Source organism: Hemicordylus capensis, chromosome 1 (genome assembly GCF_027244095.1).
Source record: "Hemicordylus capensis ecotype Gifberg chromosome 1, rHemCap1.1.pri, whole genome shotgun sequence".
Lineage (NCBI taxonomy): Eukaryota > Metazoa > Chordata > Lepidosauria > Squamata > Cordylidae > Hemicordylus > Hemicordylus capensis.
This window is the reverse complement of record NC_069657.1, coordinates 457453688-457524892: the sequence shown is the minus strand read 5'-3', so window position 1 is coordinate 457524892 and position 71205 is coordinate 457453688. Positions and strand designations below refer to the sequence as shown.

Below are 71205 nucleotides of genomic sequence, written 5' to 3'. Positions count from 1 at the left end.
GGCCAGGAAGGGCTGGCTGGCTGGCTGGCTGGCTGGCTGGCTCTCTGCAGTGGCCACTTGCACTTTACTGGGACCATGACCAGTGTTCACCAGCAGGTGGCACTGCAGCACAGGGAATGAAGCGGGCCCGTCCCATGAGTTTTTGGGGGGGCCCTTTGGGCTCTGGACTTGCCTCCAGGGGTGTAGCTAGGGGAGAGGGGGCCGTGCTCACCCCTCCCCCCACAGCCCCTTGGAGTGAGGGAGAGAATGAAGAAAACAGGGAGGGGTGGAGCTGGGGGGGGCCCCTCAGAAGCTCAGGGGCCCGGATTCTTAGAACCCATCTGCTCCATTATAGCCACACCCTTGCTTGCCTCCAATGCTAAGCTAAGAAGAAGCGGCCCCTGAGTTGCCATAGCTGCCTTGATGCTCTAAGAGTGGCCTGGGAACAGGGCGGGGGGGGTGTAGCTATAACTGAGCGGATGGGTCCAAAGGACCCGGGGCCCCCAGCCCCTGGGTGGCCCCCCCCAGCTCTACCCTCCCTATGTTCTTCATTATCTCCCTCACTCCGAGGGGCCGCCGGGGAGAAGGACACACCCAGGCCCCCTCTCCCCCTGCCTGGGAAGAAGCCCCTGCCTGGCTCATAGCATTTCCCACAAAGCAGCGTTGGGCCGCGAACTGCTTCTTCCGTCTCCTCCCTTCTTGCCTGGGGCTATTATTATTTTTACAGGGCTGTTGTAATGAAGACTGAGATAATAATATAGAGCAGGGTTTCGTAACCTTGGGCCCCCAGATGTTTTTAGACTACAACTCCCATCCTCCTCAGCCACAAAGGCCATATCTGGGGATGATGGGAGTTGTAGTCCAACAACATCTGGGAGGCCCAAGATTAAGACACCCTGATAGAGATGGAGTGAAAATTACAACACTGTAGCTGGATCCTCTACAAAACCAGAGGATAGGGTCTTGTGGTAGCAAGCATGAATGGCCCCCTTTGCTAAGCAGGCTCTCATAAGAACATAAGAAGAGCCCTGCTGCTGGATCAGGCCCAAGGAGGCCCATCTAGTCCAGCCTCCTGTTTCCCACAGTGGCCCACCAGATGCCTCCAAGGAGCCCAAGAAGGCAGGGGGTGAGGGCATGCCCCTTCTCCTGTTGTTGCTCTCCTGCAACTGGTATTTAGGGGGTCTACCTTTGTCTGCATATGAATGGAAGACTACAGGTGTGAGCACCATAAGATATTCCCCTGAGGGGATGATGGGGCCGCTCTGGGAATTGCATCTAGGCCCCAAGTCCCCTCCCTGGCAGCATCTCCAAGATGATAGAGCTGAGAGAGACTCCTGCCTGCAACCTCAGAGAAGCCGCTGCCCGTCTGTGAAATGAGCTAGATGGACCAAGGCTCTGACTCGGTATATGGCAGCTTCCTATGGATTCTCCGCCAAGCACCGAATCCCTCCTCAGCGGCCGGCCTGCCTGGCTGACCACGTCCTCTTTCAGAAGGTGCTGGGAGGCATGCAGAGGAGACCGGCCCTCCGCGATGGGATCCTGGCCAGTAGGGAAGACCTGCTCAGTGAGGCTGAAGACCTGGGGATTTGGGGGATGGGAGGGCGAGAGCCAAGCCATGCTGGCCTTCTGGGGCCCATGGAAAGCCAAAGGGGAGACCTCGCTGGGTGGGTGGGAGCTGTTGAAGGCCTAACGAAAGACGCAGCGGCAAACAAGCCCAATGAGAAAGCAGATGGGGAGGCATCTAGGAGAGCCAAGATGGTGACTCAAGAAGCTGAGTGGCACGGAAGGCGGGGAAGGAAAGACAGATCACCCAGGAGCAGGAGGACAAGTCCCAACCAGCAGCCCAGGCTTGTTGAGACCAGGACGGGGAAGCTGAAGCTCTGAGAGGAGGGCCAGAGAGCGAGGGGGCTGCCCCCAAGTCTGCTCGGAAGAAGAGGAAGGAAACGGAGGCCTCCTCCTCCTCCTCCTCCTCCTCCTCCTCCTCAGTAAGGAGGCCAGCATGTTAATGGCTGGCCAGGCAGATCTGCCCCACTCCTGCCTTGCCTCCGTTTTGGCACACAACCCACAAAAGCAACGGCTATGGTGACTATGACAAGGATTTATATTCATAGGAGGGGAGGGGTCAGGCTTGCTCCCGAATGGCTGAGAAGTCGGTGGGGGCTCCCCCTGGATCCGAGGCTGCTCCTAGAAAACCAGGTGGGGCACATGGGGGCCAGGAGTGCCTTTGCTCCACTTCGGCTGGAGAGCCAGTGAGTGCGACCCGCCCTCAAGAAGGCCGTTGTGTGGCCTCTTCTGTCACCAATGCCTTCGCCACGGCACGTGTGGATTACTGCCATGTGCTCCACAGGGGCCCACCCTTGAAAGGCATTCGGAAGCTACAGATGGTGCAGGATGCAGCTGCCAGATGGATCTCTGGGACTGCTCGCAAGGCACGTTTCACCAGAGGTGCAGTCAGGTAATTTTGGAGCCAGGACGCTGGACCTAAAGGCCTTTGGAGCCCCCAGCCCACTTGGTGGAGCCCCCCCCCACTGGAAGCTAAGCACAAACACACTATCACGCACACAGTATTTTTAACATGTGGGTTCCTGAGAGCACAAACAGCAACTGAACCCACAAGAATGTAAGGAAATAAAACAGGTATATTTATTTTATTTATTATTTATTTATCACATTTGTACACCGCCCCAAACATTCATCTCTGGGCAGTTAACAATAGCATAAAACAAGTTAAAATATATACAAAACCTTAAAACAATTTAACAATTTAAAAATCATCCACAAATTAAAACCTTGATTTTTTTTTTTTACTGCAAATATGCATCAGCAGAAACGTTTCAACACACAACTTGACATTTCCCCATCCCACATGTTTCTTCCCCCCACCCTCCGTCTCTAAAGTACCCGGTGCAGGTCACAATCACACTTGGCCGCCTGGCGCAGTGCAGGCCTGCAGCGACCACAGCACCCAGGACAGACTGAAGAGGGCTTGGGGGCCCCTGGGGGTATGGAGGCCCTGGACTTTGGCCCCAAAGTCCAGGAGTAAGAGCGCCACCCTGCATGTTACTCCAATCCTGAAGGCCCTGCACTGGCTGACAGTCTGTTTCCAGGAACCACTCAAGGGGCTGCTTGTTACCTTGAAAGCCCTAAGTGGCGAGGGGCCACCTGGTCCCAACTGTATCTACTCACCTGACTAGGAGGGCTCTGCTGCTGGTCTTGTGGCAGCAAGTATGACTTGTCCCCTTAGCTAAGCAGGGTCTGCCCTGGTTGCATATGAATGGGAGACTACATGTGTGAGCACTGTAAGATCTCCCCCTGAGGGGATGGAGCCACTCTGGGTAGAGCATCTAGGTTCCAAGTTCCCTCCCTGGTGGCATCTCCAAGATAGGGCTGAGAGAGATTCTTGGGCAACCTTGGAGAAGCCACTGCCAGTCTGTGAAGACAATACTGAGCTAGATAGACCAATGGTCGGACTCAGTATGTGGCAGCTTCCTATGTTCCCATTTGTCGAGAATGTGGGGCAGGGCCTTCTCAGTGATGGCCCCCAGAATGTGCCCGTGGAACTTGTCCATGATTGAGATCCACATGGCTCCCTCTCTCAGCATTTTTATCATGGCTTAGACTTCTGACTCAGAAGAGTCAGAGCAGGAACGGGAGGATTCGCCTGCTAGTGAGGGCTCAGAGGCACAGCAACAGGATTTGGCAGGGAGACCAGACTCTGGAGCTGAGGATTCGGAACAGCTGCCAGACATGAATCCTGAGGAGGAGGAGGCTGGGATTTCACTTGTCTTGAGAAGATGTCTCAAGAGGAAAGCTCAGTGGGAGACACGCAGGCGCAGGAGATCACAAGAGAGGAAGCAGAAGTGCTGACTCAGGGAAGCCTGATTGGCTGCTGGTTCTCTTGAGCCATATATATTTAGCAGTCTGTGAATTGCTCAGATGCTGTTAGCAACTTTCGCTGACCGCGGACCGTGTGTCTCAATTCTCAACTTTTCAGTTTGCCCTTGTTCTGTTATTTTCTGCTCTGTGTTCTTGTTCCGTTAATTCCTTGCTCTGGTCTCCTTTGTTCTTTTTCATTCCTTGCTCTATAGTTTTCTTTTCAGTTATTACTCAGTTATCATAGAGGGGGGTACCTAGTTCAGTTCAGGGGACTTGATTCATTTACTATTTACTTTGTGAGCCTTTTGTTTGAGAACAGGCACACTGTGGTCTCTCTGGGATACCCCAGGGACCAATCTGGCTGCCGCATTTTGAACTAACTGAAGTTTTGGAATTACGTATAAAGGCAGCCCTACACAGAGCACATTGCAGTAGTCCAGCCTGGAGGGTATCCGCTGGTGTACCACTGTCTTCAGGTTATTCTCCTCAAGAAACGGGCAGAGTTGTCAAATCAGTCGTAGCTGTAAAAAGCGCTCCTGGCTACAGCATGGAGGCACCAGAGTGAGACCCCGGTCCAAGAACACTCCCAAGCTACACACCTGTCCTTTCTGGGGGAGTGCAGGAAGGTTTAGAACATGATGTCATGTCACGCGCAAAGGGGGCATGGCCTGGGCTGCCAAGAGCCCAAGTGAGCTCTCTGCTGGTTATTTCAGGCAGCAGCGGCTGAAATAAGAGAGAAATCCAGAGGGGGGGGGGGAACGTCCTATCAGGCAGCTGGTGCTGCCTGAAATTACAAGCGGGCGTGAGAGGGGGGAGTTTGCTGTGGGCTCCTCCAGAGCCTGAGCCACGGGCCTTCGGCAGCCCTTTCCATTGGCGGCCTGGGTTCTTTGAACCCTTTGGCACAACGGTGGCTAGGCCCCTGGAGAGACAAGTGCAACCGCCTTCAGTGCTCTTGCTGCTGGCTGTTTGTTAGCCCCGCCTCTCCTCCAGGACTAGAATAAAAGTCGGCACTGGCAGGAGACATCGGGAGTCGAGGGGTGGGTGTCTGTGTGCATTCCATCTCTCTTCCTCCCCCTTCTTCTCTGTTTGGGGTGGTCAGGCTAGCTCCAGGCTTTGTCGAAGGCTCCCTCTTCACACACACACACCCCACTGGCTGCCTCCCCTTCTAATTTGCTCTGGCACCGAGCACTTGGGCCAAGCCTGCCCATTTGCTGAGTGAGAGACAGATGCTTGGGCTTTTCAACTCTTTGGCCCTTAAAAGGAGGAAGCCTCTGCTGGGGGCATAGCCAAAGGGGGTGGGGGAGCCACGGGACCCATGCATTGTTTTAGACTCCTGGAAGGGACCCTCCTGGTATATTCTTGTTGCTGCCCTGTGATTAGCTGAGCCTGGAGTGGGTATGTGTCTTGGGTCATCCAGAGCTGGGGAGGCAGTGGGCGTCTCTGGGCCAGCTATTCCAGTAGTGGCAGGGAATCGACCAAGATTTGGTGCTGACAGATCAGCAGGCCATAACAGGGGAAGGGAATTTAATAATTTAATCATGGTTCCCCCCTCAACCAGGCCTACCACCTCTTTGACCTTGGAGAGCAGTGCCTACAACCCACAGAACCTCACCTTATTGCTTTGCAACGCCAGGTCGGTCCAAAATAAGTCTGAGATCATCCATGACTTGATCTTGGAGGAAGACGCCAACCAGCTGTGCATTATGGAGACCTGGTTGGGAGAGGCTAGTGGCCTGGTGTGGTCCCAGCTCCTCCCAATGGGTTACTCCGTGGTGGAGCAGGTGAGAGGATGTGGGTGGGGAGGTGGGGTGCCTGTGGTCTATAAGAATACTATCTCCCTTACCAGGATCCCTGTCGGGGAGTTGGCCTATATTGAATGTGTGCCCCGAAGTCTAGGGACCAAGGATAGATTGGGACTTCTGTTGCTATGTCAACCACCCCGCTGTCCAACAGAGTCCCAAACTTAGCTGACAGACATAGGAACATAGGAAGCTGCCATATACTGAGTCAGACCCTTGGTCCATCTAGCTCAGTATTGTCTTCACAGACTGGCAGCGGCTTCTCCAAGGTTGCAGGCAGGAATCTCTCTCAGCCTTCTCTTGGAGATGCTGCCAGGGACAGAACTTGGAACTTAGATGCTCTTCCTAGAGTGGCCCCATCCCCTGAGGGGAATCTCTTACAGTGCTCACACTTCTAGACTCTCTTCATATGCAACCAAGGTGGACACTGCTTAGCTAAGGGGACAAGTCATGCTTGCTACCACCAGACCAGCTCTCCTCTCCTAAACTGGTTGTGGAATTGGATTGAAGTGACCCAGGTAGTTGGTGGTGGAGGACTTCAATGTCCATTTCAGGACTGGAGTGGCTTAAGAGTCATATTGCATTTATAGTAAAAATTTGATTGTGTCTGTCTCTCCTTCAATTCAACTCGTTTGGTGGCAACTGGGGACGGGGCCTTCTCTGTGGCTGCCCCAGGGCTTTGGAACATGCTCCCTGCTGAAATAAGAGCATCTTCTTCTCTCTTTGCTTTTAGGAGGACCATGAAGATGTACCTGTGTTCCCAGGTTTTTAACTGAAATTTTGAAGTATTTTTATCTATTGTGATTTTTATCTGTTTTTAATTACTTTTAATTGTTTTATATTTTATATTATGTTTTAAATCTGTACACTGCCTAGAGATTTCTATATTAGGTGGTATAGAAATCCAATAAATAAATATAGAACCATTCAAAAGCTGGCCTGGATCAATGAATGGGCTAACCAAAAACACCACACCTCCCAGCCTTTTTTACTTGCACAACAGAGCAGATGCACAAACACCCCTTCTGCCCTTTCTGCCTGGAGCCGCTGCCCAGAATGCCCGTCTTTTCCATGAAGCGGTTGGCGCAACCCCTTCATCTCCTTTCCCTAATGCTACTAAGTCCATGTATAACAGAAATAAGCTCCCCTCCTCCCCCTGTTCAGCTTGCCTCCGTTTCCTCCCCCTCCTTCTGCTTTCTCCTTTGTGTCTGTTTTCTCAGTTGTAAGCCCCTCGGGGCAGGGGCTTGTCTCCCTATGCTAACCCCTGCTAACTGGGCAAAGAGGCACCTTTTAACATGGGGATTCTCTTTATTTAGCAGGGGGAGAGTAACTGGTCCTCTCCACCCCCAGCACAGGACCTCCAGTGACTGTTAAAAGCTGGTGTCTATCTTATGTTTCTTTTAGATTGTGAGCCCTTTGGGGACAGGGACCCATCTTATTTATTTATTATTTCACTGTGTAACCCGCCCTGAGCCATTTTTGGAAGGGCGGTATAGAAATCAAATCAAATCAAATCAAATCAAATCAAATTAAATTCATCATGCTTCGGCTTAGCAATCCCCATCACACTCCTGGTGTCCGGGATCTGCCTTCCTGTCCCAAGCCCTGAGCAGGGAGTGGCGCCCCTCGGAAGCGGCTCTTCTGCGGGGCTCCATGCTGGCAGCCCATTCCTCCTCCTCAGCCCACAGGCCCAAGAAGAGTCTGTGAGCTCCACCACCACCAGCCCCTTCCTGACCCGCCTGTCCTGTGTGAAGGGCGGCTTTATCAGCACTGGCAGGGGACAGACATGCCGGGCTTGAAGAGTTAAGCCACTTCCTGGAGGATGAGTTCCTGCAGCGCCCCACTGATGAAAACGGGAGGCTCCTGGGGATGAATGGGCAGCTGTGCAGGACAATGGGTGCTTGTGTTGGGAGGGAAGCAGGCAGAGGCTGGCTGGAGGGGGGGGGTTGCACAGGCTGTACCCACCCCCACCCTGCACCCGCCCCCCAGGCCAGCAGAACTGGGCCAGAGGTGCCTTGGAGGCTAGAGGGACGCAATAAGCAGAATCGGGTGGAGTGGGGGGCAAAGTGATGGGAGTGGTAGTCCAACGTCTGGGGGCCATGGCTGAAAACTCCTGCCCTAGCCCATGGAATAAACCCTGACCCACCCGAGGCAGAGCACAGATGCCCGTGCTGCGCTTCAAGGAACAGCAGACGGGCGGCCCAGGAGTGCACCCACCTCCCAGGGCCAGGGCCACAGCCCGGCCACCTGTCCTGGCTGCTCAGCAGGGCTGCCAGTGGGGGCCACTTTCTTTCCTCTTGGAGGCACTGCACAAAAAAGCCAGCACCTGCTGCCTGCATCTGGAGGGGCTGCCATGCCCCATAGTCCTAGCCTGAGAATTCTGTGCCCCCTCTACCCACTAGGGAACGCTTTATTTTTCCAGTCAGGTCAGAAAGCAGCAGACGGAGGAACATTAGAACAGAAGAACAGCCTTGCAGCTGGATCAGGCCCAAAGCCCATCTAGTCCAGCATCCTGTTCCACACAGTGGCCCAACTCTCTCCTGCTGTGGCCCACCTCTCTCCTCCTGTTGCTCCCCTGCAACTGGGACTCAGAGGCACCCCGCCCCCGAGGCTGGAGGTGGCCCACAGCCCTCCGACTAGTAGCCGTCAATAGACCTCTCCTCCATGAAGTGATCCAAACCCCTCTTCAAGCCATCCAGGTTGTTGGCCATCACCACATTTTGTGGCAGAGAATTCCATAGGTTGATTATACGTTGTGTGAAAAAGTACTTACTTCCGTTTGCTGGTCCTAAATTTCCTTCCTGGCAATCAATTACATAGGATGACCCCTGGTTCTAGTGTTATGGAGCGTTATCCATAACTCTCTATCGTGTTATCTAGTGAGAGGGAGAAGAATTTCTCTCTATCCACTTTCTCCACACCGTGCATGATTTTATAGACCTCTATCATGTCTCCCTGCAATCAGTTTTTCCTGGCAATCAGTTTCATGGGGTGACCCCTGGTTTAGTGTTGTGAAAGAGGGAGGAAAATTCCTCTCTGTCCACTCTCCCCACTCCATGCATAATTTTATACACCTCGATCATGTCTCCCCTTGGTTGCCCCTTTTCCAAAGTAAAGAGCCCCAGATGCTGTAGCCTGGCCTCATAAGGAAGGTGCTCCAGGCCCCTGATCATCTTGGTTGCCCTCTTCTGCCCCTTCTCTAGTTCTACAATGTCCTTCTTTAGGTATGGTGACCAGAATTGTACGCATTTACTCCAAATGTGGCCTCACCATAGTTTTGTATAAAGGCATTCTAATATCAGCATTTTTATTTTCAATCCCCTTCTTAATGAAACTGGCCCTTTTCACAGCGGCCACACATTGAGTCGACACTTTCAACGAGCTGTCCACCATGACCCCAAGGTCCATTGTGTGCTGTGTAGTCCTACACCCCATCACCACACAGTCCTCCTCCTTAAGACTGCCATACTTAGAATGTCAAACTTCTGTATACTTTAGCAAGACTGTTTGGCCTGATGCCAAAGTAAACACTCCAGCAGCTGCTATTTGTTCAGACAAGTGGTACAACCATCTGAGGCCAGCCTCCCCAAATCAGTAAGAATCCAGCACACCTGAGCAACTGCTGAGAATACTGCTGGCAGAAGAGCACAACTGAAGGATGCTTGCCTTCTTGGCCAACAGATACAAACAAGATGAAGCGACATTTTATAGGTCCAGCTCCAGCAGCAAGCTTTTGAGTTTCTCAGAACTTGTCATCAGGCATTAATTTTGCCTTGCTGAAGAATTCTTTGAAACTTGAAAGCCTGCGCACCCACTATGCCTCTACGGTGGTTCACTAAAAGATAGTTTCCTCTAACTCTGCATTATTTCCCCATGCCAGTTAGTCAAGCTCGATGATAAAGTCAACAATGCTGGCCAGCATCCTTTCAGCCATGTGACTTCGGGATGCCGGGTGCCTGGACTTCTTCCTTCCACAGAATGTTCCGGCTAGGCTGGGTCTTCTCTTGAAGAGTTGCTAAAACCAGCTCCTGGGTGAGGCTGTGATTCTGAGTATGCTGACTCAGCGCTTAAGGAAGGAATCACAGGCAGAGGGAGTGAGTCACGCAGAGGCTGCTGGGCACACCCAACACTGCCTTGCACAATCAGGGATTCAACCTTTGTGGCTGCTGCTGCTGCTGCTGCTGCTGCCTGGTAAACCAGAAACAGACCTGGGTGGCTAGGCTTGATTGGAAGTGGGCCTTCGCCTTTATGCTGAAAGGCATCATCTCATACTGCGCGGGAGGAGGCAATGGTAACCAAAAGAAAACCACAGGGCTCCGTGGGTGCCAGGAGTTGAAACCAACTTGACGGCACACTCTAGCCTTGGAAGCAGCACTCAGGGTGTCCTCTCCTCAGGAGCAGCACATCCTAATGAGCGGAGAGGGGGGCATCCAAGGAGGCACAGCTGCTGGGAAGAGTGGAGTCCTCCTACCCAGCTGCCACTTAGCAGACAATTTCCTTCTTAAGAGAAATAAAAGAAGGCAATTATTAAATAATCGCACCACAAAATGCTTCTGTAGAGCAAACAATCACACTCTTCCAAGTTACTGTAGCTTTTTAGCCAATGGTCTAATACATTAGTGTTTGTTTATTATTTTTATTTTTAATTAAAAATACAAACAGAAATTGAAAACAAAAAAAAACATACCAAAAATATAATACATCAGAGAAATTCCATTGTTGACACTCTGTTGCTGATATTTCGCCTTCCCCACAATAAGAACTGGGAGACATTCCATGACATCACAGCAACTCAGCCACTGGCTGGTTGGGCGGGGGGGAGCCACCAATAGCCAGGCTCTCTAGCAAGAAGTATGCAAATCATTAAATCTACATCTGAGGTTACTGCAGAATGTCTTTCTCTGCCCCAACAGAATCCATGGAGGAGAAGCTCCTTCACACAACCCCCATCTGGGTAGGAAGAGCACTCGTGCAGGGAGGGAGAACCGTGCACACTCCCATCAGTGGTTGTGTGCACACTAGAACCAGGGGTCATCCCATGAAATTGATTGCCAGGAAATCTAGGACCAGCAAACGGAAGTACTTTTTCACACAACGCATCATCCACTTGTGGAATTCACTGCCACAAGATGTGGTGACAGCCAACAACCTGGATGGCTTTAAGAAGGGTTTGGATCACTTCATGGAGGAGAGAGGTCTATTGATGGCTACTAGTCGGAGGGCTATAGGCCACCTCCAGTCTCAGAGGCAGGATGCCTCTGAGTACCAGTTGCAGGGGAGTAATGGCAGGAGAGAGGGCATGCCCTCAACTCCTGCCTGTGGCTTCCAGCGGCATCTGGTGGGCCACTGTGCGAAACAGGATGCTGGACTAGATGGGCCTCCTTGGGCCTGATCCAGCAGGGCTGTTCTTATGTTCTTAAACCAGAGGGTAGGAGGCCAGGAGAGTGACCATGTGGAAGGTGGGAGCTGGGGAGGACAGGCACACCCTCCCCAGATTCTCTCCTCCACCCTTTACCTCCTAGGTGCTCCTGCCCAGCTCCTGCATCTCCCACACGATCCCTCCTCCTGCCTGGAGGTTTGGGTTTACACCACCGCCAGCTAGAGGCATGCACGGCTCTGCTACCTTGGCTGGGTGCAACCAGCCTAGGGTCTCTGTGCTGGAGGGAAATGCCTCTCTTTCACCACTTTATCACTGTTGCCAGCAGCGCTGTATTTCTGAAATTAGGGAAAGGGTTTTCTGTGCTCCGAAGCAAACTGCCCATCATCCGACAACAGCATTAATCTGGGAAGGACTTTGATTCCCCCAGCTGCTGCCACAACATCCGCCCAGACCTCACCCATTAACCTGGGCTCACACTAGGCCTCCCTAAAGGCCTTTGGGCCCCGGGCCCTGGCAATGGCGTCATCATGGCAAGCCTCATGCCCTGCTTAATCCGACTGCAAACCAGGCCCTCCCTTCTTACTGCTGCAGAAGGGCTCCACAGAGGCTTCCAATACTCCCATGAGCATCTGAGCGCTGTTGGACTGCATGGGCTGCCCCGTTATTGTTCTCAGGCTAGGCCAGGTGGTCCCAAATCTGGGTTCCCAGACGCAGGCGTGTTAGGAGGTTAGGAGGATGCTGGCCTTGGGCCGAAATAAACCAATACATACATGGAGGTTAGGAGGAGGCCGGCATGTCCTAGCAAGCTGTGGGGGGAGCACCAAGGGGGGCACCGCTGCCTCTGCTTCCTGGAGGAATCCATTTGCTCCTCTCGCTCCCATTCCACCACCCTGCCCCAGCATTCGTGAGAGCCGTGTGGCTCTACCTGATGAATGGCCAGCCTGCAGGCAGCGCTGCTGCTGTAAGCAGGGCAGGGTGATGGGAAAGGAGTACTCCTACTACTCCTACTCAGATGTTGTTGGACTACAACTCCCATCATCCTCAGCCACAATGGCTGAGGACTAGTCCAATCTGCTAAGAGCATTTAGCAGACTGGACTGCGAAAGACGGCAAGAGAGAATATTTCAGCTGCTCTGTGCTAATCACCTGTCTTGTGTCATAGGTTCAGCAGGGCTGCCTGCAAACTGGCCATTCATCAGGCATGCGCGCGCACACACACACACACACACACACACACACACACGGGGGGGGGCTCCCTGTCCCCAAAAGGGCTCACAGTCTAAAAAAAGAAACCCAAGACAGACCCCAGCCACAGGCACTGGAGGGATGCTTTTTCTGGGGCTGGAGAGGGCCGGTTGCTCCCCCCCCCCGCCGCTCAATCAAGAGAAGCACCACTTTAAGAAGGAGCCCCTCGGCTCAGTTAGCAGGGGAACTCAGAAGTCCAGACCAAAATCCGAGGCCAGTTGAGTCTGTGAGAACGGGGCCGCGGCCGGTTCTCCCTCCTCCTGCCCCGTCTCCTCGCCTGGCACCTCCAAGCGGGTGCCTTGACCTCCTGTCCCTCCAGTTGCCCAGGAGTGACCCTGTGAGTCGGGAGCGACCAATCAGAGGCGCGGAGGCCTCATCCAGGCGGCAGCTGACCTGCTCTCCTCTCCGCTGGGTGGGTGCTGGTGGCAGCAGCGGTGGAGGGACGGAGGACAGAACCGACTCTGCTTCCCTGCAGACAAAGGCCCCTTTCAAACTGCCATTCTGCACCCTGGGAGAAAATAATGCGGGTGTCTGTGTGTGTGTGTGGGGGGGGGGAGGGATGGAAGCAAAACCACTGAGGCGCCTCGTGGGAAGGAAGGAGGCAGCATGGGGGGGGGAGGAGAAGCAGCCCAGCCCCATCGGCAGACCGGAAGGGAAGAAAGCCGCTGGCAGAGGCCGCCAGGCTTCACGCCTCCAGGTGGGGCAGGCAGGGCTCTCCCTCCACACCTCTAGGGGGCAGGTCCGATTCCAGGGGCTGCCAACCTTAGGCTTGCCAGCTGTCGCGGGAGGAGAGTCCCTGCAGCCCCACAGCAGCCAGCCAGCCAGAGAGCCTCTGCGTGGCCACTCCAGCCTCCTCTGATGTTGGCCATTTGAGCCGAGACCTTGCCCAGCTTCACGCTCCAACCCACAGCAGGGCACCACCGCGGGCTCCCTTGTGCCCAAGGCCCCAGCGCCCTGAACCCGTCTCCATCTCCCCTGACAGGGGACCAAGAGGATGGAGATGACCGGAGCAAGTCTCTGCCAGGTGCCCCCGCCTTTCTGAGCAGAGGCGGGTGGAACTGGGGAGAGGGCCTTGGTGGTGGTGGCGCCCCTTGGGTGGTGGCTTCTACTGAGTCAGGCCTTTGGTCCAGCTAGCTTAGTACTGCCTACCCTTGGGTGGCTGCTCTCCTCCCACCCCCACCCGCCCAAGAGCTGCGCTCCTTGCAGGCTGGCCATCCATCAGGGAGAACTGTGCACTTAGCCATGCAGCTCTACCTGATGAGCAGCCAGCCTGCAGGCAGCGCAGCTCTTATGAATGACGGGGTGGGACGGAAGGGGAGAGAGAGGAGCCAGTGGAGCTCTGAGCCGCATTTGCCTCCTGCCGGCTCTTGAGGAGGACCTGCTCCCCCCCCGACTGGCTGGAAGAGTCTCCCCCGGCCCGGCCTGGAGATGCTGCTGCCAGGGAGGGAGCCTGGGGCCTTCTGCATGCCCAGCGGGGGCTCTGCCATGGAGCTGTGGCCCCAGGGAAGCTGGCCTGGGCCCCCTATTGACGCCACTCTGCCCCCAGGCAAAGAGGTGCTACTTGGCCTCCCTGGAGCAGCGGTGTCCCGGGCTACCGACTGCCTCCCGCCATCCAAGACCTGAACCTGGGCTTGATTTCGCCGCCGCCTCCTCCATGGCGGGGGCCCACTGGGGAATCAGGCCAGCGCTCCTCCACTGGCTCTGGATCTCAGCCCTCGTCTGGCACTGTTGCCGCTCTTGGGGCGATGAAGGGGAGGCCAGGGTGGGTCCAGACGGGGTGCCTGAGAGGTCCCCGAGATCTCAAGCTCCTCCAGAAGGACATCTGCAGGAGCAGGAGGGCAAGTTCCGGCTGTCCCTCAAGGGATCATGGCCGGAGCTAGAGGCTTCTACAGGGTCCAGTTTCTTCTCCACGCTGCAGGAGGTCTCCTCAGGATCCAGGCATGGCTGGGCACTGACAGGCAGCTCCTTTGGAGGTGGATTTGGGGTGCCACTAAAGGCAATACAAGTGGGAGACAGAGAGATCTGGCCTTGGGACCCACCGTCATTGGGAAGTCTGTGTCTTGTGTACTTGCCTCATCGGGAGACAATTCGTTGCACCCCTAATCATTCTGCGGCCAATTCGTATCCCTTATCCCAAGCCCCTTCTCGTGGGCTAGCTTCCTTCTTCGGCCTCACGGCTGGGAGCCCTGCAGCCCTCGGAACAAGGCCTGCCTGCAAAGGCACTTCTTGAAAGAAGTCCTGTGTGAACAGGAAGCTTGGAGGGGAGGGGGCGTTGCAGGGGGGAGGGGTGGACTGCAATCCAGCAAAGGGCCTTGGGTCAACTGGTGTGAAGATCAAGGGCAAGGCGGGGAAGGGGGGATTTCAGAGGCAGGCCCCTGGGTCACTGCTGCGTATTTTCTGCTTCCCAGGCGGAGAGGATGGAGGTGGTGGGCTGAATGTTCTCGCTGGGCAATGCATTCGGGGAAGAGAGAGCGCCCCCCCCGCCCTGGTTCTGCCTGGGTGTTGAGAACAGCCATGGAGGGAAGGTGACCTCAAGGTCGGCCACAGGACACAGCAGCTGGTCCCTCGGGCCGAGTGCCGGAGGAGGAGCCTGGTGCATATGGCGGGTCTCGCCGTTTGCAGGAATTAGCAGCAGGGAAACAAAAAGCCTGTTGAATAATTGAGCAGCCGCGACATCGGAGCCAACCTAGTCTTGCCTTCTGAATGGGCGCTGCGACTCAGTGCAGGCCTTGGAAGATGGGGCTGACTCAGCGGCTCCCCCTTCTTTGGCCAGCGAGGGGGGCACACAAGCCCTTCCAGTCCTGGGCGGCTCCCCTTCGCTCGGTGGCTTCCAGAATCTCCCGTTGCTCTTGGGTGCTGCAGCCTGCTGGGAAGGGCTCCAGCCGGACAGCCAAGCAGCACACTTTCTCCCCCTGCCTCCTGCTCCCTCCCCTTCTCCCCTCATGAGGCGTTAGGACTGTAAGCTCCTCGGGACAAGGACCTGCCCACTTGCACGGAGTCAAGCACCATGGGCTAAATAGTCAAGGCCCCACCTAGGATGGAGTCTTGGCTGGGCTCCCGCATTTGTCTGTGGGATGGGACCAGAGAAGCCAGGGCAGGGACGAAGAAGTGTCTTGCCTACCTTGGCTTGGGCTTAGCCTGGCAGGCGAGCAGGGACTGCATTGTGTAGCCCTCAGAGCCCACTGCAGGCCCAGGAGGAGGGCAATGCTGCAGCCTGTGATTGGCAGGCGGCCCCAGGACTCTGGCCGGCCAACCCGAGGAGTCCCCATGCAAGGAGAAGCCCCGGGCTCGTCAAGGGAACAGGCCGTGCTCTCACTCTCCGGGCCTCAGGGGCCTGGCTGGGGGGGAACTTCCGAGGTGGATCTGGGCCAGACCATTGACGGTCCCAGCCTGGCCCTGACAGAGTTGTCGTCGGCGCTCAAGGAACAGCCATCCCACGTAGCAGGAGGCGAATGAATTGGGGCCTGGACACGCACCGGCCTGGTCTGGCATGACAGGGGTGCTCAGAAATGGTGGGTTGCAGTGCAAGCAGCCGGGGGGGGGGGGAGAAATAGTTGCATGCCTACAAAGAAGGACCCACAAGCCGCATGGCGGGGGCTGAGTGTGGACTGGAGCTTGGCCTTTCATATCCGAGTCCAACGTTGGACCTGCCACCCCAGAAACCTGATCTGACATCCCAAGCCGTCGGCCTGCCGTGCTGCACAGGCCCCCTCCATCACCCCTGCCCTACAGCACAGCAAGGCCCACCTGAAGGCATTCGCCAGGGTTATTTGGAAGTCTGCAGCATGACGGCACACGGGAAAGACAGGCAACGGAAGATGAGGCGCCCGGGCGGGGGGGGGGGGCGTTCACAGCCAGCACGAGGACTGCTTGCGTCTCCAAAAGGCTAAACTGGAGGCAGCCACTGGGCAGAGCAGTGTTGGGGCAGAGAAGAGCTTCTGGCTGCCCCCTGCCCTGAAGGAGTCTGTGGCTTGCAACTGCAAAGCTGTGGCCGGGCGACTGAAGAAGAGCGGGACGCTGCTGGAGCCAGGAGAGCCAGTCCAATCTCTTCTGCGCGGAGATCATCTCTCAGCCTGTTACCAGCACTGAGATAACATCACCCTTTCCAGCATGTGCAATGAATTTGCTTGCTCCTTTGTATTGCATTCTTTCCATTCACAGATGGCTGATGTCACTCTTGAAAGAGACCGAGGCATCCTTGTGCAAAGGGAAAGCTTGCTTGAAAGGGCCTGGCAAGGAGGAGGCTGGGGCTGCCCACTCCCCACACAGCAGAGGTGCTAGAAACAGCCCTTCCCCGAGCTGGAAAAGGGGCTGCGGATGTATTTTTAAAAGATAATCCAAAGCAGCTAGCAACAAATGATAAAACAACAACAATAGAATTAAAAGCAACGCAGCGGGGGCAAAAAACCCCAAACTCTCTATCGATCTAAACTAAAAGCCACAACTTCACAATGAGGCCATTGCAGGAGGGAGTGTGCCAGCCGGATCTCTTATGGCAGGGAGTTCCATGGGGAGGGGGCCACCACAGAAAAGGCTTTCTCCTGCGTGGGCATCAGCCAGGCCTCAGAAGGAAGCGGCACACACAGGAGTACATGTGTGGATTGCTAACTGGTTGAAAGACAGGAAACAGAGGGCAGGTATAAATGGAGAGTTTTCACAATGGAGGGAAGTAAGAAGTGGGGTCCCCCAGGGATCTGTACTGGGACCGGTGCTTTTTAATTGATTCATCAATGATCTAGAAGCAGGGGTAAGCAGCGAGGTGGCCAGATTTGCAGATGACACCAAACTCTTCCGGTTAGTGAAATCCAAAACGGATTGTGAGGAGCTCCAAAAGGATCTCTCCAAACTGGGGGAGTGGGCGACAAAATGGCAAATGCGGTTCAATGTAAGCAAGTGTAAAGTGATGCACATTGGGACAAAAAACCCCAACTTCAAGTATATGCTGATGGGATCCAAGCTGTCGGTGACAGACCAGGAGAGGGATCTTGGGGCTGGGGTGGACAGCTCGTTGAAAGTGTCGACTCAATGTGCGGCAGCTGTGAAAAAGGCCAATTCCATGCTAGGGATCATTAGGAAGGGGACTGAAAATAAAACGGCTAACATTATAATGCCCTTATACAAAACTATGGTGCGGCCACACCTGGAGTACTGCGTACAATTCTGGTCACCACATCTTAAAAAGGATATGGTTGAACTGGAAAAGGTGCAGAAGAGGGCAACCAAGATGATCAGGGGCCTAGAGCACCTTTCTTATGAGGCAAGACTACAACACCTGGGGCTTTTTTGTTTAGAAAAAAGACGACTGCGGGGAGACATGATAGAGGTCTATAAAATCATGCATGGTTTGGAGAAAGTGGAGAGAGAGAAATTCTTTTCCCTCTCACACAACACTAGAACCAGGGGTCACTCAATGAAATTGATTGCCAGGAGGTCTAGGACCAACAAACGGAAGTACTTTTTCACTTAACACGTGATCCACTTGTGGAACTCTCTGCCACAGGATGTGGTGACAGCCAACAACCTGGATGGCTTTAAGAGCGGTTTGGATAACTTCATGGAGGAGAGGTCTATCAACGGCTACTAGTTGGAGGGTTGTGGGCCACCTCAGGTCTCAAAGGCATGATGGCTCTGAGAACCAGTTGCAGGGGAGTTATGGCAGGAGAGAAGGCATGCCCTCAACTCCTGCCTGTGGCTTCCAGCAGCATCTGGTGGGCCACTGTGCATAACAGGATGCTGGACTAGATGGGCCTTGGACCTGATCCAGCAGGGCTGTTCTTATGTTCATGCTGGTTCTCCTGCAGCAGGGCCTGTTCTTCTATGTGCTTTATATTTGTATCCTTGAGAATGCTTTCCATCAAATTGCTGGGAACAGACGTTAAGCTAACTGGTCTATAAGTTCCCGGATCACCCTAGATCCCTTTTTGAAAATCAGTGCTACATTTGCTACTTTCAAGTCCTCCAGTACAGAGCCTGATTGTAGGGATAAGTTTGCAAGGAGGTCGGCAACTTCACATTTGAGTTCTTTGAGGACTCTTGGACAGATGCCATCCGGCCCTGGCGATTTGCTAGTTTTCAGTTTTTCCAGACAGTTTAGAACATCATCTCTTAACACTGCTATCTCACTCAGTTCTTTAGCCTCCATCCCCAAAGAGCCTGGTTCAGGAGCAGGTATATGCTCAGTTTCCTCTGCCGTGAAGACAGATGCAAAGAACTCATTTAGCTTCTCTGCAACCTCCATATCTTCCTTAATAGTCCACTTAACTCCCTCATTGTCTAACAGTCCAGCTGCGTCCCTGGCAGGTTTCCTGCATCTGATGTATTTAAAGAAGTTTTTGTTATTCCCCTTGATGCTTTTAGCTAAATGTTCCTCAAACTCTCTTTTCACCTCCCTTATTGTCACCTTCCATTTCTTTTGCCTGAGTTTGTGTTCCTTTCTGTTCTCTTCGTTTGGACAGGCCTTCCAATTTCAGAAGGAAGTCTTCTTCCCTTTTATGACTTTCTTGATGTTACCCGTTATCCATACTAGCATCCTCCTGGACTTAGTGGTACCTTTCCTCCTTTTGGGAATACAATCTAACTGGGCAGAAATTCTAGTATTGTGGTCTTAAGTAAACGCCACGTGCGATCGAAATACGCGAGGAGCAGCACCCACGCGGCAGCACGTCTCCGTCGTCTGCGCAAGGGCGCATGCCCCGTCTTCTCTTCGTCTTGCGGGAAGCTGGCCAATCAATGTCGAGGCTTCCCGGCCAATCCGGAGCGCGGAGGAAGGCGGGAGCGAGCCTCCTGAGGCGTGCCGCCGCTGGAGCCCCGCCTTCCTTCCGGCGCGTGCTCGCGTGTGGGCGTGCGCGGGCGGGGGGAGAAAAGAAAAGAGGCCCAGCCTTTGCCCACGCCCGGCTCGTTGTCTCTGTCAGAAGCGCAAGCCCGCCCCGGTCGCTTACGTCACCTCCCCACGCCGCGATTGGCTACGTCGCGCGCTCCGTAGCCCGAACCTGAGGTCTCTCTCGCGCGCACATACACACGCCTGCGGCCCGCGCGCCAGAGCCGACGAGTCCGGAGATTTCGCTGTGCGCCTGCGTACGACGAACTCCGCGAGCGCGCGCCCCCAGCGACGTCAGCACGCAGCCCCGCCCTTTGGCTCCGTGCCTTGGCTTGCCCGGCAAGAGGCAGCCAGGGAGCGGTCGCGGCGGCGTGCGCGCGCTCGCGCTGCCTGGCGCGTACGTAAGCCCTGCCCCCACCCTTCAAGCCAGCCAGCCAGTCAGTCCGGCCTAGTCAGGAGGCGGCGGAGGCGGACTGCGAGCCCGGCCGTCTGCGAGCGAAAGCGGGCGCGCTGCGCTGGCCGAGGGGGCATGAAGTGGGCCTGAGCCGCCAGCCTGCCGGGAGCGAAGCCAAGCCCAGCCCAGCCCTGTGGCCGCCCGCCTGCCTGCCCGCCCGGCCCTCCGCCCGCTCCCCACCGGCTCGGCCGCCGCCAGGGCCGCCATTTTGTGCCTCCCCTCCCCCGCCCGCCCGCCCGACCCTCCCTGCCTCCCTGTGCGGGCCCGGCCGGTGATCGAGCGGGGGCGCCTCCGCAGCGGCGGGGGGCTCGGCGGGAGGGCCCGAGGAGGAGGAGGAGGAGGCGGGGCCTGGCGCGGGCGGGCGGGGCGCGCGGCGGCGCGGGGGGGCCCCCATGGCGAAGAAAACCTACGACCTGCTCTTCAAGCTGCTGCTGATCGGCGACTCGGGCGTGGGCAAGACCTGCGTGCTCTTCCGCTTCTCCGACGATGCCTTCAACACCACCTTCATCTCCACCATCGGTGAGGGCGGCGGCGGCGGCAGCAGCGCCCGGGGAGGCGGGGGGCTAATCGCGCCGGGCGGACGGGCCGCCCCCGCCTGGCTCGCCTCTCCGGCCGCAGCCCCTGGCCGCGGGGCCCCTGCCCCCCTCCCAGTCCCCTTCCTGGGTGGGTGCGGGGAGGAACGGCTACCCTGCTGTGGCTTCCCCCCCCCCCGTGCTTCGGCGGCCGTTGTGGCCGGGGATGATGCGGGGGGGAGGGAGGGGTCGCCCGGCCGCATCGGCGCCCCCCCGCACCCCCCCGGCCTGGGCACTGCTGATCCCGGAAGCAGGAGCTCTTCCCAGCCGCACTGCTGGCTTTTCCCGAGGGGTGCTTTCCCTTTCCGGATAGAGAAACTTGCCCCTGCCCGAGTTCTTCCTGTGCGGTGTGTCTGTCTCGGCCCTGTGGCCAGAATAGAGTGGCCTGGCCTGGCCTGGCCTGGCAGACACGGGGCAACAGGCGCTGCTCCTGCCTTAATCTCTGTCCTGGCCCCAGGGAGGGAGGGAGGAAGGAGTCCGGCTCGGGCGCTGAACTGCCCTGTTGGTGCTGCCACAGCACGCCGTCTTGCCAACCCTTTCCCGGCAGGCAGCACCACACCGCCCCACGGCTTTTGCACTGACAGCTGGAGTGTCCCTGATTCTCTTAAGCCTTCTCAGTACTACACTCGCGCTTTCCAGTGACCGCACCATCATCTAAGGCTCTGTACGCCTACCACATCCTTTAAATTTTCTGTTGGGTGTCGATGATGATTTCCACTCATGGATCCTTTCCCTCTAATATGGTCCATGCTGTGTTCTGTGCTTGTGTTGTGTGTTTATCAGGTATACTCCAGCTGCTGTGCTTCAGACCATGGTACAGTGTTATTGGCTGTAGGTTGGCAATTTCTGATCACTAGAGGGGTGGCATTCTAGAACCGCCTTCAAGGAAACCTTGTTGATTTACCGACAGTAGTAAAAATGGGAGGCATTGCAGCTTGTCGTGGCCGCAGACAGAATGATGGGTGTGGTGGATTTGTCAATTGTCAGACTGAGGAAACACTGTCTCAAGAACTGGTGGTTGGATTTTGCTTGGTTTAATGGCTTAACATTGCTGTGTTTGATGCCGGGTGTGGCTTGGCTGTCGTCTTTGGGCTGCTTGCAGGCTGTATGTAGTCTATAGTATTAAAAAAAAAAAATCATAGGTGCTGTACAAGAAATGTTGAATTCTATGACCTGTGTGAATTTCCCCCGTCCCTCTTGGTTTTTCACTGGGCATGAACGTGTCTGGGCAGGGGGAAAGCCCACCTTGGAGCCTTGAGAGTTAAAACTTGCTTGTTGAATGAATGAGCATAAGCGCTTCTGATTTGGAGCACCAAGTCTCAGAGTGGTTTTCATTATTTTCAAGCAGAGATCACTTTGGCAAAAAACAGTGCCTGTGAGAACCGCTTTTCTCAGTACTGGAAGAGCCCTTTAGGAGAGACAAAGTCCTCTTAAGCTATAGGAGGAAAGCATGGGGAGGGCAAGACGCTCCCCAGCACTCTGTTCATGCCCAAGATGGCACAAGGGCTCAATAGGACTCTGTTTCCTTCTCGGTTTCTCAATAGGACACCCCCACTCCCCACCTCGCAACCCTAGGCAAGGCTCAGCACTGTAAGGTTGGAAGGGTCTCCTCCCCATGTGTCAGGGAGACTATTCAGTTTTGGGCGAAAATCCACATGGGCCTAAAACAATTAGTTGGGAGCTGCACTTAGGGTTGATGTGGGTCACCACTGGCCCGGTTTTCTCTTTCTCTATCACTAGTATAGATGCTTGTAGTGTCCTATGGATGGGACATACTCTTAATAGGTGCTATAAGTAAAAGCAGTATCTCTGACATAAGGTAAAAGGTAAAGGTGTGCTGTCGAGTTGGTGTCCACTCCTGACGACCACAGAGCCCTGTGGTTGTCTTTGGTAGAATACTGGAGGGGTTGACCACTGCCACTTCCCGCGCAGTATGAGATAATGCCTTTCGGCATCTTCCTAGATTGCTGCTGGCCGATAGAGGTGTGTTCCACGGGGGAGTCAAACCAGCAGCTTCTGGCTTGCTAGGCAAGTCATTTCCCCTGCTGTGCCGGTTAACCTCCTGTCTCTAACATACTTGAACCTAACTTCAGCTGGCAGCAGAGGAACTGAACTGATCACTTCACAACAAACATTGGCTATATTTCTGTGGGTGTAACTTCCTGTGAATTTTTGTGTGCTCTACTTTCCTTATTTATACAAGAAAAATTTCCCCAAGATCAAGTTACAAGCAAAGGTTTAGTTTTATTATCAGTGTAGCAACTCAGTGATACTGATGTGCTAGGAACTCATAGCTAGATTGACTAGCTGTGTGATGAAAGTTGATATGCTCTCATAGTTGTGGTGTTGGATACTTGGCTGCTGTTTGGGTTAGATTAAGCTCTGATATGATGTTTTGTGCTAAAAGTACTTTCTGAACAGTACAGTTATACACCTCAGAGGTGCTGCTGGCCTACCTTGTAGGAGGAAGAGATGTGTGCTGTTTTCACTCCAGGATTAAAAGATAGTGAGAGCACTATAAGCCAGAGCATGGGAAGGCAGAATGTCTTCAAGTGTTTCTGAATCCAAGTCATTCTGTTTTGAGGTGGGAAATGCAAAGGAAGAAAATGGTTTAAGATTATACTTGTTTGTCAGCAGTAATAGTTAATGTCTGACTATCTGTTGTCTTCATGTATTTTGTATGTGAATTTGATTTATTATATAAAGATTTATTTAGGTTCTAAACAGCAGCCATTTTAAAGCTACTTTAGATACTACATAGAAGTTCACTTAAGTCTTCCACTGAGCATATGTTCAAAGAGCTGCACCCCGTAACCTCATGTGGATATACAGTATTCACCCTTTTACACTTTTACATTAAGCTATTTAGTCTATTGCAGTGAAAATATGTCTTATGGCACCTTAAAGATTGACATTTATTGTGGCATAAGCTTTCATAACTCACTTTGGGAGATGTGTGAAGGTTGGCATCTTTCTTCTGAATGCGTTTAGATATTGTGTATTACTGGTAGTTGATCTATAGACAACTGATAGCTCTAGAACTAAACTGTAGCTTCTGCTGCTTGGTCCTCCAAGTTGCATTCTAGTCTTGTTTGGGGAGTGCTCAGGCTTATAGAAAACCACTTTCTAGTCTCCTGTGGCAAGCAAGCCCTTCTGGATGGCTAGCAGAAACTTTTCAAACTCTATTTAGATCACAAGCAGCTAATAAGTGTGCACAGGTTTGCAGGCAATCTGGAATGACTGTGTAGGGACCACCAATCTTTGTCAAATATTTGAGGCATGCTGTTCAGATACTGGATACCTTTGTTCTCATGTTAGCACTAGAAAAACCGCAGAATCTCCATAGCATCTCTAGAAGAACTTCTCTGAAAGAGGCCTGGATGTTGAGCAGTACTTGCTAAAAGTCCCAGCATGGCCTGCTGCTACTGTTAAGAACAGCAGCTCTGCTGGATCAGGCCAGAGGCCCATCTAGTCCAGCATTCTGCTTGCCAGATGCATCTGGGATGCCCACAAGTGGGGACATTGCCCGTTCCCCCTCCTCCTGTTGATGTTCTTTAGCACCTGACTTTTAAGGGCATGCTCCTTCTGATCTTGATGGAAATATACAGCTAAATAGGCTTGTAGCCATTGATAACCCTATCCTCCATGGATATGTCAAATCCTTTTTTCCTGGTGGCAGTGAATTTCATAGTTTAACTACACACTACATAAAGAAGTACTTCCTTTTGCCTGTCCTGAATCTTGTAGCATTCAGCTACAGCGGATGACCCTGGGTCCTGATATTATGAGAGAACAAGAAAAACATGTTTCTCTCCACTTGACCTATAGCATGCATAATTTTATACACCTCCTACCATGCCTCCCATCACCTTTCTAAATTAAAAAGGCCCAAATGTTGTAGTCTTCCTTCCTTCCTAGGGTAGTTGCTCCAGGCCCACAATCATTCTGGCTGCCTATTTCCACACCTTTCCCAGCTCTACAATATCCTTTTTAAGGTGCAGTTCTTCTGCTGATAGGTGAATTCAGGATGCTACCCCTTTTTGTCTTGATGGCTTTGCACTTTCCTGTGTATAGTAGCCCTTAAACAAGTCTTAGCAGATCTGTTCATTTCAAAGTTGGGCAAGACTTCAGAAGGATCTACCTCGCTTTGCAAGGTCTGAATTTGTAGACTTTGGCTATATTGATCTGGTACTTCAGGGGGATATTGGATTGTTGAAATGAAGGGCATAGTGCTTTGGGCAATGTTCTGGCACACCTTCCAGCTGGCCACTCTATTTTTAGATGTGGACCAGCCCGTGCTTGAAAAGTGAATTACGGAGGGGAGGGCAGATTACTTCAGGGCCCTGGCTAGGGATGCCGTAAATAACCTTCCGTGCTAAAATCCCCCAGTCATAAGGCTCCCTGCTGTATTCAGGGAACTGTCTTCAAAGTGTGGATGTGACATTTAGAGTGGTCAGGAAAGCTCTGTGGTCTGCTACACGTAGAATGACACTATTAACCGTTCTTGGTGGTGTGCATGTAAACTTCAGCTTTTGGTTTGCCTGTATTAGGGTGAACTCCTAAGACCCTTCTCTTTCCTTTCTAGACTGCCAGTCATGGGCTTTGTTTCATCTGTAGCTGCCCTGCTCAAAAGTGCCGGTGGTGGCTACATGAAAAGTTTGTGTGCAGTAGAGTGCACCTAAGTTGTTTGAATGTTTGGATGTTAATTTCTTATCTGCTAGAGAACTGCGCCCTTGTTGACAGTTGCTAAAACAAACTAGATTGATCACTTGACTAGCTTGCCATTCAAAAATTACTTGAGCTGGTCTGATACCAACTTAGTGGGATGTCTGAACCACACGGGGCTCAACCTTTTTACTACTGTGCTTCCAGGGGGTTCTATCAATACATGTGACATGGAGCTTAGGTTTTATATGTAGACCACTCTTCAGAAGTGTATTAGAAGTCTATCTCATGCTTTGCAGCAACTCTGCGAGAGCCTGCCTATGCCATGTGTAAAGGAAAACTGGGCTAGGACAAGAGTTCCCAACCTTGGGGGCCCAGAGGTGCTTGCCCTTTCGGCCTTGTAGCTGCATTTGACAGGAGTTGTAATCCAGCAACATTTGGGACAATTGGGAGCCTCTGAAATGGGATAGTGGGGCCGCCTTGAAGGAGCTACATCTATAGCTTTGATCTCCTGGATGCATGACTGCACAGAGCTGCTCCAGTGATCGCAGCTGCACGCCAGCTGATCTCAAGGCAGGCTGGTGGCACTGGTTTGAAAACACTGTGGAGCCATGTATGATGCATTCAGCAAACAGAAATGGTGGCTCTAGCCGTAATTTGAAGGATGGGCATTGAGCTTTATAGCAGGAGTGATGCCTCCAGAATTGCCAAATATTACCCCAATGGCCAGCTGAGAGGCTACGAAGAAGAGTGTGGGGAGAAGAATGAAACACTGCAGCACTGGGAAGGAAGGGCACCCCCCCCACACACACACACCCCAGTTGTGCTCTCCTCCTCACTCCCCTGCTGGGTGTAAAGTGGCGCAAGCTTCCAGTTCTGCTGAGCAACTCTGCTGGGGGCTGAGGAAAATGGCTCTGGATGCAAAAGTGACTCGCATCCCTTGCAGGGAGCAAGTTGCTTCAATCCCTGCCACTGTCCTGAATTTTGCTGTTCATAACCAACTTTGACATTGTTTCTCTCTAGCCTCATAAAATGGTGCTACAAAATGGGAATAATGACTCAGACGTAACTCTCAAGTGACGGTTTCCAAAAAGATAATAGAGTAAAAAATCACACTTCAAATTGGTATCTCATACAGTGACTTTAACAAGGAATTCATCTGGGCAGATGCCGTCTAAACTGCCTCTTTCCATCTTTTGAATTTGGTAAACAAGAACAATTGGATTAATTGGTTTTTGAGAGACAATCTCTAAACGGGCTATATAAACTTGGTGAAATGGTAAAGGAAGCCATGAGTTAGGAAGTTGCTTTATTGAGGTGGAAGGATAGGGAATCACAAAAAGCCAGATTGGTCTCTGGGTCATCTCGGAGAGACCATATTACTCCTTTACTGATGGAACTACACTGGCTGCCAATAGGTTTCCAGACAAAATACAAAGTGCTAGTTATAACTTATAAAGCCCTAAACAGCTTAGGCTCTGGGTATCTAAGAGAGCGTCTTCTTCACTACGAACCCCACCTCCCATTGAGGTCATCTGAGGTCCATCTCCAGTTACTGCCAGCTCGTTTGGTGGTTACACAGAGACGGGCCTTCTCGGTCGCTGCCCCAAGATTGTGGAATGTGCTCCCTGCTGAGATACGATCCTCCCCATCTCTGGCAGTTTAAAAAAAACAAACAACACTTTGAAAACCCATCTTTTCGCCCAAGCTTTCTCAGCTTCCTAAATTTTGGGGGTTTTAATCTCTGGTTTATTTTTAAATTTTTAAATTGTGTTAAATTTTTGTATATGTTTTAAACTGGTTTTATGCTATTGTTATCCGCCCAGAGACAAAAGTTTGGGGTGGTGAACAAATTTGATAGATAGATAATTAAATAAATAACAATTGATGAAACTGCATAAAGCTCTCCTAGTGGATATGGTGAAACTGCATTTCAGTGCCAGCAGTTGCTACTCTTATGAGACCTGAGCAAATCTCACATTAATGTACAACTGGCTATGTGCTAAGGTAAAGGTATATTGTTAAATTTATTTCTGGACTGTAGATTCCTGCTGCTTTGTTTTGGAAGCTAGAATAGAAAGCAAAACCAGAATGCTAGGGGTGCCATGTAAAGTCATGGTTTATTAGGCTATTAGTAATCAGTTGAAGGTAGCTGCTTGGCTTGATGCAAGAGGCAATCCTAGTTGGCCCTTGGCTGAAATCTACATGAGTTGGCTTGCTGGATCAGATGTTCATTTAGTTGAGCACTTTGTCTCAATTAGTGGCCAGCCAGGTGCCTCTGAGGAGCTTACATGCAAGGCATGCTAGGAAATGAGCTTTTAAAAAGCTATGTGGCAGTTCATATGGTTTTATTTTAATTTTAATTTTTGTTTTTTAACTGTGTTAAAGTTACTTGGTTGGTTGTAAACTGCCTAGAGGCTTGGGTAGTAGATGGTATACAAATGTTAGATAGATAGATTTTTTAAAATGTATGTTCTCAGTATGTGGCTTCTGAAGCTGCAAACTCCGTCCTATCCTTTTAGATACGAGTTTAATGAATTTCTCTAATCCCTTTTAAAAGATCCCTGTGAAATAGAGATCATTGCCACATTTCATGGGAATGAATGCAAACTATGCACTGGGCGGAAAAAAACTTGTTTGTTCTTGACATGTTCCAAGTGGGATTTGTTGTATGAATCAGAGTTGTACTGCATAGGGAGTACACTCAGACTCCCTATATTCATAAAATTTTAAACCTGTGTGTCTTGTCCCACCCAAAGTAATCTTCTAAACAAAAAAGCCTTTGCATCTTCAGTCTTTTTTCATAGTAATGATGCCCAGTCACTCTGACTATACACTTTCCAGTTCTGATATGAAGCAACTAGAATTATTCATGGTATTCTAACTATAGTTGTACCATGTTTATGCCATGTAATGACCATACTTGTGGTTCTGTTTTTATTTAGCATATTTATATACTGCCCCAAACTCTGTCTCTGGGCAGTTTGCAATAATAGATCCCTTTGCTAACGTCCTTGCTGCCACAGCATACTGAGCTGACACTTATTAGTGTGCTCTTCACTAAAACTCCCAGCATATTTCCAAAACATGGCCCCTGTTGGCAAATGTAAAGCTAAGATTACTATCTCAATACACATCCTTTTACAACTTACCTCAAATTTCATATGCTATTGTATTGCCTGTTCATCCAGTTTGAAGAGAATCCTCCTGGAGTTCTGTCTGCTTGAAGTTTTACTCTAAGGTGTTGGGGGAAACCAAGCTGACATCTCAATTCTTTGGCTTCACATGATTTTTGAACAAGTTAAAAACACTTGATCCCTAAAGGATTCTGTTTCCATTGTGGAAAACTGTCCACTTACATTTTCTGCTTAATTGTAACCTATTAATTTACTAATCTGTAAAAGGACCTGCCCAATTGTCCTATGAGTACTAAATCTGGTTGAGGGACTCAGTCAGGAGGTTTTCAAATGTCTACGTTTACCTTGATAAAAACAGCCCAGCAGGATCAGGCCCAAGGCCTATCTAGTCCAGCATCCTGTTTCTCACAGTGGCCCACCAGATGCCTCTGGGAAGCCCACAGGCAACTGAGGAACTTTACCTTGTAACCCCAAACTCAGCAGCTAAATTACCAAAACACTCTAGATTCCCATTCTTTAAAATACAAAGGTAAACTATTAGTGTGAGCTATATGCTTAAGAAACCAAGGCAGCAAAGCTATCAGTTCAGCATACTATATTTTAAGTGTTTTTAGCTACTCTTTATGGGTTTGAATTGTGAGGCACCCGCAAATGAGAAAATGAAAAATTGGAGGACTCAAGTTTATCGGATAAGATACTGCACAAAGCCAATTTGAAGGCTTATTCTGTGGCAATACATGAAGCAAAGAAGCTATTCTATTCTGCATGTATTACGGCCACAAGTTTGTGTCCAGCAGAGTTTTGAGGGGACTGAATCAGGTTCCTGCTTCTCTGAATATAGACCTGGATTTTTCATTATCCCACTGTGAGGCTTTTTAACAACATTTTTGTGGATAAAATCTCTTGCATTCGAGACAACTTGGACTCCATGGTTCTGGAGTCCAGTCTCTTATTATGGAGGGGGAAGGTAAATGGGCTTTTCTTTATCCCCATTACAAGTAACATACTTGGAACAGAAACACAGCTGCCTGGGGCAAATATTTTATTCAATAACTCTGCCTCTGAATATACTCCTCTAGGAACCACAGTTAAATTTCTAGGTGCTGTGGCTCCTTGACTCACTACTTGCTGAAAGGTATGTCCTATGGAACATACCTTCAGGTCCTGTACATTTCCTGAACAGGAACAGAAAATAAGACATCACAGTTCCTTGACCAAGCTAAGTAAATAACTCTTGTTGAGAGAACTGTTCTGGAGCATTGATGGAACATCCTGAGACTACGTTTGGGCTTGTGTTGGGAATTAGCAAGATTGTAGTGAACAGTCAATTTGTGCAAAGTTTGGGTTTGGAAATGAGAAAGATGGTGCGACAAGATTTATTTATTTAGGGAATTAGGGGTACAGGAAGAGAGAAATTAAGTGGGCAAGGAGGCAATAAAAATATTAACTAATAGTGCTAGAATCTCACAAAGAGGCATTTAAGCGTAAGATTTGAATTGTTACTGAATCAGCTCAGGCCTGGCTAAAGAAAGGGTCTGAAGAGTAGCTTTAGACTTAAAGAGAAAGGAGCGAGGAGATTTAGGAAGATAGGCAATTAATATTACCGATCCAGGATCTGGTGGTGTGTTGGTCACATTTGCAGGTAGCATGTGTTGGTGGATCTCCTTGCAGGGACAAGGTGGGAAGGCGGGGAAAAGAAGAGGCAAGTGTGCCACTCGAAAGCCAGGAAACCAGGATAGCATCTGGTTCCAAGGAAAGTCCAGGGTCATTCGGGTCTTTAGGGTCCAATTCTCTAGGGCAACCAAGCATGGTGTGTTGTTTGGGTTTGGGGAAAGGTCCAAACTGGAAGCTGGGATCCAAGGCTGTAATAAAAGCTTTAGGCGATGGTATAGCTAAAGCCAAAGCACAGCATGTGTTGGCGTTTGGGCTAGAAATAGGCAAAATCATGCCTTCGGTCCATACACGGGTCACACCTCCATGCTGTTGGGGCTGACATCTGTGTTTGACAAAAGAATTCATAGGGCTGGATTCGATCACTGGTAGGTGTGATCTTGATGAACAATAAAGTGCAGTGGCTTGAACAAAAATTGTATGGGTTGGAGTGAATGGGTGATCTCCAAGCTTATCTTTCCCTACCTGGAAGTTTTCCTGGTGTGCAGATGATGATTCTTTGTATGCCAACAACTGTTCCTTCAGGTCTGTAGTAGGGTGGGAGTGCTCAACCTTATCTAAGTTCCTGTGGAGATGCTTAGTGAAATGAATCCTTTGCCAAAAGGGAGTTTTCCTATTCCCTTGTGAAGTAATCTCTCTCCTTAACTGAGCATCTGCTCAGCCAGCTTCCTTCTCGGAATAGAGGGGGGCCATAGGGTTGTGCCTTGCAGTTGCTTGTTATACTGACCTTGGGTAATACCGTGCCCCATGTTTGCTTGTGCTAAGTGACCAACTTGAGAACTTTGCCAAATATGGGCATGTGCAGTGTTCACGGTCCCGTGAGCTCATAGCCAAGATGGAGACTGCAAGCCTGTAGTTCCAAATCACATAGTGGGGTACTGTTTGTAGCCCCCAAACAGGCTGTTCTAGCAGCACTCTTCTCTTTACCTTGCTTTGCTTTGAGGAGAACAGTTGCTTTTTTTCAGTTCTAGCCAATGACCACTAGAGTCTCCAATGGATCTTTCCCTCTACTGGTTATTTCGTTCCTTGTTTAAAAATACCAAAGGGATTTCCTGTTGACTTGGTTAGTATCGCTCAAAATATTCTTATCCTCTTGAGAGCCAGCCCAGTCATCTCCTACTCTGAGTGATTGCTGTTCAACAGTGAACAGCCTGCCTCATGCAGGGCAGGAGATCTGCCTCTCCTGGGCTGGAGATCTGCCAACACAGGCTGAGCTGCCACCTGTCCGGGATGCTGTAGTGATTTGCTGCCCTGAGGAGGAGGTTGGACTAGAAGGCCACCAAGGTCCCTTCCTATTCTACAATTCTAGGATTCTAAATGTGAAATGGCTTCAAATAGTTTGTGACTGCAGTCTTCCTGGAGTATGCAAATTGCAACCAGTCAGAAGTTCTGGAGCAACTGGAAAGTGGGGAACATACTTCCACATGTGGCTAATGTCACACACTTATACAGGGAGGCAGTCAAAGAGTTATCACATCACTTGTCTGGATGTGCCATAGTTTTGTGCTTGAGCATGTGCTTTGTATGTGCAAGGTGCCAGGTTCAACTCTTAAGCATTTCCTGCTAGGGTCACTTAGCAGGTAATGGGAAAGACCTTACCGTGCCTGAGACCCTGGAGAGCAGCTCAGTGGCGTCATTCCCCTAGATCTTTGGGCCTAAGTCCATGTGGGTCGCACTCTCATGGGGCCTCACCGGCAGTTCTGCCTCAGGTGCCGGTGCTGGTGCAGGAGATGGAAGACTTTCCTAGTGTGTGTTGTTAGGCAGCTGCTGCTCCTCCCCTACCTGACAATTGGCTGTTCAGCAGGTGGGGGCTGGCTGAGGCAGAGTGTGCTAGGAACCTGTGCTGCTGCATCTCTGCCTGCCTGCCCGCCCACCCACCAGTCCCTAGCTCTTCTGGGTGGCAGGTGGAGGAAGCCCAAAGGGGTGGAGGAGTATTGGGGAGTGCTGCACGGTGTGTGCCTGCTGCAGCCTGAGCTTGCTGCAGCCTGCCTGATGGTGCCCCCTGTCCTGGCTTCTGCTCTCCAGCCAGCTTTGTCTCAAGAATGCTGTGTGAAGCCATGGGGCATTTGTGGGGTGGGTGCATGCATGCATATAGAGAGGATGCTCATTTTGCAAGGGGGGCCCTAAGCCCATTAGGTCCAGGGTCCAAAATTACCTAGCTGCACCCCTGGAGCAAGTGCTAGTCAGCATAGACAGTAGCAGCCTATGTAGGTCAGTCGTCTGACTTGGTGTAAGCAGCTTTGTATGTTAAGCAAACATGGGGTCTATCTGGGGAATTAGTGTGGCACTTAATTGATGACCGCTCAACTTGAAATTGCTTGTAATTCAGAGAAAGCACAGTTCTGGTCACCATACCTCAGAAGGACATTATAGAACTGGAGAAGGTGCAGAAGAGGGCAGCCAAGATGATCAGGGGCTTAGAGTAGCTCCTTGCGAGGCAAGGCTGCAACACCTGGAGTTTTGTAGTTTAGAGAAAAGACTGAGGGGAGACATGATAGAGGTCTGTAAAATCATGTATGGTGTGGAGAAAGTTGATAAGGATAAATTTCTTCCCCTCTCATAACACCAGATAACACTCATAAACACTCTCATCCCATGAAACCGATTGCCAAGAAATGTAGGACTGACAAAAGGAAGCACTTTCTCCCTCGAACTTCCAGTCTTGGAGGCAAGATGCCTCTGAATACCACTTGCAGGGGAGCAACAGCAGGAGGGAGGGCATGCCCTCCTCTCTTGCCTCTGGGCTTCCCGGCGGCATCTGGTGGGCCACTGTGTGAAACAGGGCGCTGGACTAGATACACCTGGGGCCTGATCTATTGGGTCTGTTGTGTTCTTAAAGAAGCCTTCGTACTCGAAGGGCAGTGAGTTATAAACATTCGGTATATAATCCATTACTTTATCTCTAATAGGCACAAGTAGAGCTTGCAGGTCAGGGATTAGTCACTTCAGTCATTGGTTGGTTGCCTGAGACAATCAGCAATAGCCTTGTCTGGCATCTGTATGCGAGAGTTGGTTAGTCACTGCCCTCTCCTTCCTAGCCCATCTGTGTCTTCTCTTGGAGGGTGGGAACTTTTTTCCAAAGGCCTCAGAGAAAAGATGGTGGCCAAGTGAACTGTCCCATTTTCTCCAGGTGCCCTCTCCAGCAGTGATGCAGTGGCCTCCTGAAGGAAGCCCATCCATGGTGGACAGGATGCTTAGAAGCCCCCATCTTTCTGGGAGCAGCCCAAAGCGCTTCTTGATGGCTGTGTGGATTATTGCCATCGTCTTTTTAAACCCCAACTCCGTTGCTGCATAACTGATGCGCCAGTGAGGACAGAGACACTGCCTTGGTGGGCAGGGGGGCAAAATAAATGGCCTCTGCTAAAGTGCTAACTTGGCAAAGAGGCACCTTGTTAACGTGGTGATTCAGGGGGAGAGTAACTGGCCCTATCCATCCCCAGCACAGTTTCTTTTTAGACTGTGAGCCCTTTGGGGACAAGGATCCAATTTATTTATATCTCTGTGTAAACTGCTTTGGAAATTTTGGTTGAAAAGCAGTATATAGATATCTGTTGCTGCTGTGCTTTGGGTACAGTACAGTTGGTACAGTGCAATGCAGGGGGGTCCTCAGGCCAGCCCTGGCATCATCATAGATCAGGGCTGCCCAACTCAAATGCCCTGGTGGGCCAAAACCATCCACCACTTGGGGTGCAGGGGCTGAGGTCAAATTTTTAGCACATTATGACATTAGAATTAAAACTATGATGAGTTACTTGTGGATCTCTTCCCCCTGTCAGCGGACCCCTAGTTTCAACCAAGGAGAGTGGCCAGAGGATAGGTCCTGTCCCTGCTCAATCAGTGGGCCCCCTAGAGTGCATGCCAGCCCCACACAAATGCCAAGTCCTCTCCTCTCCCTAAAGGGTGGTTGCTAGTTTCAGGCTGCAGTGCTAGGCATGCTTACATGGGCGTAAGCCTCACTGGGCACATCACGGAGCATATTTCTGACAAAGCACGCACAGGATGGCGCTATAAGGCCGTTTCCCGCTCTTGTGTTGCTGCAGCATACCTGGGGGCCAGTAAAATAGTCCCTGTGGGCCTTAGGTTGTGCAGGCCTGTCGTAGATCATGATCCCCTGTCTGCCTTCAGGATCTGCTAACCAGAGGTAATGTGTGTTAAAGTGGAGTCTCCCATGGCCAGTATATCTGATCTTTTTAAAAAAGTCACTAACTATAGATGTTACAGTGGTGTTGTAGTATTAATTTTTTGCTTGCTACTAAGGTGAAGTAACTCTTGTTTCTTTAAAGGGAAATATAATGGTGGATTGACTTACATTGATTTACATTGCCAAGTAAAGGGCCAATTTTAAGCATTGATTTAAATCAAATTAATTTCACATTTATTTAGATACTTGCTTCCTAAACAGAAGTGCATGTTGGCTGGTTGCTGGAGCCATAACCTTTTGTCTGTGTCCTGGCATGGGGCACTTTTATTAGTCACTCCGCTGTGGCTCTCAGACTTGCTCCTGAGGCTTGAGAAGCTCTTGAACATGATGGCATGCAGCAGCAAGAAGGCTGCAGCAGAAAGGGGGGAACTCAGGAAAGCTGCCCCCTCCTATACAAAAGAAATTGCCTTCAATTTGTGGGAGTTGGCGTTGGGAGACAACAGAATGAAGGTTGCTTCATTCTGTCAACTGGGTCTTGCATCCCATTGTTGCCCTGCTTACATTGCCACACTCATCGTTTCCAGCTAGAAAAGGGATTTCTTCAAAATATCCCCATACAGGGATTTCTCACCTGCATGACAGGCTTTTGTAGATGGCTGCTGGTTGGTATCAACACCAGAAGATGCTGATTCATCGCCATATTCCTTACTTGGTTAGCTTGTCCTGCCTTCCCACAAAATAGCTGCTGGGCAGACTAGTGTTCCCCAGGGAATGGAAGAGCAACGTCCTACTTGGAGAACTATTTCTGAGCCATTTGAAGAAACTGACTAGTTGCTAAACCTAAAGGTAGGGGTCAATGTTAGCCAGATGGATTTATGAATGGCACCTGAGCTGACTTGCTAATGCCATCCCTGCTTGCCCCCAGTATCAAGCCATGATACAAGGTCATGAAGCACCCTTTGGCCTCTACCATCAGCCCTGGGAGGCTGCACCCTTTGCCTCCTGGGAACAATATCATGGGTAGGGGATAACCAGCCTGGCCCATCCATCTGTCAGGGAGGAGCAGCTGCAGGAAATCTGCCCGCCCCCCACACCCCCACTCAAAAAGTATTCTCTGCTCCAGCTGCTAGTTGTCTTCCAGGTTTGGTGTGTTTGGTAGATTAATCAAGTGTCTAAAGCTTTGTAATCCCGAGAAAATGTTAGTTTCCCCCCAGTAATCTGGTTTAGACGTTAATCTGCAGACTAGGAGAAAATGTACATAGAACATACTAAACTCCATGTCGTATATCCCTGTATTTTGGATTATGTTCACCGTCTAAGAGATACATATATCGGGTGGCATATAAATGATAGATAAATAAATTATAAAGATGGCCTCAGATTAGTTATGCATGATATGCTGTTGCTTCTCCTTGTGCTGCCTCCTTGGTATTTTCCAAGATCACATTTGGCTCACAAAGTTTTTCCCAGGTCTTGTTTCTTTGTGCTCCCAACTGTAGCTTTGCTAATCTGAATGGAGTTATTTAGACATTTGGTCATCCTGCTCCCTGACCTTGGCGTTCACAACTTCTGTTTCATTTTCTAAACAAATGTGGGTATCTTTCCAAGGAAGAGATTATGAGGCATAAATGCTTTATACATGCATGCATTCATCTCTTGTATTTGTCAAACCCAAAAATGTGTTTGGCAGTCTGAAGCTACTAATCAAAGCTGCTTACAAAATCTGTCAAGCCTAGTAGTTGATTGGGAGGTACTGCAGAAGTAACTTGAGTAAAACCAAGTCTCCTAACTTGTGCGTGACTCAGGATTTGATGTCGGGCGCAGAGTGCCAGCGGCCCTGGCCACAGGACTTGGCTGAGCTGGAAAAGCTGAACCAGTCCTTCTGGTGAACTGGGCTCCTCATTCTCTCAAATACTGTATGTGTGCTGCTGATCACTTTGAAGCCAATTTGTACGTCAAAAGATAATGCCAACCCATGTGTTAATGCAGTACAGTTAGACTGCACTGGATCAGAGTCTGGGCTCAGTCTGTCTAAATGAGGCCTGGGGGGCAAATCCAGCCCACAGGGACTCTTGCTGGCCCTGCAGGCAGGAGTATCCTGTAGCAACAGCAGGAGTCATTAAGAGCTTTTGGCCTGTCCTGCTGGTGAGCAGCAGCAGCTCCTCAGGGCAGTGGGCTGCTTGAGACTAGATGTCTCCCTTCCCTTGGCCAGAGCCTACTGACACCATCCCCACCCCCACAAACTCAACCCTCTGCCCCCTCACTTCCATTAGTAATTTTAAAGTTAGCATTAATGTGCCCAAAATTAACCTTGGCCCCTGCACACCATGGTGAGTCTTCTGGCCCATGGGGGCATATGAGTTGTGCACCCCTGATCTTTCTCAAATGCAAGGATTAATTAGCTAAGGTGTTCTTGGGTTTTTTGGTACTGAATCACTGTGTCGAGAAATAAGTTGATGAAACTGGCAGATGCCAAAGAGGATCGGCAGGCTATGCAGGGTGTGAGAGGAAGCCTGTAGGAACTAATGGTGAAAATGGAATGAAAGTTGTTAGCTTTGCTCAACATGCACCCCCCCCCATTCTAGGTACTGTTTTGTTTTTATACCAAAAAATGGCAGTGCTGTAATAAAAATAAAATCTTATTCAGCCGAATAGAAAAACCCACAGGGGCTCTGGAAGAGAACCATTTTTGCCTGACACCATTTAGTAGAGTACTAAAGGTCAGGTTTTGCATTCTGAGGAACACTAAACTTTTTCAGGATGGGCTGGAAGTCTTGCCATTAGAAATAAAATGACAGCAGAAGAAATATACTAGGAAGAGGGTAGATTGTAAGAGGGCTGTGAGTGAGAGAAAACTCTGCATCAAGGCACTTGGCGCCAAATGGTGTAACTGGTATTTTAAATATGCAGATTAGTTTCATATAGTCTAGTCATGGGAAGTGACAAGTAGCCCTGCAGGACCTGAACACCCTCTGCCTGCAACCATTTGGCATTTTTTCAGGCAATGGGGCTTCAATGAGTGCGTGTGTTTACATATGTTTATGTACTCTGTGAGATTTCAGGCAACAAGATCCTGTGTACTTGTACTATGTGGCTTTGATAGAATTGGAAAGGCAAATACAGTCGATTATGTTAAGTGAAATATCCCTAGCATCAGTAGGAAACTACTGACACCATTTATTAAAAACAAAGCACTAATTGAAGTCATATCTGGAATTTATTTAACATATTTCTGTACTGGCCAAAACATGCATCTCTTGTAAATGTGTCACTTGTATACATGCAGTATGAGTTCAGATTGAACTATAAGACTTCTGCTTGTAATAGTGGCTAGCCAAATGCTCTGGGGAGACCCACAAGCAGGGTTTGAAGGCAAGAGCTTTCTCTCACTGTATAGCTCCCAACTACTAGTATTCAGAGGTATATTACTTCTGAACCTGGAAGTTGCAGTTAGCTGTTGTGGCTAACAGCTCTTGATGGGTCTATCCTCTTTCACGAATGTCTAATCTGATTGTAAAACTAAGCCAGTCGCCGCCACCGAATCTTGCAGCAGCTAATTCCCTAAAACATGCATTATATGAAATGTTTCCTCTGCTCTGTCCTAAATCTGCTACCTGTCTCTTGAGTTCAAGCATCATGGGAGAAAATCTTCTCCCTTTATGTGGAACCATAGGTAATTCACTGTCTCTACAACTGGACTAAATTTGGTTCAAATCGAGGTCCACAAGTTAGATCTCTTGCACCTCAAATGTTCATGTATCTGCCATCTTGGATCAGAGTGGATGACATTACAGACTGCACCATTGAGGCATCACTGTGTGTCATTCACTGCAACTATACCCAATTTGGTTCAAATGGGTTAGCAAGTCCACAAATTAACCCACTTGTGCCTCAGATGTTCACACGGCTGCCATTTTGAATCGGAGTGGATGACAACATCACACCCCATGCCATTAGAGTATCCCTATGTGTCCCTACAGCTGTAGCAAATTTGGTTCAAAGCGGCTCACAAGTTAGTCCACTTGTGCCTCAAAAAGTTTACCTGTCCACCATCTTGAATTGGGGTAGATGACATCATCACAAACTACACCATTAAGGTGTCCCTACAACTCTACCTGATTTGGTTTATATTGGTCCAGGCGTTGCGAAGTTGATGGGTGGGGGTGGGGGGACACACACACAGAATGCCAGGTGATCTCATAAGCCTACTAGAAAGTAGAATAAAAATAATTCCACATGTTCTGTTCTATGGAGCTTGAAAGGGTAGCCTTTTGAGAAAACTTGGTTTTAGATGTTGCATCATATACAAAGTGGTGATAGCTTGGTCAGTCTTGCAGATGTTGGCTGGTGCTTTTTGGAGGGTGTGCATCAGCAGTGCCTGGATTTTTTCCTCCATAACTAGGTGTAGAACTTAAGATGGGCTTGCTATAACTCTCTTTATCATGATGATGTGTCTCTGGGCATGTAGCCAGTGTGTAATGCTTAGTATTGCACCAGGGTTAGAAAGATCCAGGCTGGTGACAGATCGCCACTCAGTTATGAGGCTCACTGGATAACCTTGGGTCTGTTGCATTTGGCCTAACCCTTCTTGTAGAGTTACTGGGATAAAATGGCAGTGGGGAAGAAACTTGGGTGTGACACTGAGCTCACTGTAAGGAAAAAAGGGGTTCTTTAAACAAAAAACAAACCTGAGGTAGAAAAAGGTAGTTCCTTGCCCCCAAAGTGCTCGCAGTCTGAAAAGAAATAAAAGGGAGGCACCAGTAGTAGCCACTGGACAATGCTGTGCTGGGGATGACGAGGGTTAGTTGTGCTCCTCCTGCTAAAGAACTGCCGCTTTTTAAAAGTTTCTCTTTATCTAGTTACTGGGGAATAATTTATTGCCACTAAATAACATATTGCAACTTTCTGCTTTCTCATAGGGATAGATTTCAAGATCAAAACAGTTGAATTGCAAGGAAAGAAGATCAAGCTACAGATATGGTAAGTAATACCTCAGAATTTGTATGGAATGCAGACCTGAAAGAGGACCACGCTACTTACACTCTCAGTAGTGTCGGGTGTCCACTCCAGTGATTTCTTGGGTGTTCGCTCATCTTGCCGAGTAGGGTCATGCTTCCTGAATTGGCCTGGGTGCTTTCTGAGAATTATTTTCGTAACTAGATTTGGTTACAGAACAGTGATCTTTGCTATTTTTTAAAGAGAGGCCACTCTAGCAAAAAATCTTCATTGTGAGAGGTATTTCCATTGTGCTGACCCCTGCACAGTACAGCACTTTGCTCAGTGCAGGGAGGGCCTTTTTCAGAGAGATGGAGCCCTCTCTTAGAGCTTTAGGGGGAAAGCACTGGGACCAGCTGCACTTACCAGCATTTTGTGCATGCCTTCTGAGATGATGCAGAGGCTCAAAAAGGCTCTGTTCTCCTTTTGAAGGAGCCCTTCCCACGCTGGGCTAAGTGTAGCGCTGCATGGTGAGAACAGTCACCTCCATATAGTGCCAGGAAGACTCTGCCGGTATTCAGCTGTGGCCAAAGCTTTGCACAGGCCGAATAAACAATTAATTGGGGGCTTCACGTAGGGTTGATGGGGGCCACCACTGGCTCCCGGACCTTGCAGTGAAGAACAACGCTACTGTGGAATGTCTGACATCATCCTGTTCACTGCGTGATTCCGGATTGGCTTGGATAGCCCACGTGACAAACTGAGACACTGACACCATGAGGAGGAAAAATGGTACTGCAGCAGGAAAGGGAAACAACGGCAGCAGCAAATATCTTCAAGAGGAATTGAACATATTCCTGTTTAAGGGCTTTGGACATAGCTCTCCCTGTCGGCACTACTTCTGACCCAGCTATCAAAATGAGCAAATAGCTGGCATAGTCTTGCGTCTTGCGCATAGGATTTGCTAGCCAGCAAAACTAAACTGCCTTTGTCTGAAGAAATCCAAGTGGCTGTTGTCTAGATTTATGTCTGGGGTTCTCAAACTTGGGCCCCCAGTTGCTGTTGGACTACAACTCCCATCATCCCCAGCCTTTGGTGATTGTGGCTGGGGATGATGGGAGTTGTAGTCCAACAGCATCTGGGGACCCAAGGTTGGGTTACATGCAAAATGCCCATGCATCGCTGCAGGTGGCCACCCTAGGAAGGTAACGTAAGATCCAAGTTCATTTTCATTACTTTAATAGAATTTAGACTTCATGGCAAGCCTGTGTAAAAACTCATAGTTTTAAGTCAGTCCGTGACACTTTTGTGTGAGATCTGTATTGTGTCCATATAGATTGTTGTTAGAATTCTGGCTAAACCTCATGATTGTGCAGAATCTCAGCCCTCCCCCTCAGCACTAAATCTGCCTCATACCTGGGCGACTCTGCACTCTCCCTTGTACTGGTGGTAAGCTTTTGAGCAGCCCTTTGGGGGCATGCAGTTAACTAGTGTGTTGCACTGAGTAGAGTAATCCTCTCCAGTGTTCCCTTTAACAAGGCTCCCCAGATGTTGTTGACTACAACTCCCAGAATCCCCAGGCAAAAGCCCTTGCAGCTGGAGATTCTGGGAGTCATAGTCAACAACATCTGGGAATCCCTGTTAGAGGGAACACTGATGCTATGTTTCCTATGATCCCCTCTTATCTTTTAACTTAATCCTTTAAGTAGTGACTTGGCAGTTCATGGAAAGGTTTCCTTGTTTCTACTTCTGTGACTGTTTGCTGGTTCAACCAATACAGCTTTGTAACGATAACTCAACCAGGGTGGCTTCTCTAAACTAAATTCTCCACCAGTATCCCATGAAGAAAGGCAGGGAACCACTGGTGGGCAGGTGAGTTATTTTAAAAGCATTCTGATTCTGTAAGCATTGCAGAAGAGCATCTGCCTTCAGTGACAAGTGATGCAGTCAGTCATGTAATATAGGCAAGACTTGCTAAGAAATGTGGAGGGACACCTCTATGGCAGTGAACATCAGAACAGCCCTGCTCGATCCAGCCCAAGGCCCATCTGGTCCAGCTCCCTGTTCCCCCACAGTGGCCCACCAGATGCCTCTGGGAAGCCACACTAGTAGGAGATGCAGGCTTGCCCCCCTCATGCCGTTGCTCCCCTGCAACTGATGTTTGGAGTCATCCTGCCTCTGATCATGGAAGTACTCTGTAGCCATCCAGACTAGTAGCCATTGATAGCCCTGTCCTCCATGAATTTGTCCAAGCGTCTTTTGATGCCATCTGTGCTGGGGGCCATCACCACATCTCATGGCAGAGAATTCCACTATTATGTGCTGTGTGGATAAAGTCCTCGCTTCTCAGTCCTAAATTTCCTGGCCATTGGTGTCATGGGATGACTCCTGGCTCTAGTGTTCTGAGAGGGGGAGGAGCTCACCTTCAGTAAATGAGGATCCCATATCCTCTTGCGTATATCCCATATGATGATCCCATATACTGCTCTGGGAGTGGGGGCCTCCTAGTAGTGGGCGATTCGATCTATACCCCAACGATTAAATCACCCACTACTAGGAGGCCTCTACCCACAGAGGAGTATCCCCTGTGCAAGAGAGGATATGGGATCATCATTCACTGAAGTGGTTTTGTGACCAGCATGTCAACTGCACAGTGACTTGTTAAATGTGTTAAATAATAGACAGGGCCAGAAGTAAAGAGAATTATAAAACCAGTGAATGGAGGGGACCTAACCTTTACATAAGATACACTTCAGTATCTATTGCTGTATTCACGGAGTAGTTGTGGCCATATTTTGTGAGGTTGTATGTCTTCATGGTTTCTAATTACTTGGTCTTGGAATCAGTAAGACCAGGGGAAGAGCACACCTCTTGGAGGAGCCCAGTTGTTCACACCCTGGCTTCCAAACTGCTCTATTGTATACTTAGTTAACAAGAAGCTGCCTTATGCAGAGTTGGGTCAAAAGCCTGAAATGCAGAGCAGTCTCTTCTTACACCAGGAACTGAGGTGAGTCTTTCCTAGTATCCTTCCTGGGACTTTGTAACTGGATATGCCAGGGGTTGAGCTGGATCCTTCTGCATGTCTGTCATCTTCTAACGTTGTGATGTGGCTTCGTCCAGTATGATTTGTCACTTCTCCAGGTGATCAGTGAAGGGCTACTAGGGCCTTCAGCTCTTTGTATTGAGTAAGAGTTGTCAAATGAATCTTCAAGGTGCTCTTTGTCAGAGGGGTTCGGATATAATGGAGTGTGAGGCTGATGAAGTCTTTAGGATGGTGTGCAGATGAGCAAGGCCGCCTTCAGAAAGAGCCTGGGTTTGGGAGTCATCAGGATGCTGCAGTAGTTCTTTCCAGATGATTCAAGCATGAAGCTGGCACAGCTTTCTGTCTCCAGACAACCTGAAAACCCCCTCAGGTGACTTGACTGTGTACAAATGTTGATGCACAGAAATAGTCTGATTTCTGGACCCATGAATATTGTTGTCCCCTCCCCCACATCCATATATGTGTACGCAGAATCTTGTTACACAAGGTCTCTGTTGCTTTTATCCATGGTTTCCAATCCTTTTTTCTAGCTGGCTGACACTAAGGGTTTTTTGCCACCTGCACACTACTATTTCTCTGCCTTATCAGCTTGTCTCAAACTGCTGCTTGCTTCTCCCTTCATGCTGTCTTCCCAGACCTTGGGTTCTTGCCTCCAGCTGCCAATCCCCTTCTTGCATTACCCATTCCACCCATGGTTTGCTTGGTTCTTTCTTCTTTGGCTTCTCTGAGGTGTGCTGTAGTTCCCCTGGGAAAGCTGCCTGCCTGCTTGCTCTCTCTTTCCTTGAAAACAGTCCTAAGAGAACTTGCAGCTGCTTCCTCCCACCTCCGCAACTGAATGGACAGGTGTGCAGCCCAGTGAATGCAACACTGCCTGCCTCTCATCTCTTCGCCGCCTCGAAAAACCAAACCATGTTTCAGGCAAGCTTTCTAGCAAATACCGCTTCCTCTGGCTGTTGAAGCACCCTACAGCTTCAGAAACGAGGGGATTGCCCACTCTGCAACATAAAGCAGATTGTGGGGGAGGTCATCTGGCAAGGCTGACCCCTGGCCCCAGCCACTCCCTTATGGTTTTAAAGAACTTTGATTAAATATTGTACATCAGGTTACAGGTATAAACTGTAACCTGTTAAGCACATTAAATAAGCCGTTTGTCAAATGCTGATGTTGTGTTCTTTTTTAAAAAGCAAAATACTCAGTGTGTTAAGTGTTCAAACATAGATTTGAATCATTCCCACTGATCAATGGGGGCCCCAGGAGATGCATGGGCACTTGTGTGAGAGTTTCTACTAGGAGAGCTAAAATTGACATTTAAAATTTAAATTGGAATGTGGTTTAAAATGAAGCCTGAACTTCATACATTTGCATTCTTAAAGTTGAATTTACAATCCTTTAAGACAAGCTGTTTTTCTTTGTAAAGAAAACTGGGGGAAACACATCTTTTAAAGAGCCTTTTTAATGTTTTATCTGCTGCTTATATCTGGTAGCTTATTTAGTTTTTATAGTTCTCAATTTTTAGCTTTTTATTAACTTCTAATTCAAATCTTTAAAAACATTTGTAATTGTAAATGTGGTTTTAGCCTCATCTTTTAACTTTATTAATCTTTTTATTTTACGTTATATCTATTTTATTAATGTTGTGAGTTGCTCCAAGCAATAGTGGGGTTGAGTATAAATATTTTAAATAAATAAAATGAAACACCTCTGCTCCCACAGTAGAATAGTGCACGTGTTTGTGTCATGGCTTAATACTGAAGGCCAGGCAGGGACTGGCAAGTCACTGATCCTTCTGAGACGCCTTTTGATGCCTGGTAGGTAACTGATCTCAGCAGCTGGCTCAGTCACTACCCCCTGTAAATATTCATGGTTTTAGCTGCTAGTTGGAGAACACAGATACTCTCCATTTCATGGAGAACAGCCATCTTGTCAATAACCACAGAGGTAATAGCTGCAAGGCTGAGATTGATTCTTCTGGTGTGTTGGGTAGGGCACTGTTATAACCAAGCTGTTTTTTGTGTTTTTGTTAAGGTTTTTTATTAGAACAGTATTAACATAACAAAGAACAGTATCTCATAGTAACATAATACATTTAACAATCATATTTTCTATATATGACAAGAAAATCCAGAATCAGATCTAGTACCACTAATACTTATTTATTTATTTATCAGATTTGTACACCACCCCAAACTTTGGTCTCTGGGCGTTTAACAATAGCATAAAACAAGTTAAAAACATATACAAAAAACTTAAAACAATTTAAAAATAAACCAGAGATTAAAACCTAAAAAAATTAGGATAAATATAATGTGCCCAAATATGGTAGAACTGTGAATCTGTTCTCTCAGCCTTAATTTAAATTTGTCACTGATCTTTTCTATTTATTTATTCAATTTATATACCGCCCTTCCAAAATGGCTCAGGGCGGTTTACAATTGGGTGGTAACAATTTCGCTTTTTATTGCTAAAACAATAAAAAGCGAAAACAAATTAAAAACAATATAACAACAATCAACAATTTAAAAACATTTTAAAACAGCAATTAAACAATTCCAGTAATTAAAAGCTCCAAAATCAGGTTAGAATTTTAAAACCCTGGAAAGCCAGGCCAAACAAATACGTTTTAAGGGCTCTCCTGAAGGCTAATAAAGAATTCAAATTACGGATTTCCGCAGGGAGCGCATTCCACAGCCCCGGAGCAGCCATAGAGAAGGCCCGCCTCCGAGTCGCCACCAGACGAGCTGGTGGTAACTGGAGACGAACCTCCTCAGATGACCTTAATGTGCGATGGGGATCACGCACAAGAAGGAGCTCTCTAAGGTAACTCGGGCCTAAGCCGTTCAGGGCTTTAAAGGTAATCACCAGCACTTTGTATTTTGCCCAGAAACATATCAGCAGCCAGTGCAATTGTTTCAAAATAGGCGTAATGTGGTCTCTCCGGGTTACCCCAGCGACCAACCTGGCTGCCGCATTCTGAACTAATTGAAGTTTCCGAACTACGTACAAAGGCAGCCCCATGTAGAGCGCATTGCAATAGTCAAGCCGGGAGGTTACCAGCTGGTGCACCACTGTTTTGAGGTCATCATCCTCAAGGAATGGACGCAGCTGTCGAATCAGCCGAAGCTGATAGAAAGCACTCCTGGCCATGGCCTCCACCTGAGAAACCAGGGTGAGGCCTGGGTCCAGGAGTACTCCCAAGCTGCGCACCTGCTCCTTCTGGGGGAGTGTAACCCCATCCAGAACAGGGAGATCTAACTCACTCCTCAGATTCTGAGCCCCCACAATGAGCACCTCTGTCTTGCTTGGATTCAGCTTCAATTTGTTCTCCCTCATCCAGCCCATTACTGCCTGTAGGCAAGCATTTAAAGAGTGAGTGCCATTTCCTGAAGATGAAAAGGAGAAGTAGATTTGGGTTTCATCAGCATACTGATAACATCCAGCACCAAATCTCCTGATGACCTTACCCAGCGGTTTCATGTAGATGTTGAAAAGCATTGGTGACAGAATGGAGCCCTGAGGGACACCATATAACAGCTCCTGCTTTGAGGAGCGACTGTCACCAAGCTCCACCATCTGGGATTTACCCGAGAGATAGGAACGGAACCACTGCAAAGCAGTGCCCCCTATTCCCAACTTCTCCAGGCGACCCAGAAGGATACCATGGTCGATGGTATCGAACGCCGCCGAGAGATCCAAGAGGACCAACAGAGTCACACTCCCTCTGTCGATTCCCTGGTAAAGGTCATCCATCAGGCCGACCAAGGCTGTCTCAACCCCATAGCCCATTCTAAAGCCAGTTTGAAATGGGTCTAGATAATCAGTTTCCTCCAAAACCGCCTGGAGCTGGTTAGCCACCACCCTCTCGATTACCTTGCCCAGCCAGGGAGATTGGCCTATAACTATCCATCGATGAGGGATCCAGGGTAGGCTTCTTAAGAAGAGGTCTAACTACTGCCTCCTTCAAACAAGGAGGCACCCTCCCCTCCCCCAGCAATGCATTTATGATATTAACTAGGCCATCTCCCACAGTCTCTCCGCTAGATCGAAGCAGCCAGGTCGGGCAAGGATCCAGAGAACAAGTGGTAGGCCGTACCACTCCAAGCAGCTTGTCCACGTCATCAGGAGTCACAGATTGAAACTGATCCAACCTAACACTGCAAGAGGGATTGCTGGATACCTCCCTCACAGACCCTGCAGAAATAGTGGAGTCTAAGTCGGCCCGAATACAGGAGATTTTATTTGCAAAGAACCCACTAAAGACGTCACAGCAGAGTATCTCTGGGAACTGATTTGAGGCAGAAGGAGCAGAGATTATACTCCTCACCACCCGGGATAACTCTGCTGTACGTGAACTGGCAAACGCAATGCGCGCCGACCAAAAACGCCTTTTTGCCACGCGCACTGCCATTGCATAGGTCTTCAAATGGGTTCCATGCTGCATCCTGTCAGATTCGAGCCGAGTTCTCCTCCACTTGTGTTCCAGTCGCCTACCAAGCCGCTTCATCCCCCGCAACTCCTCCATGTACCAGGGGGCCATCTTAGAAGCAGGTCTGGAGGGACACTTAGGAGCAATAATATCTACTGCCCTGGTGAGTTCCCTATTCCATGTTCCCACCAGGGCATCGACAGAATCACCGGCTGCACCAACATCGAAACCCTCCAAGGCCTTTTGGAAACCTGCTGGGTCCAGCAGCCTTTTTGGGCGGACCATCCTAATAGGTCCATCACCCCTGCAGGGGTAGATTGTGAACGTGATACCAACCTTAACCAGGTAGTGATCCGTCCATGACAATGGGGTAACCACCGGATTCCCCACCCACGGAACACCCCCCTGATCCGAACAGAAGACCAAATCCAGTGTGTGGCCGGCAACATGAGTTGGTTCAGAAACTAATTGGAATAGGCCCATAGTTGTCATGGCTGCTATGAACTCCTGAGCCGCACCAAACAAGCCAGTCCAAAAGTAGATATTGAAGTCCCCCAGCACCAAGAGCCTGGGACACTCCAACACCAACTCCGCGACCAGCTCCGTCAGCTCAGTTAGGGAGTCAGTTGGGCAGCGGGGTGAACGGTACACCAACAGAATCCCCAATCTATCCCTAGTTCCCAGCCTCTAAAATACACACTCAATATAGGTCAACTGTCTCACAGGGGCCCTGGTAAGGGAGGTAGTATTTTTATGGACCACAGCCACTCTACCCCCCCGCCCACTTCCCCTAACCTGCTCCACAACAGAGTAACCTGGAGGGAGAAGCTGAGCCCACACTGGGCCACTCGCTTCCCCCAACCAGGTCTCAGTTATACATGCCAGGTCAGCTCCCTCATCCATGATCAAATCATGAACAATTTCGGTCTTATTTTGAACTGACCTGGCATTACAAAAGAGCAAGGCCAGGCTCTGTGGGTAGTTGGTGCTGCTCCCCAAGGCCTGAGAGTTGTCAGAACAGTTGGAAGTAGAAATAGTTACTGAATTACTAATTTCTCTTCCCCTGTAACGGCCAGCTGTTCTGCCAGCGCCAGTTCTTCTGTTCCCCACCACTACAGCAATAGCTGCCCCAAGGCTGCCAAGCGCACCCCCTGCATCATCCCCTTCAGGAGAGCCCAAACACATCTCATCAACTAGGCCTGGCACAACTCAGGGCAATAAAAACAGCACTTGACCCAAAAAATCCATCCACCCACAAAACAACCACCCCCCAGCCCTCAGTCCCACCCTCAAAGGCCGGCCCCCTTTGGCGGCCGGCTTCGGCGGCCGCCTATAGGCAGGCCGCCGGCGTGTCTTCAGCAGTATCTATGAGTCTCTAAAGCTTCCCAGCAGCCCCTCCTGCCACAAAGGACTGCTGGCCGACACAGGTGTTAGTTGTCAGGCTTTCTGAAGGCAGCAGGCTGGCAGGCAGCTCCTCGTCAGGGCAAGATGGAAACACAAACCCAGAGGGCCAGATGTAAAGTCTGAGCGGTGGGGGGGGAGGGGGGAGGAAGGAAACGACAGCCAGACCCTCAAACCTCCTCCTGCATAGCAATGCAGTTGACCACACCTTATTATACCACTTCTCAATTGTTAACTGATCCAAATATTTCCATTGTTGAACAATTATTACTTTTGCTTTTAAAATTAAGAAAATTATAAGTTCCTTATTTTTTAATTTGGCATTACTTCCTACAAATATATGTAATAGCCCTAATTCCGGAGAACACTCAACACTATGTCGCATTCTAACTCTTATTTCTCCAGATATTTTTTGCCAAACAACCCTACCTTATCACAAGACTACCACATATGATAAAATGTCCCCTTTCCCTTACAGTTCCTCCAACACTGCATGGAATAATTATGAGAAATATATCTTAATTTTCTAGGAGTTAAGTGCCACCGATGCAGAATCTTCCATTGCAACTCTTGTATAGAAGCTGACAGGAATCCTCCAGACTTCCATAATAATTGCCATTTATTCTCTTCTATAGAACTTCCCAAGTCTCCTTCAAAACTCTTGGGTGGTGGGGAGTGCTATTTCCATTTGTAACAATAACAGATAAATTTTAGAAACTGTCTCTTTTGGCTAATCCCGATAAGATAAAACCAGTTATTCAAAATCTGTGAGTGATTGGGTTACTGAATTTACTATATCTCTATTACTCATAATAGATTTAATCTGACACCAGAATAACCATGGTAATTGATAACCTATCTGATGCTCAATCTGTTCCCTTTTATGTAGCCCCTCACCATTAAAAGTCTTCAAATCTATATAACCCATATTTCCTCAATAAATCCAACTGAACAAAGCAAATTTATTACCAAGATCAAAACAAGTCTTTAAAGGTGTTAATTGGGAGATAAATGGTTAATTTTGGCTATTTTTGAGTAAAAAAGAACTTGTCTTAAATAGCTTTCTGTCTCTTCTACATTCTCTAAACAGAATTTTCAATTTTCCTCTGCTGTAATATTATTCCATCGGGAATTTCCACTGGGAGAGATTGAAACAAAAAATTAAATCTTGAAAGAACCATAATTTAACATTGAGACCTAAATATCTGAAAGAGTGATAATGCAACTGGTATTCTCAAAATATTAGAAACCTCTTTCTGAATTCTAAGGGGAGTATGAAAAAAAATCAATTGAGATTTTTGAAAATTAACTGTTAGACCTGATACCTCTGCAAAAACTTGTAACTCCTCCTTAATATATTTAGCAGAACTTCCCGAATTTGAAAGTTAAGATCATATGATCCGCAAAAAGATTGAATAAATCTTATCCCTTATTTTTATTCCATGAATTTGAATAATAGTACGCAATGCAATAGCTAATGCCTCCATAGGTATTGAGATTAAATAGATTGAACAGAGGAGATAAGGGATAGCCCTGTTTAGTACTTCTAGATATTGTAAGCCATTCTGAATCATAATTATTCTTATCCGAGCTTTTGTAAAACTGTAAATCCGCTCAATCACTTTAGAAAATCACGGACCAAAATTAAATTTCTGTAATACTTGTTTTAAAAAAGATCCCTCCAAACAATCAAAAGCGTTAAATATATCTAATGAACATACTGATAACGGAAGTATATTACTTTTGCAAAAATATATAATAGCTAGCAATTTCCTAATAGAGCTAGATATATTTCTTCTTGGAATAAAGCCGGATTGATCTAAATGAATTATTTTATTTATAATTAACTTCAGACGATTTGCCAATAATTTGGTATAAAGTTTATAATCTATATCAAAGTGAAATAGGTCTATATCAAATTACCTCTTGTAAATCTTTACCAGCCTTAGAAATCATGGTTATTTTGGACTCATTCCAGGATCCTGGAAAAGAAACTGCTCCGATGTAACTCATTACAATTCAATAGAAATTCAGGAACAAGAATTTCTTTAAACTCTGTGGAACTCCACTGACAGGCCATCCGCACCTGGGGCTTTTCCATTCCTAATACTTTTAAAAACCTCAATTTCTGATTCCGAAAAAGGAGAGTCTAAATACTGAATATCCAATGTAGAGATTTCCAGAAATTTCAATCTACTTAAATATTATTTCATCCAATGTTGGGTTAACAGATGAATATAATTGTTTTTAAAAAGAGGTAAATTCTTTACTAATATCTTTAGTATGAGTAACAACCTTTCCTTTATTATCTTTTATTACTCCAACAAATTCCCCCATAGTTTTCTTTAATTTAAACACCAATAGTCTTGAATGTTTATTATCAAATTCATAATATCTTTGCATGACATATAAAAGTTGAGCAGAAATTTTTTCTGTCTCTAACACTTCAAGCTCTTTCCTTTCCCTTTCCAGTTGCCTATAGATGTTTATAGATCCTGTTCTATTGTATATTAACAATAGATTATTTATCTCTAAATGTAATATGTTAATCTTTTCCATAGTTCCCTTTTTAATCCTATTCATCTGAGAAATACGTTCTCCTCTTATAAGAGCCTTCATAGCATCCCATCTAATATTTAATGACGTATGCTCTATATCATTTTCATGAAAGAAATTTTTTAATGTTTGAGCTAATTGCTGTTTTGCTAATAAATTATTAAATATGGGATTAAGGTGCCAAAAATAGGTAAATGGAATGTTTTCCTCCAATTTGGATTCAAAAATCACAGGAGCATGATATAAGTATAGGTGCAATTTCTCCTCTTTGAAATTGATTTTAAAAGCTTTTGGAAGCCCATATATAATCTATCCTGGAATGAGATTGATGACTACCCGAAAAAAAAGTAAATCCTCTCACTGTGGGATTCATAACTCTCAGGTATCTACAAGCTCATTCAGTTGCATTAGTTTCTGGAGATTCTTATAAAGTAAAGATTGTTTTTTATTAATAGAAATAATTTTGGTTCCCCTGGTTGGCACCATTGCATCGACATTTAAATCTCCCCCAAAAATTATATTTCCCCCACCAAATCGATTTAATTGTTTCACAGTTTTCTGTAAAAATCCAATCTGGCCTTGATTAGGGGCATATATAGAAACTTAACGTATTTTTATTATCCAATTCCCCCTTAATAAATATAAACCTCCCATCACTGCCCTTCTGAATCTGTTTAACCTTAAACTGTAAGGTCGTTTATAACCAAGCTGTTGAGCGCCCTCGGGGGCTGTAAAACACCTAGCCAGTTGTAAACACGCTTATAAATATAGTGTTCAGTTTTGTACAAATGCTTGTTTTGGAAGGGTCTAAATGATAACGGAAAAACTTTGAATCCGATCCGTGCGGCATACAGACATAGAGTGGAGCAGTGCTTCCTCAGTGGAAGGCCTTTTGTGAGAGCAACACTCTTCCTGTGAATGGAGGGGCCTTGGGCGGACAGCACTGGCTCCCAGGGACTGTCCATTGATCCAACTGGCCATCCAGGCTGGCTTTAGAAGCCCCAGCTAAGGAACACTCGCTTCCTTTGACTTGCTGTTTGGATGAAAACAGAAGAGCATCTTAAAACTGGTGAACAGAAGCATCTAGACACTTTTCAATATGGGCTGGGCATATTTGGCTAGAGAGGAGTTTGGCCCAACCTGTGAGCAGCACTACACTGTTAAAAGGCTACAGCAAAGACTCTGGTAAAACTCCATGAGTGGAAACACACTCAATTCCTTTCCGTTCAGAAAAGGCTGCTGAGTGTTCCAGAGCATGGCCGTGCATTACAGCTGTTAGACGATCCTTCAGCTATTAATATAAAAGCATTAAGATAGCAAAATTGCTTCCCTTCTAAAAGCATTACACGTTGGGTGGGACAGAACGTAGAACACACTTCAACATGCCAGCAAACTCTTGCCATATCACTGCCCTGACTTTTCCAGTTTAATGCTGGTTGCATTTCTAAGTCTCCAACCCTGCTCCAGAGGTGGTGTGAACAAGCTGGTGATCTCTAAAAGTGACAAGGCCTTGGATGTCTTTCTCTCTTCCCGGCGCTGCCTTCCACTCTTATGAGCTGCCTTTGTGGAGAAGGACTCCATGTCTGCTGGGCAGCTTCAGGGGGCTACTTTCCGCGCCCCCCCCAAGCCACTGGGCAGGACCCAGCATGGTTGGTGTTGTGGTGGTGGGGGGGATGGTAGTGAAGAACGGGGAGGGTCTGCCACCAGCAAGTGGCAGCGTCGGCTATTAGTGTTTAACCTGAAGTAGAATCCGCTTTGGGGAAGGAGACTTGTGCGGCTCCCCCTACTAAGTGCTAATCTGTGGGTCCTTTTGAGACCCTCTTTAGCTGACCTTCCAAACAATAGTGAGCCACTGCCTCTTCCCGGGGCTGGCTGCTTCTGCTGGTAACCCACTTCCTGATGCTTGCTGCTTCAGCAAGGTTATGGCATGCCTGTTCAGGGAGTTGCTTTGAGGCCACTGAATACTCTTTCCCCCCACCCAAGGTTTGAAAAATCCTACCATTGGGATTTATTTATTAGAAACATTTGATATACTGCCCACTCCAAAGACTCTGGGCAGTGTACAAAAACATGCAAAGCAAGACAGCATTAAAATTACATTCTAAATAAAACTAAAGTAACTTAACAAAAAGGGGGCAAACAAAAAAACCCACACAAATAGGTAAACTACACGGTAAAATCCTGGTGAAAAAGAAAAGTCTTCAATAGAGATTTAAAAATCAACAAAGAAGGAGCTAAACGAATTTGCAGGGGAAGGGAATTCCAGAGAAGTGGGGCAGCAACTGAGAAGGCCCTTTCACGTGTCCTAGCGCCCCGAACCTCTCGGAAATCAGGGACGGACAAAAGAGCCATCTGAGCAGATCTGACCGGACAGGATATAACTGGATGGGAGAGGTGGGTCTGTAGGTAGTTAGGTGCCAAACCCCGCAAGGCTTTGAAGGTCAAAACCAAGACCTTAAATTGAACTCGGTAGCAAATAGGCAACCAGTGCAATGACTGCAGGAGAAGTGTTACCCTGTCATACTTTCTGGCACCCATAAGTAAACGAGTCGCTGCATTCTGGACCCATTGTAGCTTTCTGATCGTCCTCAAAGGTAACCCTAGATAGAGGGTGTTTCAATAATCTAGGCGAGAGATAACAAGGGCATGGGTCACTGTCATTAATGGGATGAGCAGTAGAGCACCCCCATGTACTTCCTTTGCAGTAAGAGGCACCAATTGTGTGGCAATCCTGTTGAGTTTTTGAGAAGGCTTTACATATACAGCATCTGCAGGTCATAAGGTGGCGCATCTCTGTCCTGGTGGCTAGCTGAAGGTGGATCACTGCCTATCCTTGGTTCTCTAGGCAAGTTGAACCTGTTTGCCTGCACAACTGGGCAGTTTGGGCTTGCTGTTATGCTGTGATATTGGCCGGAGGTAAATGCTTTGGATATTTGCAGTGCACACTTCATCTAGCTGAATTGGCATGAACCTGTTTGACAGGCTGGTATGGGCTGTCTAGATTGCAGTTGTGTAGTGGTGATGCCAGTCGCTGCTGGCTGGCATGGGCAGAGAAGGCTTTTTGTGGCAAGGGCCCCTGGGATGCAGGGCAGAGTGCACAGGGGTGATACTGCACACCCTCTCATCCCCTCCACAGGGGAGGCTGGGCTACCTAGATCTATTGGGTGGGAGGCTGGCTTTGTGTCCAGGTACAGCACTGCTTTACTGGTGATTCCAGCTTCTGGAATGAGGGGCAGAATTTGCCTCATAGCTGCATGTCCTGGGAAGTGACACTTTCTTTTAGCTGACAAGGAGCTCTGGAGTACAGAGAACTAAGCCTGCCCTGGGTTCCATTTTTGTTGTGATGCTAGAATGAGTCAGAACTTGGCAGGGTCCAAAGACCTGCCCTTAGTAATTTGTCAAGTATGTGTGGTCCCCATGGCCCTGCCCCGCCCCGCCCCAGAGGGTACAGGGTGTTGTCAACTCTCCGTACTCTCCACTTCTGGGCTGGGGAGGGTGGGAAGGCTTGCCCCTGTTGTGTTGAGCCTCAGACACACTGGAAAGGCAGTCGGAAGCCTTGCTGCTTTCCAGGTGTCTCCCGGCTTGGCACTGATCAGTGGTGAGCTGCAAGGTGCCTTTGTGGATCCTTGGGACTTGGGAAATGGGCTTTATATGGACTGTTGGTGCACACACCGCAAAGCCCTCTTCAGTTCTGCTGGTACTCCACTACAGCCGGTGTCGGGCAGCAGAGGGCTGTTCAAGCCCCGGGTCGGTCTGCATATCTGCATGGGAGGTGGCTCTCCCTGTATTGCTGTGGCGTGTTCAGCAGGGCTTCTTCCCACAAAGACCTTCCTGGCTTGCATGGGGCATTTCCACACTGGCGAGTTGCTTAGATCTGGATTGATTTTTTTCTCTTAAAACAGTTTGTACAAAAAGTGAACCTAGGTCAAAGATACCATGAATAGTAATACAGTGGTCCCTCTACTTACGAAATTAATCCGTTCCGAATGCACATTTGTAAGTCGAAAAATTCGTAAGTCGAAAAGCGGTTTCCCATAGGAATGCATTGGGAACGGATTAATGCGTTCCGGAGCCTAGAAAAAAGACCCAGACCCCCAGTAAGGCTTGCAAACTGCACAGGAACATTTCTTTTCAAGAATAAACAGGCAGTAAACAGGCAGGCAAGTCGAGGAAACCCCATCTAAAAATTTGTAAGTCGAGGAAACCCCATCTAAAAATTTGTAAGTCGAGGAAACCCCATCTAAAAATTTGTAAGTCGAGGAAACCCCATCTAAAAATTTGTAAGTCGAGGAAACCCCATCTAAAACCGGATCTAAAACTGCCGTTTGTAACTCGAAAAATACTTATGTCGAGTAGTTTGTAAGTCGAGGGACCACTGTAATAACTTTGAGTTAAGTCTATGGACATACTTGTTAAAGAGTATATGGAAATGAAAAAGAGCGCAGCCACGATCAGTCCTATTTTGCCAGTGATGTATGTGTGCGTGTGTACACGGCCAAACCCTTCCCTCTCTAAAGGTGCAAACTCAAGGTCAACAAAAAGGAGTTGCAGGGGTGGAATAGAGTCTGGATATAAATGCAAGGGACGGGGAGAGGAATAGAAAGCAAAACAAAATGCGCAGAACATATTCATGCAGTCCTGAGGAGTTATACCCTCCACGACTGAAGGGAACTTCCTAACATGGTGGGGGCCATAAGAGAACCTATTGGGGGGATATGTCAATGGACTTCCTCTATCTGTGGGTAAGACAGGCATGCCTGCCAAATGCAGACAGGGCAAAAAAGCAATGCAAGGCCTGCTTGCCTGAATGGAACAGTATAATGAGAAGTGCTCTTGCTTTGAAGATCCTGAAGTGAGCATGTCTGAACATGCAAGGGTGTCTCTGCTTTGGTACTAAATGAAATGACCCCATCATCCCACTTAAAAAAAAACATTTTTAAAATTTTGTTTCATCATATACAGCTCATGTGTATAAACTTGCAGCAGTGGAAGAGAACAAATAAGAAAAACTCAAATATAAGCCAGAAATTGAGAGCCATTTGAGATTATGTGCAAGTTCAGTGTTAAGAGATTGTCATTTGCTGAGCATGCAGGTACAACTTGGTGGGAGATAACTGAAAACAAAATTTAAGAAAATGTGATTTCAGAATTTGATTTGAGTGGATGGAGGGTTACAAACTGACCATCCCTTATTGACATAATCAATAAGTGGAGACCATATTTCCAAAAACTAATAACCCATTTTTATGTGTACTATGCTTTTAGGCTTTTTATATTATCAGGCTTTTAGTTTATTGTTTTAAAACTTTTAGAATTTTTATTGTATCTTAAATTGTTTTAATTATGTTAATGTTTTAATTAGTTTAATATTGTGAACTCCCCAGGAACTTTTTTATGGGGCGGTATATAAATGCACCAAATATGCAGTAGTGTGTACCTACCTTCTAAAAGTGAAACCTACTGTACATTTATCTCTGAGTAGTGAACAATATGTATTAAGGTTTTATCAGATAAGACTGTACTCTTATTAGAAAATGACGATTAAATAGAAACTTCCTGACTCGTGATTTAAATCATTAAATTGAGTCTTCCTGAGGAATGATTTAAATCAGGGTTTCTTAACCTTGGGCCCCCAGATGATGTTGGACTAAAACTCCCATCATCCCCAGACATGGCCTTTGTGGCTGAGGATGATGGGAGTTGTAGTCCAAAACCATCTGGGGGCCCAAGGCTAAGAAACTCTGATTTAAATCAAATCCACCCTGGTTGGTGGTGCATTCCTGACCTAAAACTTGGAGCACACTGCTTCTGCGAGGTAGGCTGTCACCAGCTGGAGGCTGCTCTCAAATCTCACTAGTCAGTTCGGATGTAGCTTTAGAAAATCCTAGAGCTGTCTTGCTTCAGAACTCCTGACACAGCACAGTCTGTTTGCTTAGCTTGGTTCTCGTCAAACTGCATAGGTTGACCTCTAAAGACAATTGTGTTACAAGTTGTGGTTAGCATGTGGAAAAGAGTGTTGCAGATAGACTGCTGGCAGCTTTTAAAACCCAGGCTGAGCATAGCAATTGCTGAACCTGTAGCGACTTAAGCATTAAATGTGGTGCAATGACCTGTTCGACCCAGACTTCCACATCATGCTGGGAGAGAATATTTTTACACCACACTTTTTTCAACCACATGTGTTCAAGTACATTGCAGATGCCCCAAGTAGTCTGTCCTCCCCTAATGCTGCTGTTGCCAAAGAAAACTACTGGCTATGTAACTTGCAAACAACAAAAAGTCACTTCCTTGCAAATGGTTCTCAGACACCAGCTTCGGCTTGCTGTGGGGACAGGGTCACGTGGCCTTCTAACATGGCACAGCCATCATGAGTTGGAGTGGTGGCAGGTATGTGGATGTGTCAACTTCTGGAGGTTCTGAACAGAATTGCTTGACTAGGAAGTTTGACCAGTGGCTGTAAGGAACAGGGCCTCTGCTGAAGTAAGGTATTCCCCAGGAGATGAAGCTGCTCTGGGAAGAGGATCTGCATGTTTGCATGCAGAAGGTCCCCAGTTCCCTCCCTGGCAGCATCTCCTAGATGGGGCTGAGAGAGACTCCTGCCTGTAACCTTGGAGAAGCCGCTGCCAGTCTGGGTAGACAAAACTGAGCTAGATGGACCAAGGGTCTGACTCTATAAGGCAGCTTCCTAGGTTCCTATGACCAGAGGACACAGGGCTGATCATCCTTGCTGTAGTGAAGCCTCTGTTTCTGTGGTAGCTGCTGTTTCAGTCTTCATTGGAGTTTGCTTCCATATTTGTGAGAGTCACCTTTTATACTGCCTTTCCACAGCACAAGTGATAAATATCAAGAATAGACTTTTTTTCTTTTTGCTGAGTAACTTTCTCATGGCTCATGCTCTCAGCTTGCACTTAAGCATTCATACAACCAGTCACTGGGTCAAAAATATCCACTCATGCTTGCCGTGTTTGTGTTTGTAAGCCATGTCAATCATTCAGGGAGCCCAAGAGGTGTCATAGAGGATAAGACAAAAGGATAAGTTGTTTGCTGGGTTTACTAAATGGACTTCTTATGGAACATCATCACTGGCAGATTTCCATCTCCATGCAATCGGGGCTCTGTTCATTTGCTACTACAGATATATCCACTGAACACCTTGTGCAAGACTGAAAGGGCCGTTGGGTGTCTTAACTCCTTGTGCTGAGGTCGAATGCAGATATCCCGTGTGTATGTGTGTGTGCACCTGAAGCTTGGCTAGAATCTGTGTTCAATGTCTTTCTCCTTCTCTTCACAGGGACACAGCAGGGCAGGAGCGGTTTCACACCATCACCACCTCTTACTACAGAGGTGCCATGGGAATTATGTTGGTGTATGACATCACCAATGCCAAAAGCTTTGAAAACATCAGCAAATGGCTCAGAAACATAGATGAGGTGAGACATTCAACCCAAACCTTCCGGTTGTGTAGCCAAGTGGTCCTCCAGAACACAAAACATGTGTGCGTGCATGCTTCAAGAGAGGTCTCAGTGGCATAGGAAGTTACAGTATGATGTTAGGTTAGCTCTGCATGGAAGGAGATTCTCAGTAGGCAGCCTGTTGCATTGCTAAACGGCCTCAGCTTAAATACCTGAGAAATGTTTGCTCTCACTCCAGCTCACTGCTTGTGGTCCTGTCTGCAGAAGAGCATTCCCCCTCTTGGTAAACCTCCGGAGCACTTAAGGGGCAGGGGAGACCATGTCAGCCTCCCTCCCTCTAATCATATTCCTCCAGGCTAGACCTAGACAGTCCTCACAAGGGCTTGCTGGCCCCCATCTAGCAGGCGTGACACCAGAACCTGCCTGCTTGTCAGCTTCTTTCCTGAATAACAGTCCGTCTGTTAACTGCTCTCTAGTCCTGCAGATTCAGCAGGGAGCAGATGAAGGCGGCTTGGGCCAGTGGCGCTGGTACCTAAATGCAGAGTGACAGGGAGCCTCTGCATCAGCCTTCTATGCCAACTTTGGTGGCATGACTGTGGAGGCTGCTCAGCTCAGGCGTTTGGATGGGGGTCAAAAGAACCACCCCAAACTGACTGGCCCTTACTAGCCAGAGCGAGCATGAGCCTTGTGCCTCTTCCACTTTGACAGTGCTTCATAAACCCTAACCACTTTTCAAACTAGTTTCCACTGGTTAGGGAGAATAGATGTTGAGGAACTGAGTTTGGCACCATGCTTGCCCCAAGGGAGTCCCAATGCCATGCCCAGAAGCTAAGTGGCAGAACCTCTCAGCAGCTTGGCCTTTGCAGACAACAGATTGAAGTAGAAGAAAGGAGATGGGGACATGGTGGTGGTCACAGACCAAGAAGGCCTAGGACAGCTGTGAAGAGCACAGCCTGTTGGAAGCAATGGGAGGCTGCTCTTGGTTCATGGATTGGCATTCCAGACAAGCCACACTGCATCCCTAGAGGTGATCCATCTAGTGCATGTTGAGCTGTTGTAGGATGAGCCAGCAGCATTCCTCCTCTCCCCCCACCCCCTCCCCCCCATTGTCCTGGGCACATGCTGTTCATGTCCTGCACATGTGCAGTATCCTAAGCAAGCAAAGGTGGATTTGAGATGCCAGCACTGTTAAGGCAGTGATAGAGGAAGAGGGTGCCTGGTGAGGCTCAAGGGGCCCAACGTTGACCCTTGAGCCATCTGAGGATCAGGGAGGGAGCTGATGAGACAGGCTTGGCTTAGTTGTCTGGCTCCCTTCCCAGGGAGCATCGGTTCTTCCCTTGCTTCTGATCTGGGACTTCTGAATCTTCTTCCATAACAGACCATTTGAAAAGGCACAGTGCACCCATATTGAGGGGTAGTTTGTCTCCTCAGCTGACAATTCCAAGCCATGGACTAGTCTTTAGTATGGTCAGGGCTGCTCAACTTCGGCCCTCTTGCAGATGTTGGCCTACAATTCCCATAATGCCTGGCAGTGTTCCCTCTAACAGGAATTCACATATGTTGTTGACTACAACTCCCAGAATCCCCAGCCAAAGGCCATTGCAGCTGGGGATGCTGGGAGTTGTAGTCAACAACATCTAGGGAACACTGATCCTTGGCTATTGGCCACTGTGGCTGGGGATTATGGGAGTTGTAGTCCAAAAACAGCTGTGGGGCCAAAGTTGAGCAGGCCTAGTGTAGATGCAGTTGCAAGAGACACCTCCCAGCTTGACTGCATGCATACTGGAGGGCCACCTCCAGCCTCAGAGGCACGATGCCTCTCAATCCTAGTGGCAGCAAGGGGGGAGCAGCAGCAGCAGGAGAGAGGGCATGCCCTCCCCTCTTGCCTGTGGGCTCCCCAGAGACATCTGGTGGGCACTGTGTGAAACAGGATGCTGGGCTAGAGAGGCCTCCTTGGGCCTGATCCAGCCAGGCTTTTCTTACGTATGCTAGTAAGAAACCACCCAACCCCCAACCCCCTGTTTTTGATTGGCATATAAATCAAATAAATAAAACACCTCAGTCCTTGGTTCAAGGAGACCACCTTGCCACACTGATCTCAGTCCCACAATTGTGATGTTGCAGAGAGACCTTGTTTCCAGTTGCTACTCAGCCATGAAGTCCCTGGGTAGCCATCTCTGAAGGATAAAACAGTACATTGTATGAGCTCCTTGTAGAAGGGGGCGGGGGACAAAAATGTTACTGCCATCTACAGTGAAATCTGTGTAATGAGGAAGGTGTAGGCCTCGGGAGGTGGTTGTGTTGGCTCTTGGGAGACATTGGCCTAAGGTGGCTCATGAACTCATGCTGCAGCCTGACAGTTGGCACCCCAAGGGGTTCTGCAGTCCATCCGCTTCCCTCCCCTCCCCTCATGGTTGTCTTCCTTGGCTGAATAGCTGGGCACGCTGGAGCCTTGTTCCCCGTCCCTGTGCCCCTCTTGGTGGAGTGTTCTGTTCGCTTGCCTTCAGTCTGTGCAATGAACTTCTGGAAGCTGGGTTTGGAGAAGGGAGCCACCTTGTATGGCATTACCTTGGTGTGGCTTCTGCAAGAGGCAGGGGCGCTGAGGAGTGTCGCTCAGAGGTCATCTTCCGTGTTGCTGTATGCGGGTTGATTAAGGGGCTGAGCGCTGCAAGCCTGTTGTGAAAGAGCCTCTGAATGGGAGACTTGTCAGAAGGACTCTGTGGTTCTAGGTTGGTCAAGGGAGAGTCTGGAGTTAATCCTCCGCCCCTCTCTAGGAAGGCACAGAACTGGCAGGCGTGTGTCTTGGTGAGGCAGCCAGTCAGCTTCTGGCCGCCTCATTGAAACTACAGGCAGTCACTGCTTATCCTTGAGAGAATGGCGATTTGGGGCTCTTCCGTGACACAGACTGCTTCCTGTGGCCTTAAAATGGCAAGTGTTGTCTCTGCCTGATGTCGGACAGTTGAGCTACCCTAGAAACTCTTTGATAGCTTCCAGGAAGCAGCACTGCGTGTGGTTCTTGCCAATGTGGTAGGGCAGGGCTGAGCAGCTTTGGCTATCTGGTATGTGTTGCACTACAACGCCCATCATCTCTGACTGCTGGCCACTGTGGGGATGATGGGAGTGGTAGTCCAAAAGCAGCTGGAGGGCCAAAGTTGTGCAGCTCTGCTGTAAGAGATGGATTGTCCACTTCTACACAAGCCTTTCTTTCAAGAGGGAGTTAATACAATGCTGCCCTTAAAGAGCTGTTGTTTGGTTCCTTCCTAGCATGCCAATGAAGATGTGGAGAGGATGCTGCTAGGAAACAAGTGTGATATGGAAGACAAAAGGGTGGTACCCAAAGCAAAAGGCGAACAGGTGAGTGGCAGTTCAGCAAGGGCCTGTGTGCCTGGCAGAGGGGAGGGAGAGCAGAGGAGGAATGTTGGGGCGGTGTGGCACGGAGAGACAATATTCACTTGGGGGGTTTTGAATGCACATCCATATATTGGGGCTTTTCAGAGTGACTGACATCCAGGCTAATGCAATGATGTTTCAGAAGTTAGTTCTGCTAAGTTGAGAGCTTGCGTCTCAGACTTCTGTGCCCAGCTGCACAAGCACAGCACTAGATGCCCACATTCTGTTATGCTGTTCATGTTGTGCAAGTGCAGCTTTGAGCATCCCTATCATTTTGCACAGCTCTGTAACCTTGAGTGTGCACAGCTTCCTTTTTGTGCTTGCACAGCATTAGTCTGGATATCATCCAGTGAGTACTTACCCCTGCTAACTGAACAAAGAGGCACATGTTTAAAGTGGTGATTCTCTTGTTGAGCAGGGCGAGAGCAACTGGCCCTATCCAATCCCAGGACAGCACGCCCCTAGTTGTTGCCAATGTCTACCTTTTTGTTGCTTTTTAGGTTATAAGCCATTTTTGGAACAGGGAACCATCTTACTTATGTTTGTATGTACAGGTGGACCCCGTTAACTGCAGGGATTCTGTTCCTGCAGAATTCCACGGGTAATGAGACACTGAGGCAACGGGAATCTGTGTGTGTGTTTGGCACCTGAGGCTGCAAAAAAAGGACGAGAAATGGCAGAAATTTAAGAAGTGCCCTGCCATGCTTCGTGGGTCTACAGTTGTTTGGCAATGCGCCCCCCCCCCGTCCAAAATCCACTGCTTTCCCGTGACTTTTCACGGGGAGCTTTTTTTAACCAAATAAGATACAAAATAGCTCTCTTCCTCAAAATGGTGGTATCCAAAAGTGCAGATAAGTGGAAATTAAATCCCTCCCAACGTATGCCGAGGTTGGGTGTCAATTACCCGACTGCAGATACGTGGAACCACTGATATCAGATCCACAAATAGCAAGGTTTGCCTGTAAACTGCTTTGAGAACTTTTGACTTTTGATAGCCAAAAAATTACTCCATGCCAAAATTCTGCATGAGTGAGAGGAGGATCTTGGGCCGGGGCTGGGACAGGCCAGGGAAAGGGTAGGCACCTCTTCAGGTCCCGGGACAGTGGAGTGCCTTATCGGCTGCTAAGTTGCCTTGCAGTGAGGCTGCTTCTTGCCAGTCCTGATGAGGGAGCCAGCCTAGCTTGCACACCTGAGACTTGGCCAAGGGAGGCAGCTGATTGTATTTGGGCACAGCCACTCCCACCACTCCAGCCCATGGGTTGTGTTTTCACCGGGCTTTGTCCTGCCAGCCCCTTGGCGTTTCCACTTGTTGCAGTTGCATGGATGAGCTGCAATTGACCTTGCTTGAGACAGTCATGTGGTCTACGCTTGATTTAAATCATGTTCCCTACTGACACAACTCCACATCTCTTAAAACAATGGTGCAGAGCTGTTCACTAAAACATGTGGACTTGCAATATCTAGGAGGGCATATGTAACTTTCTACATAATTTGATTTGTATTAATTTAGGAAATAGTCTATAATACCTAACTTTTAAAAATGTAGTGGATACCTACTACCACTGTTATGCTGGCCTTGGGCCGAAATAAACAAATACATACACTACTACCACTGTGAATATTTATATATCATTTTCCAACCAAAGTTTGCAAAGTGGTTTACATAGAGCAGTAAAGATGGCTCCCTGTCCCCAAAGGGCTCAAAAGTCTAAAAAGAAACACAAGATAGACACCAGCAACAGTTCCTGGAGGGGATACTGTGCTGGGGGTGGATATCTTTACTCCTTACCTGTGTCAAGCTGCCCTGCCTCACCTTGCTGCACTGCTTCCGTTGGACACATTGTCCTTTTTACCCAGGGAAGGCATTTCTTCAAGAGATTCCCAGATAGGGTGCCTCCTAAGCCCAGAAGCTTTGATAGTTTTTGGTGGCAAAATGTGAGGCAATACAGGAAGCTGTGTTCTGAAGAATGCCCCCAGCCCTGTCTTCTGTTTCACCTCCTTTCCTATATTGTCTGTCTTCTCCTTTGACTTGGCCCAGCCCCACCACAAAACCACCACCATGCTATCCAGCCTGTGAATCTGCACATGAAAAACAGACTTAAAAGTCCAGAGATGTCTAAAAGCAAGAGCTGGTAGTTGCTTGTCACTGCTGGGCAGATTAGAGCCATTTTCATGAGAGAAAACTGAAGTGAATGCCCAGGTTTGGTAGGTATCTCAGTGTGACAGTCATTAGTCCTTTAGAGGAAATGGTGAGTGTCCGTGTCACATGCTTGTGATGAGATCCGTGTTAACCATGTTGTGGCAGAAGGTTCAGAAACTTCAGCTGGGTGCTGTTGCCTGCTTCTGTTGTCACCAGCTCATACCTACTCACATTTCACCACTAGCTCTGGAACACCTATGCTGGCTACCAATGTGTTTCCAAGCCTAATTCAAAGTGGTAGTTCTGACCTTTGAAACCTTATGTGGTCAGGACCCCGACTGCCTCCAGAAAAGGCCGGCTGCCATATGAATCCCATCCCCTGGGCTTTTAAGATCTGCTGGGAAGACTTTGCTCCATGTGATGACACCCACCTTGGGAACAGGCATCAACTTCTTGGAGCAGGGCCTTTTTGAGCATGCATTGCATTGAGAAACACGAAGCAGCTTTACCTTGCACCCAGTCAAGCTCTTGGCCCATCTAGCTCCATACTCTCTCTGCTGACTGGCAGCTGCTCTCCCATGTTTCAGAGAGAGTCTTTTCCAGCCCTGGCGATGCTGCCAAGGATGAAACCTGGGGCCTGTTCTTACACATTTGCTCTACAGTGGAGCTACAGCTCCTTCTTCCGTAATCTCATTTCTGAGCCAAATGGAAATGGGTATTCCACCCAGCATTTGAGATTCAATAGCAATGTCTTAGCCGCATTTGCTTCTAGCCCCCAAACATTTTCAGAGGGAAGGGGGTTGGTTGGTCAGTGAAAATTGCCCCTCCCCATTTCATGAGTGAGTCAAAGACAGTGGTGGTCTTGCTGGGCAGCCTTCTGGCTAATGGCAGCAGCAACCCTCTCTCTGGACCAGGCACCTTGCAGAAGGGCCATGTCTTGACAGACTGCTTGGAGGAGGAAAGGGTGAGGCGGGGGCTCCAGCAAGGTTGACTTTCAAATATAACTGCCTTGGACATTGGATCACATTAAAAGGCTGTGTAGAAGTCTTGTAACTGGTCTGGGTTCTCTGCTGGAGCGAGACATGGGGCAGCAGGTCAAAGCCTGTTGCTCCGTGCTGAAATGCAGCAGCTGCAGGAAGGGTCTTGTAGCCTCACAGACTTTCTCGTTTTTGATCTAGATTGCAAGGGAGCACGGGATTAGATTTTTCGAAACTAGTGCAAAAGCGAATATAAACATTGAGAAGGCATTCCTCACGTTAGCAGAAGACATTCTTCGAAAGGTAATTGAACGACTTTAATTGCTCCACAGAACATAGGGAGGGGCAAGCAGTGAATCCTGCCTGCTGCTGAGTGGGGAGGAGGGTGACGGCGGCCATGTGTCAACCAGTGTTCCCTCTATTTTTTTCCCATCTTTGTGCGGGATGAGTGTTTATGCTGGGCGGCAGTATCAAGGCAGTGTGCGCACACCATGTGCATTCAGCGTGCGGCCTTCCTGATTCAACCTGAGCAGGATCCAAAATGAACTGAGCACACACCAGGAACTGTGTGTGCATGCGCATGCCTTGGAGGGAACGCTGGTGTCAACTTGGCTGCCTCTAGACTGATTCTTTTGCTCGCCACAACTACTTTGCCAGTTTCCATCTCCCAAGAACAGCCTCCCTGGCCAAGTGCCTGTAAGGGGCCCCACACAGTTCAGAGGAGTTCCCTATGCCTCAGGCCTGGGGAAATGGGGGTGTAAGCACTTAACTGTGGAGTTCCAGGGGGCTCACACACCCACAGCTTCACTTGCTCTGTTCTTTGATGTGGTCTCTGTGCTTTACATGAATGGGCTTTGCGCAGAGACCACATTGGAGCTTCCAAGCTAGAGTTCTAACTTTTTTGGTGGTAACCCCGCCCCCACGGTATATAGGCGGCTGCGCGGGCTTCCCTCTTCAGTCTTTCTTTGTCCACGATAGAAGACACATCGTTGAGCACTCCTTGCTAGATCACACTGTTAAGTATCTACCCTTGCCGGGTTTTACCCTGTATTTAGTTTGTTAATCCCCTTCATTAGCATTTTTATTTTGTCTTGGCTTTGGGAACAAGCCTTCAAGTGTTCAGGCTCGGACAAACCGCCTACTATGCAGGCCTCTTTGACCGCTTCTCCTTTGGCCCGGGGCTTACAGCCCATTTCCTCCCCACCGGGGATCTCGGTGAACACACCAGAGGCCAATGTACCGGTTGATCCCGTGACTCGGGCTTTGACCTCAGTACCGAAGAATTCTGTGGCAGTGTCGATCTCGACAGCAGCACTCATTGAACCACGCTCTGTACAACCGGCCAAGAATTAAGAGAAAGGCCTGTCATGCTCCAGCGGAGCCCGCTAAGAAAAAGCATAGATCAACGTACAATACTGATCACCGATCCCGTATGCTCCAGACAGAGACTATTCTAGATGCTGAGGTGGCTTATGCATCTAGTCCCCACGATCCCATTTACAAATCCGAGTGGGATTCTGAACCCGAGGCTCTTCCACCGGAACAGCCCTGTCGATGGTCTAATCGAGAACTTGAGGCAGCCCTCGATGAGCGCTATGCCCATCAGGTTGAGGACAAAGTGGACTATTTTTATGCCCACCAGGAGCTTCGCCAACACCGCCAAACCCAGGCAGCTACTGAACTGCCCCTTCGGCGTTCTACCTCACCCCGGCTGTCGGCATCGGTACCGAACCCTCGCTCGGAGGCTACACCTCTTCCCCCTCCACCTCCACCCTGAACGACGTCTCTGCTATCGCCGCGGGTTCCACCGAGGAGTTCTCCCGTACAAGCAGCCACGGCTACGATCACCCCGGATTATAGACCACCTCCTACTCGGCTTCGGATCCGACCCCCCGCCCCGATCTCGAGCGACTCCTCAGATTTGTCTTTGGATGAAGAGGGACCAGAGTCCTCGATTTCAGACAAGATATCATTGGGCTCTTCGCCCCCTACACTCATTATGGAACCAAGGCCTAGCTCTCCTTCGGAGGATTTCTGAATATACACTGACTTTGTCTCCTGTATGGCTACCTCCCTGGGAGTTCAGCTTTCCCAAGGGGTAAGTCAGAGCCAGATCCTCTCTTCCAATTGATTGAAGACGATGCCCGTCCTTCGGTCTCACTTCCTCTGAATCCCTCCATCCTCAAGGTCACCAAGGCCTCTTGGTCTAAACCCTCCTCCCTTCCTCAGACATCGAAGAAACTTGATTCCTTCTATAGGGTGCACGCTTCCCCTGACCAGGATGACTTCTTTCTAAAACAGCACCCTTCTACTGACTCCATTGTAGTAGAGTCCTAACTCTCTGAGTTCCGTGGATATACCTCTTCCACCCCACCTGACAAAGAAGGGAAGAAACTGGACACATTTGGGAGGCGTTTGTATTCAATTTCATCTTTATTGACCAGAATTGCAAACTATCATGCTTACTACGCCAGATACCAGTCTTTTTTGGTGGGACCATGTTGCCCCCTTCCTGGACCATTTTCCTGAGGAACAACAAGGTCCAGTTAAAGATTTATTTATTTATTTATTTATTTATTTATTTTTAAAACTTTTATACCGCCCTTCCAAAAGGCTCAGGGTGGTTTACATTAAAACACCATTAAAATCAGTTAATAATAAAAATAAAAATTATAAAACATAAAATAATGATTAACAATTAAAATTAACAATTTTCCTCCGTGAAGCCATGCAGGTCTCAAAACAGGAACTTCATGCAATTCGTCACTTAACAGAGGGTGCCTCTAAGGTGATGGCATCCTCAGTTGCTCTTCGCCGCCACGCCTGGCTCAGATCTTCTGGTCTGACGCCCAATGCTAGATCCAGAGTGGAAGATCTTCCCTTTGATTCATCCCTATTTGGAGAAAAGATGGATGATACCCTTCAGAAAGTGCAGAAACTTTGTAACACGGCCCGCTCTATGGGGCTCCAACAGTCCTCATCCCAGCCTTATAGGCCTCAGAAATGGCAGCAACAGCCATACTCCTCTAAACACCGGTACTACCAACCACAAGACAGGTCCTTTCGTTCTACCAGGTATCAACCTTACAGAAAGCTCTCCAACTTCACTGGCTCCAAGCAGCAGCAGCACTCTAAGGGGTCCCAGCCCCATACTAAGACACAATGACTTGAAAACCCCTCCCAGATGGGGCACCAGGCTCTCCCCCTTCATCTCCACCTGGGATAATATCACCACCGACTCCTGGGCTCTTACCATCGTGAGAGTCAGCTATGCTATAGAGTTTGCATCCGCCCCACCATAATCCTCCACTCCCCATACCAGCCACCCCGGCTCTCCTCTTGGAAGTCAACTCTCTGCTCGCAAAATCTGCAATAGAACTGGTGCACAACCCACAGTCCCCAGGTTTCCATTCCCGATACTTCACGGTACCCAAGCCAGACGGCTCCCTTCATCCCATCCTGGATCTCTGGGAGCTGAACTCCTATGTCACATACCGGAGGTTTCGTATGGTCACCATTCCCACCATAATCTCCCTCCTGCACAGGAACCAGTGGTTTGTCTCAATAGACCTCAGGGATGCCTACTATCATATCACCATCAGACCTCAGCACCGTCGTTTCCTCCGCTTTCAGATAGCGGGCACTACTTACCAGTTCCGCGCCCTCTCCTTTGGGCTGGCATCCACTCCGCAAGTGTTCACCAGATGCTTGGCTCCAGTGATGGTGGCCCTGCAGCAACAAGACATTTAAAATTTTCCATACCTTGACGACTGGCTCGTGGTAGCCGACAACCCACAATCCCTACTGAGGGATCTCCACATGGTCATCGACCTTTCCAACTGGTGAATTACGAGAAGTCGAAACTCAGCCCTTCCAGAACCATAGAATTTTTGGGGATCATCTTCAACTCCATTCAGTCAAAGATTTTCCTGCCTCAGCGCAGGATCCAGGCTATCTGGATCTGTCATCCCATCTCCTCTACCACATGTGTCAGTCTGCACGTACAGTCCAGCGCCTGCTGGGCCACATGGCCTCCACCACCTACGTCCTCCCTCACGCTTATCTGTGTGCCAGGACTCTGGTTCCTCTCCGTAATCTCCCCACACGAAGATTCCCTCACCCGCACCCTTACGATCCTGCCTCAAGTCCTACGTTCTCTCCTGTGGTGGACGGACCTTGCCAACCTCAGCGTCGACTCCCCGTTCCAGCCTCCGCGTCATACCCTTCTACTCACTACGGACGCATCCATGGAAGGCTGGGGTGCCCATGTCAACAGCCACAACATCCACGGCACCTGGTCCCCGGCTGAAGCCACTCACCATATCAACTACCTCGAACTGCTGGCCATCTTCAAGGCTCTAAGAACCTTTCTCCCTCTGATACGAGACTCTCACATTCTGGTCGAAACGGACAATACTTCTGCCAAGGCCTACCTGAACAGGCAAGGTGGCATCTCCTCCAGCTCCCTCCTATGCCTAGCCATGGAAATGTGATTCTGGTGCATTCGCCATGGCGTCACCCCCCTGGCGGTCCATATTCAGGGCCAGGACAATGTCACGGCGGACAGGTGGAGTAGGACTCAGTCAGCGTCCAACGAATGGCAGCTACAGCCCCCCATGCTCCGCTCCCTCTTCCGCTGCTGGTTCCTCCCAAAAATAGACCTCTTCGCATCAGAGACGAATATGCAATGTCACCTGTATTGCTCCAGGTCCGGGATCGGGCCCAACTCCCTCGGACGAGTTTGCTATGAACTGGGCAGGACTTCTGGTCTGTGCCTTTCCCCTGATTCCTCTACTTCCTCGAGTTCTTCAGAAAATCTCCCAGGACCGGCTGCACTGCAAACTCATTGCCCCATGGTGGCCCAGGAGGCCCTGGTTTCCCCGCCTCCTCTGCCTCTCCAATCATCAATACCTCCGCCTGCCACACAACCCTCGCCTCCTCTCCCTGCAAAATGGTCACCTCCTCCATCCAGACCTACAACGTCTCCATCTCACAGCTTGGCACATAGTCCCAACCAGCCTGTAGACCTACAGAGAATAGTTAATGCTTCACGTAAACATTCTACCCTCGCCTCCTATTCCCATAAATGGACACGTTTTCTGAACTTTCTAGAAAACAGGAATGTTCCCTTACACTCTGTCTCTGTAGAACATGTTTGTTCATACTTACTGTCCCTCAAGGAGGCTGGACTGAAGATGCCTTCCTTGCGAGTTCATCTTGCAGCCATAGTGGCTAACTCTCCACCGTCTACGCCGTCGTGGTTCCAACACCCCATGGTCAAGCGTTTTCTGAAAGGCCTCGACCACCTTTACCCGGACCCGCCAGTCATGGCACCTGCATGGGACCTGACCTTGGTGCTCTCTTCTCTCATGCATCCTCCCTTCAAACCCATGGCCATGATTTCTCTGGACCTCCTTTCCTGTAAGGTGGCCTTCCTTACAGCTATCACTTCCGCCAGGCTGGTCAGTGAACTCAGAGCACTGAGAGTTGACCCTCCTTACCTGGTTTTCCATAGAGAAAAGGTCATCCTCAGACCAGACATTGCCTTCCTCGTGAAGGTAGTTACGTCCTTTCATCGCTCCCAACCGATCTCCTTAGCTGCGTTCTTCTCTGAACCATCGTCTGAGGCCGAACGACGTCTCCACACCCTTGACATTCGTGGAGCGCTCGCCTTCGGCGTAGACTGAACCTCTGCTCTCCGCACCTCTACCTCTCTCTTCGTGCTTCACTCTGGACCCAACAGAGGTAAGCAGGCCTCTGCATGGACCATATCCAGATGGGTGGCTCGCTCCATCACTTTAGTGTACCAGCTCTCCAAGAAGCCTCTCCCACCCTCCATCAAAGCACACTCAGCAAGGGTGGTTGCGGCTTCCACTGCCTCTGACAGGTCCATTCCTTTGGACGTTATCTGCCAGGCGGTTACATGGGCGTCAAAACACTCATTTGTGCAGCACTACCCCCTGGATGTCCAAGCCAGAAAAGACACGGTGTTTGGCAGGGCGGTGTTACAGTCCATCTTCACCTGCTCCCTCCTCCAGGTGAGCATGGCACGGGTGCATCTTGCTATGCTGTGCCCATTCGTGTAAAGCACAGAGACCATGTCAAAGAATGACAGGGTGCTTACCTGTAACTTGGGTTCTTCTAGTGGTCATCTGTTGTCTTACACGCCCTCCCATCCTCCCCTCTTTTAATGTCTTTTCTGCTAGTCTTTCCGATTGGCGGACCCAGAAGACTGGAGAGGGAAGCCCACGCAGCTGCCTATATACCGGGGTGGGGTGGGGTGGTTTACCGCCCAAAAGTTAGAACTCTAGCTTGGAAGCTCTGATGTGGTCTCTGCACAGGGACAAAGTCCATTCGTGTAAGAGCACAGATGACCACTAGAAGAACCCAAGTTACAGGTAAGCAACCTGTTCTTCAAGAATGTGGGACAGCTTCCACCTTCCATTTGAACCCTGATCTGTGGAGTGATTGGGGCCCGACTGCTGGGCTCATGGATTCTCTCTAATGCCTGTGTTGCTTTCTTGTTGCAGACCCCTGTAAAAGAGCCCAACAGTGAAAATGTAGATATCAGCAGTGGCGGGGGCGTGACGGGCTGGAAGACGAAGTGCTGCTGAATGTTCTCCCCTCGCCAAGCGCCATCCACTCGCCTCCCTCCTCTTCTTGCTGCGGAATAAACCACTTTGCCCATTTTAACCTTAAAATATTTTTGTTCCTCATCTTAACATGGCTCCACCTTTCCTTTGTTCTTCTGTTAGGGAGAGCTCGCTGACTATAATTTTCTTGAAACAAACTGTATTAAAAAAAAAATCATGTCTGACCTTTTTTTAATGTACCAGCTCGACTCAACACCACATCCTGGTTGTATTATTGTCTAGTCTTAACATAGAGCAATCATTTCAGCTCCAGTCTGCAAATTGTCCAAGAATAAAACTTAGCATTAACAGTTTATTTTGTACAGCAGTGGGGTTTTGTTATGGATCCTGTGCTTAGGTCGCCATATTTGCATCAGCAAAGAACTCTTTCGCCTTGAGTATATACATGGGGTTTATTTTGTCCTGTGCCTTATGTGGAAAGGAACTTTGGTTCTCCCCCCCCCCTTTTCCCCCCTTTCTTTCTGTTCTGGTGGAAGCAAGACCAGGAGATCTACCGTCTGCACTTGACTACAACACATCTAGACTCTTAAGTTCTCCTG

At 48.9% G+C, this 71205-nt stretch overlaps 1 protein-coding gene across 1 annotated transcript; it reads left to right on the top strand.

Annotated features, from left to right (window-relative positions):
* Positions 1 to 19466: 19466 nt before the first annotated feature.
* Positions 19467 to 70959, top strand: RAB10 (RAB10, member RAS oncogene family). The gene is made up of 6 exons (XM_053250681.1): positions 19467 to 20069; positions 38656 to 38716; positions 57386 to 57524; positions 60771 to 60860; positions 64215 to 64316; positions 70544 to 70959. The coding sequence occupies exons 1-6, from the start codon at positions 19943 to 19945 to the stop codon at positions 70625 to 70627; spliced, it is 603 nt and encodes a 200-aa protein (XP_053106656.1). The 5' UTR covers positions 19467 to 19942; the 3' UTR covers positions 70628 to 70959.
* Positions 70960 to 71205: the final 246 nt, after the last annotated feature.

Bases quoted from the DNA above. Each gene is read 5' to 3' on its own strand.
- RAB10 (XM_053250681.1), top strand. From the start codon at position 19,943: ATGGCGAAGAAAACCTACGACCTGCTCTTCAAGCTGCTGCTGATCGGC. The intron at 38,717-57,385 runs GTAAGTAATACC...TTCTCTTCACAG, and splicing joins AAGATCAAGCTACAGATATG to GGACACAGCAGGGCAGGAGC. The intron at 64,317-70,543 runs GTAATTGAACGA...TTCTTGTTGCAG, and splicing joins CAGAAGACATTCTTCGAAAG to ACCCCTGTAAAAGAGCCCAA.